This window comes from Empidonax traillii, unplaced genomic scaffold (genome assembly GCF_003031625.1).
Source record: "Empidonax traillii isolate 1590-97213 ecotype Southwest subspecies unplaced genomic scaffold, ASM303162v1 scaffold236:size2090792, whole genome shotgun sequence".
Classification (NCBI taxonomy): domain Eukaryota; kingdom Metazoa; phylum Chordata; class Aves; order Passeriformes; family Tyrannidae; genus Empidonax; species Empidonax traillii.
This window is the reverse complement of record NW_020955429.1, coordinates 249,073-312,172: the sequence shown is the minus strand read 5'-3', so window position 1 is coordinate 312,172 and position 63,100 is coordinate 249,073. Positions and strand designations below refer to the sequence as shown.

The window sequence follows — 63,100 nt, the reverse complement described above, 5'->3', positions numbered from 1 at the left end:
TTTTTTTTTTTTTTTTTTTTTTTTTTTTTTTTTTACTGTGGTTACTAGGTGCTTTTTTTTAAATATGGTTTACTAAGGGAATGATATTTTATCCTGCTTTCCATCTCTTCCTCTTTGTCCTCATCCTCTGCTTGTAACTTTCAAATCCCCTGACCAATTTCATCCAAATTTGACAGGAAGGCAGAGGTGGCAGAAATGCAGAGGTCTTTGACTGCTACTTGGAAGCCACTGGTTTCCCAGCAGCCGTGAGCAGCACCCAAATAGCCAAAGCCTGGGCTAATGCTCCCCATGCCCAGATGACAGAAAGGGCAGGAGGCAGCTGCAAGGGAGCTGTAAGGAGCATCGTGGCACAAAGAGCTTGGGAACGGGCTGGGAGGCACAGGGAGATGGGCAGGGCTGGGAAACACAAGGCACAAACCCATAGGCCAGCAGGATTCGATCATCCTGTTGATGAGAAAACTGACTTCTCCAAATCTGATTGTTTACAAAATTCTGGGGTTAAGTTCTGCAGGAGGTGGAGAGGGAAACCAAGCTATTCTAAAAACATTATTTCAGGTTTTGGAGCATAATCGTTACATGTGTCTCATGTGACGAGGCTATGGAAGTCCTGGTGCCTCAGAGCAGGTGCTTGGCAGACTGATGAGAACAGGACAGCTGATACACCTCCTTTCTCTCTCTGTATGCACACATACACACCCTGAAACTCTTCTCTCTGAAAATCAGTATTCCTGCATTAGAGACACTTGAAAATACTTGGTGCGATGCCCACAAATGAATGGGGTTTAAAAAGTTTTACTGGTGCTTGTTAGGTGTGATGCCTTCTCTAGGTCACCCGCAGGGACTGAGTTCTGACTCGGTTGTGGCAAAATAGTGGAGCCCTGGGCACCTGCCATTGCCCTGCCAGTGACTTCCCACAAAACGTTAAGCGAGTCAGCAAGGCCAACACTGACAGAACTGACACCATGTGGGACTGCTCGTGACCACATCAAGGCACAGGCGGGGCTGATTCCCAAAGCCTGTGTCCTTGGTTTAGCCCAGCTGCCCTGATGCTGGCACAGCTCCATGATGTAACACTCCAAAAGGTCAGGGAGCACGCTAGGATGGAAACAACTGCTCTCTGTAAACCCTGTGTGAGCGAAATAGTAATATAAGCAATGTCAGGCTGAATTTTCACATCATAGGAGTAGAAGGCAATAGTGGGGGGCTTAATTAAAAAGGAGGAGTTGAAGTTTGTATTTCATAGGAATTTCATGTGTGTCTAAGCTGGTTTTTCTCCTTGAATTTTGCTACTCTGGCATTCACCTGAGGTGCCCCACTGAAATGCCAGTGTAATTTAAAGCTGCTTCTGAGATGCCATCTGCTGCTGGAGACACAGATGTCCATGAACACTCTGCTGTCTCAGCACAGTGGAAAAGTGGCAGAACAGCCTTGGTTGCAGCACAGACTTTTTGATTTATGGTCTGAATGCACTGCTGGTATCCCCATGGGCTTGTTTTTCTCCTGCCATTGCACCTTCACACCTACCTACAAATTGTAGGATGTTCTCTATCACAGTTGTTAGACTAGGAAAATGTAGCTGGAAGTCTCTCAGTATGACCTTTCCCTGCCCTGTGTGCAAATATGGTGTAGGCACTGATTGCAGGGACCTAGCAAGCCCTGCTTTGTGTCCACAGAGTATTTTTAAGCTTCCCTGGAGTTTTTTGTTCCAGCTGGGGACCACTTAGCTCTTGGTTTCTTTCCAGTGGTAAAATTTTTTAGAAGTTTTGAGGAAAATTCCCTGCAGCTTTTCAAAGTTTTGGGAGAGTTGGGAAGTGGGGGGGGAATATCCACTTCCCTCTGCATTGCGAGCGAGCGCTGGCTCACAAGTAACTCACTCTGGGAATCCCCTCCCATATGTTACTGCCAATAAAGAGCTTGGAGTGGAGCTGGGTTTCAGAAAGGGACAAATAGGGAAAATTCCCAAAAAGGGACAAATAGGAAAAATTCCCTGTTTCGTGGCCACCCCCAAATATTGAAGTGTCTAGCAGTGAGCTTTAGGTCCCTGGTGTCTAATTTCCATTCCAGCTCCAGTAGCAGTTGTGCTGGGGGCAGATTTCATGTTGGAGGTGGCAGAAATTTTTCTTTACATACCAGGTTTGCCCTCTTGATCACATGATACAAACTGAGTTTCTGCCTTATTCCTCTTAGTGCCTACAGCTGTTGTTTAAATTTCTTTTTTGGGGTGAGTTTCTGTCTCGCCCTGTTCCAGACATGCAGGAAAAAAAATGTCTTTACTTCAAAAACAAGGGCAGTGGAACTAAGGAGCTTTTCTTCCTGTCTGTCAGTCTATCCTGAGTGAAACCTTCTGTAAGAGCTTGTCTAGAGAACAGAAACTCAGCTAAAGGCTCCTGCTTTTGCTTATAGACTCTGTTTTACTACTTCTGTTGTGTGTTTTTTAAATGAAAGGATTCTTTGGGGAAAAAAAGGGAAAAAAAAGAACAAACAGAAAATTAAACTTAGACAAGCTACATTCTTACATAGTCAAATTGCAGTTATATGCCTAAATACCAAGCTCGTAAAGCTACAGGCAAAACGTTCCTTTCTCCCACATAGTTTCCCTTTTCCTGTTAGACGGAACAAACCCAGATAGCTCCAGTGACCTCATGTTGCACTGAGGGCAACCACTTTTTTGCATTTCTTGGATCACTGAGACATTTGAGTCCTTTTTGCAGTGTGAATGTTGCACATTCCTGCATTTAAACATGCAAAGCTTGGAGTGGAAGTTTTTACTCACCGTGGTAGGTTACCAGCAGGAGTTGCCACCCTGTACACCCTCCCATCTCTCCCGCTCATCGCTGCCTCCATTCTGAGTTTCAAATGTGGTTCAAATGCGGTTTCAAATGGGTGTAATTAATCTGACATAAATGAAGGATGTTCCTGATGGAATTATCCCCCTGCCTTGCTCGTGATGGCTTAGTTTTTTGCTGGGGCCAGCTTGCTGCCTTTGGTTCCAGTTTGGTTTTACACTGATGCTGTGTAACTGGGAGTGGAATGGATACAAAGAGGATGCACAGCTGAGGAGACAAAGCAGGTCATTGCCACCAAAGGTGCAGTCCTGCTCCTCTTTGGCTACGTGATCCTCCTCTCCTTTGTACTAGTTCTTACACGTGTCTGATACTTGGATGATCTACTTCACCTTCCAGCTCAGCAGAAAGTCTCTTTTTTCCCCTTTTTTTTAGACCAATGCAGTGTATTGAACTCTGGAGAGCTCTGCAAGAGGGAGGACGTGGGATTGGAAGGGGAAGGGGAGACATATCTCCTATACTTCTGTGGGGAAGGCATCAAATCAGTGCCAGTTTGTCGTCTGGCTGCATCCTGAGGTTGTTCCAGACTAGGGGAGAATTTCCACATTCAGGGAAATTCTCATAGACTTTCTTCCCACTTCCCACTCATAGAATCATAGTGTGGTTTGGGTTGGAGGAGACTTGAAAGCTCATCTTGTTCCAAGCCCCTGCCATGGACATGGACACCTTCTGCTGGACCAGGATGCTCAGAGCCCTATCCAGCCAGGCCTTGGACACTTCCAGGGAAGGGGCATCCACAGCTTCTCTGGGCAACCTGTGCCAGGGCCTCACCACCCTTACAGTAAAGAATTTCATCCTAATATCTGTTCTTACCTTCCCTCCAGCTTGTCCTATCACTACATGCCCCTCTCCAGCCTTCTTACAGACCCCCTTTATGTACTGGAGGGCTGCTCTAAGGTCTTTCCAGAGCATTCTCTCCTCCAGGCTCAGGGCTTCTCCTTCCTTTTAAACATGTGCTTCCTTGTATAAATACCACGCACATGCAGATGTGGTCTCTTTTATAAGATGGCAAAGCAGTTGTGCTGGATGCAGCAAAGTCTGTTCATTTGGCAAAAGAAGGTCAGTTTTGTTGTTAAATAGATTGACTTTATGCTTAATTGTAGCTGTTCTGTCTCCTTGGAGGGACATCACCATTGGGAGTCTCAGGAGTTCATTTGAGAATATGTAAATCTCTCCCAACGCGGAAATGCCACGGGCTTTGCTTCTGCTTTTTCACTGTTACGCTTTTAAAATATCCTTGGTCCCAGGGGACTCCCTGACTGAAAAGAAAGTGCTGACTGATAGCTAATGGTGGCACGTCTACCTATCCTGAGCTCGAAGGCTGTTCACCTTTTGGTGAGCCCAGATTGCTACCATGTCATGTAAAAAGTTTATAGAAAAGAGCATTGTAGCAAGTCTCTCTGCACAATGCTGCTGGTGTCGTAGTAGGCACCCTTGTGTAGTTGTAAATGCCCAGCAGACAAGGATTTCATCCCTGTGCTGGGGAAGTGCTCAGTCAGAATAGACCTGTCAGACACTGGATCTGACCAACCAAGAGAACCCCTTCCATGCGCCGCGATGCTCCTGGGAGGTGCTTCCAGCAGTGCATGCCCAGGTCTCTCATTTCGCTCTTACAGACACCTCTGGACTGCTCTTGGTCATCCTCCAGTTAATTCCCACTCCCTGTCCTCCAGTTAATTCCCATTCCCGGTGCTGGTGCTGTGCTCTTATCTAGAGCTGTGTGATCTCTCCTCCAGGCAGCCCTCCAGCTGCGGGGTTACTGTCAAGGCTGTCATCTGCGGAGCATCCTGTGAGTCAGTGCCCGAGCAGAGACTGGTTTTCCTAACAAGATAATGGCTGGCAGGCCTGCAGCATCATCAGCTGCCCTGATGAATGTCACTATGACTGTGGGCAAATACTTCAGTAACAAAAAAAAAAAAAAAATTATATTTTTTCTAATTCAGAGTGGGCTTGTGTGAGAAGGTATCATACCTGATTTTCTTTGTTACTGGGCGATTTCATCTTCTATTAGTTTCAAGAGGGGCTGGCTACTTGGGGAGCGTGCACGACAGTGAAATTTAGCAAGCACTGAAAAAAACTACAGCCTTAAGCAGTGGGGAGGACCTCAGCTTCAGAAACTGCTGTGAGGACAGCAGTATGCCTGGCAGTGGTACTGGAGGAATTAGGAAAATTATTTGAGAACATCTTCAGCTGGGAGATAAATATAGAGGAAGTACAAAGTGATCCAGTCAGCAAGAGACAGAGTCTGCAGAGGAAAAAATTAACAAATTTATTTTTGTCTTTGAGTGTGACAGACCTCCCCCAAAGGCCCGTCTTACACAACTGCCTCATCTAGTTTCTGCCCCCAAACTGGGAAATCATAATGTAAGAGTGCTGAGCCAGTTGCAGGAATTTGATCTCTAAAGGAACTAAAATATGCAAATCTTCTGAGGACATTCAGATTTAGTGTCCCTTCCTGTCCTTTTTAATTCTAGCAGTGTTACATTCCATGCGCTGAGAATGGAGAAAGGGGGGAAGGTTAAAAGTCAAAGAGGTCCTTCTGGTATGCAGCACAGGAGATAAGCAAGCCCTCCGTCCTCTCCTCCCTGAGCAGCACCAATGTGGAGCGCTCTGCAGCAAAGGGGAAGATCTTAAGACATGATAAAGTCCCCATCCCGTCCCTAAGTACTTCTGTGTCTCATATCCAGCTCCTCGCTTGTATCTGAACTCCTGCCTAGTGCCAGAATCAGAAAATTGCCGAGTGACTGACACAAAGTTGAGATCTTACTCATGTTATAAACAAAGCAGACTGGACATACCCGGGCAGCAGGCTTGTCCCCGCAGTGACTCAGAAAGCAGTAGATCTTTATCTCAACCAAGTACCGAAACTTGAGCCGAAGCAAGAGGGAGGGGTGCTGGCTGGCTGGAGCTGCCCCAGCGCTGCAGCAAGCGAGCCTCTTTACCAAAGTATTTCAGATTCCCTTTGGTTTTCTCAGATGCGAATTGCAGATTGTGAAACATTTTTTCTTTTCTTGGTGACTGATGGAGTTTCCTTCCCTTTACAAGTCAGGTTTTTGACCAAGTCATGACTTAGTGACAGTGCTTGCTTTCGTTTCCCACCTGGCTGGGTTGCCTTGCTGGCTTTCATGGCAAAAAGGCAGTCAGGGTGGAGTGAAATCAGCCTTCTGGTGAGCCAGGGATTAAGACTGGAGAAAGGAGAGCGTTGGTCTGCAACCTGCAAAGGCAGCTGCAGTCAGATAGAGGGCTTCAGTGGGCCCACAATGGACACCAGCATGCATTGAGAGCACCCTGTGAACCACTCTAAAATGAGTGTTACCTACAGTACATCACTGCCTATCAAGTATGCTCAGGGAGACAAGTAATGCTGATAGTTTCATTTGACTTAGCACGCTGCTGGAAGAAAAGTGTGATCGGTGTGCACCCCAAAAGATGGGCTGACCTTCTGTCCATAGACACGGGAAGATGTCCTTTGGTTTTCACAGCAACTTCATGGCATTAAGGATTTCTTCACTAGAGGTAAACATGTGCTGTTTGCACTGAAACAGAGTGAAGGCTGCTGAGGCAGTCAGACACCAAAACACCAGGGAGATATTATAATAATTGCCAAATCAACAGTACAGAGCTGGGGAGCTGTGCCCTCATTGCACTGCTCCAGGCAGGGTGCCCTGAGGTTACAGCCCAGGAGCAAACAGGGATGGACTTTTAGAAAAACCTCCTCAGACCATTTCTCTACCTCACTCTTGCCATGACATCACTGTGCACTTGTATTAATCCTGTCACTGGCCTGCTGAAGGCACACTTGACTAATGAGAGCGGGTAAAGGAGGAGAACTGACTGGAATTGCTGCCCAATGAAGAGCATTGCTGTTTTTCTTCAGGATACCTTCTTTTCTGCTCTTCTCTCCCCACAACTGAAATGAGCGAGGGAACTTGACTGAGTGAATGGATCTGGGTTTGCAGCTGCTTTGCCGGAGCAGCCCAGAGCAGCAGCAGGCCTGTGGTTTGTAACCAGAGGTTGGGCTGTGCAAGAGGAAGGGGCCACTCCTCCTTTCTCTGCCTACCAAGACCTCCCTTTGCATGCCTGAACTTGCTGGAGCGGAGTCTGTGTAGAAGGGCACAGAGGTATTCACAGGAGTCTGTCACTGACTTAAACACAAAGCATTTCTTCACATATTCCAGTGTAGCACAGGACTCCATGGAAAAGCTTTGAGAGAATCTCATTCCTCATTGATACAATTACCTGGGATAAAAAAAAAAAGACCGAGAGGGATTGTCTAGTCTTTTAAAGGCTCAGCTTCTAAAAATGTCCTAATTTTTCAACAGATTATCTGTCTTGCTTGGAAACCCCTGTAAAACACTGCCTTGCCCTCAACGGATAAATCATGCAAGTTTGGGTGAATGTGCAATTCACAGAAAATGAGGTGCCTGATCTGCAGAATTACCTGAGGACTGCTAAGTATGATTCTTGCCTGGCCCCAGGGGATGGCCACCAGGAGAAAAGTGAAGCTCCACACGATATGTTTTGTTCAGCCAGCTCAGCCCCAGTTACCAGAAGTGCCCTTACCTCACCACCACATGCTGTGCACCTCCTCCCAGAGCTTCCCCAAGTCCCTGTTTCAGCCCACACACAGGTGGAGTGGGAGGAAGGTGTCAGTGCCCAGGCAGACTGGGAGTGTGTGGTCCTAGGCAAAGTCAGTGATGCCATTAATTTATGAGTAGAGATAGCAGCTGCTGTTGCAAAGATAAATAGGGAACTTAAAGGGGGGGAAAAAAAAAAGAAAAAAAAAGGCAAGGCTGCTTTGACCCTCTCGGTTTTGGAGCTCTACTGACAATTTGCCTTAGAACTTTTTGCAGGGCTGTCTGTTAAGAAAATGTGCAGATCCACTGTCTTACCTGCTGGCAAGTGACTTCAGGCCCACCTTTCCCTTCGTGTATGCTGCTTTGTGCATTGTGTGCAAAGCAAGGCAACACAAGGTGAGAGCAAATAAAGGTGAAGTGGCTGAGAGGGGCAGAGAAATGGGGAACGCAGGGGAAAGAGAATGGCTTTGGAGTTTCTGATCACCAGGATGTATCCGAAGGTTTCCAACAGTTTGGTGCTGCTTCTCTAGAGCTTTGCTAGGTCTTTGGCTGCCTTTTACTGTCAAAGGTCTCTGCAGGACATCAAATGTTTTCTGTCCCAGAGGCAACCTCCTCTCCCGTACTGTGGAGCTGTGTGTGCCACAAACACACCAAGCTCTCCGTGGCTGGGGAAATTCTGAGCCAAGGCTTGGGCAAAGAGTGAAGGAAACAGGGTCATGGGAGACTGTTGAGCTCTCCTGCTTGCTGACTCTCAGAGCAAACAAGAAACACTCACCTCTCAGTTCTAATGAGCCCTCCTGTGTGGGGCACCTGCAGCACAGGCACAGTTTGGATGAAGCGTTTTTTTGCACAGGGAACAGGAAGTCATCCCTTTCATTGGTTCAGTGTTGGCACATGCCACGGGCTTGCAGTGACAGAGAGATAGATGTGTCTGCACAGCAAGGGAGTGGGTGGCATTCAGAGGGGTGAGAAGAGGAGGGATTTTTTTTTTTCTAGAAAATTTGTTAAAAATTATTTCCACGGTGAATACCTTCTCCATAGACTGGTTACAGAGAGCCTTCGGCACAGAAACAGGACAGAACTGAATTTTCATTTTTGCTTTGCAGTTCACCTTTAAAATGAAAGGGGACTTTTGTGAGGCTGAATGACTCTCCATGGACTTCGGTTCCTTCAGGCTTGCAGCATTCAGGTTGCAGTTTCAAGGGTTGCAGGGCCTTTTAAGGATAGACATGACATCAGCAGGAGTTTCCAACCCCTGCACATGTACTGCCGAGAAGGTTTTTGTTCTCCTTTTGGTTGCGAAGGAGACTCTTAGGGGCAAGGTATGAAGAACCTCATGCAACTCATGATGCGATGTCACCCTGACATTTACTGTACGCCTACTCTTCCCCTATAGCTCAAAAGAAAATAGAAAATGGTCTTTTTCAGGCTCCACAATCCCAAAGTTTGACTGGCTGTTTGACTGGCTGCTCTTTTGTTGGCTGCTCTCCAACAATAGTCTAAGCTGAGCTGATGTGGTCGAGGGGAAAAAACACACATACACACAAATGCACACAGACATGCAGGAGAAGGAACGTCAAGAATCACAGCCTGAAGTGGGTTGCTTTTAAGGTGAACAGAAGGAAATGCTTTTTCACACACCATGTAATAAAACTGTGCAACTCTTTACCACACGACATTGAGTAGCAGTTGAACTGCGGATGTCAAGAAATCCCTAAATTTCAGGCTGCCAGGGGTTGGTAACACGTGGCAGTTCTTACCCCATGTGGTGTGGAAGAACTAGTTTTTCTGCCTTTTTGCTGCCAGTTTCTGGCTGACAGAGGTCAAAGCAGGCTTGGTTGCTCAGAATCTGCAACGCATTATAAGGGGAAGTACAGGTAGTGTGTGTGTGGGGAATTTGAATCTTTCCCACTGGAAGATCAATGAAGTGGCTGAGTGGAGGGAAACCAGTTAAATCAGAAGTTGCTAATTTAATTGTATTCTATTTTATTTAATTAGATATTAATTAATATTAAACCATTCTACAGTGTTGCCAGGACCCCCACAGCATTTTTCAGTGTGTTTCCTACAGACTTCATGTAGAGTGTGCAAAGTGGGACAGGGGTAGGTGTGCTGCAGGGCAGGGGGGAGGCTTCTTTCATAGAATCTTAGAGACTGTAAGGTGTGAGCAGCACCAGCTTGACTTTGCTGAGGGGGGTGGCAGTTCTTAGGCTCACCTTTGTCAAGCTTTCAGTTCATGCATCAGGCAGAGGCTTTGCACGTAGGCTCTCACCTCTGCCAGTGGTGATGCTGCGCTGTCCCCATCAGTGACACACCGCCTGGCAGGACTTTCCTGCTTCCCCTCTCCGACATGTTTACTGAGATGTGTTCTGCAGGGAAGGAGGAAGGAATCTGAACCTTTTCTGTCCTGAAGCCAGCTATTTGCTTGTTTTCCTGCTCTCATTGGTGTAGTGGAATAGATTAGTGTCCCGCTTCCAGCACTGGAGATGAGTGCTAAGGTAACGAGGCTGAGGCAAGCAGGGAAATTGTAAAGTGACCCGACCTTCTGGACTAACACAGCAGGGTGCACATCATCCCCAGGGTTGCACAAACTCAGGTGAAAGCTCAGCCATCTGCCTTGTTGCAGCACAGGACTGTGCATTAATGCTGGACCACCTTTCAGCAGCAGCAAGAGCTCTTTGGTAGGCTGCTCTCTCCCAAGTCCTGGCCCCTATGAGCATTTACCCACTGGAAAGGGGAAGGAATGGGAAAGCAAGGCTGCTCATGGGAGTGAAGAGCATAACAGTCATAGTGCTCAGTAGGGGGATTACTGCTAATGATGTGGTCAAAGTTCACAGAACTTCACAGAATATTCTGAGTTGGAAGGGACCCACAAGTGTCTGAAGCGAATGGCCCATACAGGGATCAAATCCACAGCCTTGGTGCTATTAGCACCATGCTCTAACCAACTGAGCTAATCTCAGGGTCGGTTATACCTTATTCCACCCTTGCAAGGGTCTCAGCTTGTTGTTGTAGGCACATGCCTGCACTCTAGGTATGGCAGTGGCACGGTCGCTGGGCAGGAGTTGGGGAAGTTCTGTGCTGGTTTCCACGTTACTCCAAGGGAGGCCCATGGACCCTCAAAAATATAGACTTGTTTAGCTAGACTAGGCAAAATTGTTCATTTGCTAATACTAGGAGGCTGATGACAGCGTGGCCGTAAACTCTGTTTGTCATTGTAGGGTTGCTTCTAGTTTCTGGGATCTTGAAAATTTGGGGTTTTCTTCTTTCTCAAAAAAACAAAAACAAAACAAGAACACAAAAACAAACAAACAAAACGAACAAACAAACAAGAACTTCCAATAAAATCCTAATCCCCCAAAGCTAATAGTCCATAGTGACCCTGTCAGGCATGCGGCGAACAGAGGTTTTTCGAACACTGTGCTCTGAGAAGGGAGAGCAGAGGAGGTAGAAGTTTGTGCATATGTGTTTCTATCCCTTTACATGAATAATGGCAACTCGTGACACTGAGGTGTGTTTTTTTTTTTTTAAGGGGGAAAGAATAATTCCCCTTCAGGCAGGTCACACTCCTCCTGCCTTTGCCTTTAGCAGTCCATGCAGCAGTCCTTGTGTGCCCACCAGCTCAGGATCCTAAGCAGGACTGGAGCATGATGTAAAAGGCAATGCCAAGGCAGGCCTGCCCTCGGTGCAGAGCTGGAGCTGGAAACAGCTCGGTGGGTGCAGACAGAGCCGAAAGAGGTGAGCTCTGGGTGGGAGGTCATGGCACAAGGCCATACCACTGTCTCACTGATTTTTGTTTGGCCCTCGCCTGCAGGCCAAGCGCGGGAGAGAAGAGTAGTCAAAAGCAAGGTGGGGGAAATGGTCAGCCTGCCTTGTTGCCGTCAAATTCCCCGCTCAGAAAGCCTCCAGAATTACCGGGCCTACTGGCAGAAGAACGTGACGGACGTGGTGCTGGCCTACTCCGACGGGGAGAGGATCAGGATTCATGAGCGGTACAGGAACCGCACAGAGATGGACCCCTGGGACCTCATCCTGTGGATCTCCCCCGTGGAAATCCTGGACAATGGCACTTACCAGTGCGTCGTTCAGCACAACTCAGTTGTTGCGTGTGATGAGCGTGTCACCCTCCTTGTTACAGGTAGGTGGATTGTCTCCTGACACCTGAGGCCCTCCAGTGCCAACTGCTGGGGACAAAGGACACTCCTCCAAGCTTTATCATAGTGGGGCAGATAGACTTCCATCAGGAAGCTTAAAAGTGTGATGGAAGATGTGTTAAGTATTTCCATTCTAGCAGCCTCCCTATTTACCTTTCCAGAGGTACCCCAGGTACAGAGAATTTGCCTTTACCACCGCCAGCCCAACCTCCTCCCCTTGATGCCTCCCTGTTGTGACAGGACCCCTCCCCAGGTACCACTGCTAGAGGGTCCCCTAGGCAGCCCCTGATGTCTTTTGGGCAAAGTCAGACCAAGCCCTTGGTGCATGCCAAGCATCCAAGGTAAAAGAGGAAGGGGGTGGCCACAGCAGCATTCCAGCCTTGCATCCAAACCCCTGGGAAGTCCAGACTCTCTGGGGGCTGGCCAGCTCACTTGGCTGCACGGCAGCCTAAGGTTGAACTCAGGTGGAGATTTGAGGCTTTTTACCTTAAGGAAACCAAGTTTTTTGCTCAAAATGAATCTGAATCTTCTCTTAGAGGCCACAAAAAGTTTCCACTGACATTATTTTCCATTTCCACCACTGTTTTTGTAGCAGTTGGTCTCAACTGGAGACAGAGATACTGGTGACATATATAAATATATACATACATTTGAATACCTTTAACAGCAGAGAGTTGCAGGAATCTCCCAGACAAGTCAGTGAAGGAGCATTCCCCATCTGGAAAGAGATTCATCAACAAAATTAAAAAACAAACCAGCTCCTGAGGCTTGGCCATTGCCTGCTTGTCTGAGGGCATGGTGGGCATATGTGCAAGGAGACAAAATTAGTGATCTTTCTGGGAACTGATATGAAAAAAGGGAAGTACGCTGCCAGCACCTTCTCTAACCCTGAGGGCTGAGGACTTATCTGCACGAAAAATGTAAAACTACGGATCTCTTTTCCTGCCCACAAATACTCCAGTTTCTTTCCTTCCAGAAATCCCCTTGCTGTCTTAACAGACCAGCTGTAATAATTGTGATAGACTTCTGCTCCCTTTGGTAAAGTGGGATGGGTTATTTTGGGGATCAGGAAAGGGAAATTTTCCCTCATCCCTGCTGGAAGCAGGCCGGGATGTCTGATCACCCTGGCTGTGATCTGACAGAATGGTAACTGCATCTCTTTTGCTTCAGCCGACTTCAGTGAGCCGAGCATAACAACAGAAGTGTCCGCGAGTTCTTGCGAATCGACTGAGGTGGTGATAGTGTGCTCTTCTCACGGAGGTTTCCCCAAACCCAAAATCTCTGGAGCCCTCAACGATGTGTCTGTGGAGTGGAATGCCAGCTGGGTGTCCGAGTCCAGCCTCAGCCTGTACAACATCACTGGCACGCTGGTGCTCAACGTGACCAGCGATGTCAACATAACCTGCTCCGTTGAACATGACGGCTTGGCCAAGTCCAGCAGTTTGCTTCTGAGTATGTCTTGTTAACAGTTTTTGTTACAAAACCGTTCTGTGTAACTGTTCACGCAAGGATGGCACAACAATCCCACCTGTGGTCTGTGCCCCAAAATATGTCAAAGGCTGTAAGGCAGCAGGGGTGGGAAGGGAGGGTTACAACAGTGACTTGCAAGCAGTGATAGCTTTGCCTTCCTGCTGCTCTGCTGTCACAGCTGGGCTGAGAGAGCAGTTGGTTCCTGGTGTAATCTGGTCATACCAGGCTCAGTTGCTCCGGCAGGTCAGGGTTGCCATCATCCAGTGCTCCCCTGCTGCCAGCTGCATGACACAGACCTGGTGCTTGAATGGTATTTGTGCTTTAAAAGCCACAAGTTGCACTTAAAAATAATTTCCTCACTTAACAGGCGTGTTTGTCCCTGCTTCGGTGAAAGAAACTGTTCAACTAGGGTCTAGACAAAATTCTGCTTTCATATATCATATAGGGTTAACTCATATGAAAAGAATTCCATCGCTGAGCCTGGCTTAGAAGTGATGGCATAATAGATAAGTCTGTGCTTTGAAAAGCTTGGGGCACAAGTGGAAACAGCATGAGGGAAGGCAGCACACAACGGTCCAGAGGTTTTGCAGTAGAAGGGGATTTGCCAGAAAGTTCTTAAAGCCAAAAAGATTTTTTTTTTCAATGTTGCTACTGAAAAAAGTATTCTGAAATGTCTGTGGGTCTGATGTTTTTACTGTAGAGATAAGGGCACCTTCAAGGGAAGATAGAGAAGTGCTATTTTTCCTAGGGAATTGTACCTTATTCATCAAGGTAGCTTATTCCTCTACCTTGACTAAAATCAAAGGGGCTTGTGGGGAGAGGTGCCATTCAGCTTCAGAACGAATGCCAGGAACTAGTGCTTTATGAATACTGGTTATTGCTGGATGTAGTGCACAATGTCCCTAGAGATGCTAATGGAAGAAGGTTATGAATATCATGCTGCATAGAAAAGGAGAGCAACGAAAAAAAGCAATAATAGCAATACACTGTTGTCACACAGATTCTCAGAGGGGGGTGCAATCAACAGTGACACAGTCACAGCAGTCACAAACCCCCCGCTTTTTGATTTTTAAGATACGGAACCACTCCTATTTTGGTATGATGTAAATGGTCCTTTAGACAAGTCTTTCATGAACACAGGGTTCCAGACAGAATACAGCCTCTGGTAAACACAGAAGGCAAACCCCACAGTTGGGGGGTAAAGATTGTACAGCAAGTCAGGCCAGTGTCTTAGAAGTGGAATGATGCTCAACTCTGCCAGATACAGATGATGAAAAACTGAGGATCTGTGCACGCAGCTCCGGAGACCCATAGACGTGCAGGAAGCCTGTCCCTCCTGCTGAATTAGGGCTGTCCTGTAGTGTACAGGAATGGCCTGGTGTCTGCTCTTATATCCCAGTGGTAGAGTGGTCATCTCCAGTGATGAAAAGCCAAAGGCTCTGGATCCACTGAAAGTGAACTCTGCCACAACACTGTTTTCCTGCCACACAGAAAAAACAAGTCTATTCTAGCCTGTTTAATGCAACATTCTCCTTCACCTCTGAATCCAAAGGGAAAAGAATTAGGCATAAATCTGATTAAAACAGTATGGAAAACTGCAGGGCAGCATTGAAAATGGAAATTTTCTAGCTGTGTATTCAGACTTTTTCACCAAACCTAAATGATTTCTTTAAAACAGCTTATGTGGTTTTAAATATTGTCTGTCTCAGTTCTGTTCTGGACAAAACCCCAGCGTTTCACGCTCTGTGGATATGTTAAAAATTTCAGCACAGAGCAAATGCGGCAAAGTGGAAGAAATTAAGGTGCCAGCTTCTCTAGGTAGTTTATTGAATAGGTCCATTTTCAGGCTGAAAACCTGAGTTAGAACTTAGCCAGAACCACCAAAATTCATGTACCTGCTCTTACATGAAAATGACAAGTTGTTGTGTCCTTTATTTTTTATTTCTCCTGTTTCAGAGAAAACAAATGACTGTGTTGTTCCTCCTGTGCCTCCATCTTATCATGTCCTTATTGCTTCAAGTATCGTTGTTATCATCTTCATTTTGGCAATCATCCTAGCAGCAAGATACCTCCCAAGGCGTGGTAAGCGTAACTCCTTTTTCAAGAAACTGTCTCTTACTGCTTATGTTTCTATTAAGATACACATTTATAGAAACTATACTGCCCCGTTAGGTATTTCTGTACCTTCTTCTTATTTCCTCTTTTTTCCTTTCAGCATCCACTGTCACAAGTCTAAGTCTAGCTCGTGGCTTTGCTACATTTTGTGTGCAGGCAGCATTAGGGTTCAGGTTTGAGAGGGAAAGGGTGATGGGGAGTTTTGCCACCAGATCAGAATATTTCTAAGATCAGGGGTATACAGAAATGAAGACATTCACAAAGGTTCATTTTTGTGTATTAAGATATGACCTGAGATGCCTTAAGATGCCAAGGATTTTGGTGATCGTGATAGATATGGCTGAGCACTGAGAGTTTCAAAATTGGATCTCTCTCCTCACCCTACTTAGACAATCCCTCAGATAGTCACTGAGCCAAAGTAACAAAAATAGATAGTGTTAGGGCCACAGAAAACACTTAAGCATAGCAGCGCCCCACTTTTAGAAGAGTTGGATTTGTATTCTTTGTATGGCCAAAAATGGCACAGGTGAGGTGCCTGGTCCCACCCTATGAAGTCTTCAGTAACTCCAGACATGTCTCCAGGAGCTTTCCAATGTCAAAAAGGATCTCAAACATCTCAGGGTTAGCTGGCAGCTAAGTAGATTTTTTTTTTTCCCCCTCAAAAAATCTCATCTGTTAGCTGTTGCTCCTAATCATGTCTAAGCTGACCTCACCAGAAAGCCCCCGAAGATGTAGGTAGACATCTAATGGATTTATAAAGGCTGCTAGGACTGAAAGTCAACAGCAGTGGATGTCTTATCCACACCCTGTTAGCAGCTTTGCAAAGCAGTCACGGAGAATGACAGCAGGCCTTGCAATGTGTTATAAATACCACCAAATCAAGTTTTCAGGCCACTGGGGAAGCCATGTGTGGGGACAAGAATCCCACTCTGACAGGGCTCTGTGCTCAGGCCACTTAAACCAGGAGCCCCCAGTCCGTGCACCTCAGCCCATCACGGTCACTGCGGCATCCCCCTTTGGAAAAGGCTATTTGCTGGACAGCAAGGACTCAGTTTGCTTACAGACACTCATAAGTTTGTCATGCTTGTGTCTTCTGGTATCCCTGCTCAGACAAGTTCACTCCCAAGTCAGAGGTGTGGAGGTTGCATTACTATTTTTCTTTTCCCCTCCTTGTTGACAACATCCCTTCAAAAACCAGCGTGACCATTGAGTCAGGCTGGGCTAATTTCTTTTTAGTGCTTCATCACAAAGAAAGGAAGCTCCTGGAAGGCAGTGACTCTTGACCTGTGCACCTCCTCATTTTCCACTTCTTTGCCCCTATGACACCAGTGCTGGCTGTCCCCTGCTGTTCCCTGGGGCTGTCAACGGGAAAGCAACGAGCAGGCTGAAGCCTAGAAAATCACATTTGATCACAGCCTGTGCTGTTAGCTGCATGTATAATGCACTTCTAATTACAGGAGAAAATGAACTGGAATTGGAAGATTTGGCTCTAAACAAATATTGGCTGGAAATTAAAAGGTTCCTCACCATTAAATTGGCAAGATTCCGGAGCATTCTGAGATAGGCTTTTCTATAAGAACCAAATTGCTTTTCAAGCAGATGTAAAAAGCATACCCCTGTGGTAGAATGCAATCACCTGCAACAGCATGGCACATGGCTGCACAAACTGGAATTTCCCTTTCAGTCCCATTTTCATAATATGCACAGGGAGTGGATTTGCTGAGTCAGGTGGTGCTATTTGGTACAGCCACTTTCCAGCCCAAGTGCACAGTGTAAGCCAGAGTTTCCATCCAACTTCCCAGTTAGTACAGTTGTCCCATTTCAGTGCTGCTGGGCATTGCCACCTGTCTGGGAAAGGAAATACCTGTCCTAAGAGTGCTTCCTGCTGGTGCTGCAGCGGGTCACCTTCCAAGAGCTCTTGCGGGAGCTCAGAGTACATCTGAGAGTACCTCTGTTGCTCTGGCCGATGGAAAGCTGAGTCAGGAGTTGCCTTGACGCTAAGAGTGGTTTCTGAGCTCAGAAGGCCATGCTTCAAAGAGCTGAAGTGTGGGAGGGAAGAATAGAAAGACAGAGCGAAACGGAAGTAAGAGTTCTCAGATGCGTGATTGTTGTGGTGACCAAAACATGCAGATGCTTTGTTGAGGTTCACAACCACCCACTCTGAGGACCTCACAGCCTGTCTTTACAGTAATTAGGGAATGAAAACACAAAGCACCAAGATTAGAGGTCACTTAAAGAATGGCTTATGATTCATGATGCGTGATTTGTGCAAGTACAATTGGCTGTAGTAGTAGTGATTCAACCTGAACAGTTAAAACAAAAGTCATTCACAGATGCTGAGACATGTAGTGGACTTGTTTCTTCTGAGCTCCTTTTAAAGCACTGAAAGAATTTGTTGGTTTTAACACTGGCATTCTTTCACTTGATAGAAAAACTGCATTTGGTGATGTGTCGCTTTTGCCTTTATATTGAGCAACCTGTCTTTGTGCGAGGCTGGGGTTCTACACCCGTGCTAATGAGAACTGTTTTATCCATATGACACTATATTGATAATATTTATGTACAACAGAGCTTTCTATCAGATCAGACTATGGCTATGGGCCAAGCATATTAGGATGTACTGCAGGGCTGAGTCCTGCCAAGTTAAAATAGAAGTAACTAGACCTAAATTTCTTCTCTCCTTTCTTCCCACTCTCAGTTACACTTTGTTGAAGAAAACATTTGGAATCATCTTCTCTGACTCCAAATACTAATGAGAGATTTTATTTTTCAGTTTGTCCTCACTGTTGTAGGCCCCAGGACCCAGTGGAAGAGGGTATGAAGGAAGGTACGAAGCCACCTGCGAGCTCTAAAGTGACATCTGAAACATCATCTGTATGACCAGATTGCATTTGCAGGTAGTTTTTTCTTCACCACTCTTCTCTTGGCAAAACAGCTTCTCAAATACCATTAGATTGTCATGCCATGTTAGCTCACAACACCACGTGTGCCTTTTAATTTGTGTCGGCTGCCCTTTAGGGTAAGTAACAGCAATAGGGCCCTATTCCCAACCTGGACTCATTGTGTTTCCTGGTCAGGTAATCAGAGGAATGATGCTAACATTCCCTGTGGGGCATTGCTTTGTTCGGATTATTTCAAATTTCTAGAAGTTAATCTAGTGAAAAATGTTAAAGAACTGAATTTGTTGGGCTGCTAAGCTGCTTTTTCCATAGAATGGGCCCTGTGTGGATGGTGTGGAAGTTTCTTTGGCACTCATTTCGTTAATGAACATAAAATTTCAAGGACTAAATAGGGATGAAGAGAGATAGAGAGATTAAAGAAAAAGAACATTTGAGAGCTTTGACTGTCAGTGTCTGCTCTGGACCTGTGCAGGGATTAATGTCTGAGAAGTGGGCTTGCAGCACAGTTCTCCAGCTATCAGGATCTGCAGGGACATCCCCTGCTACTGTCCTGCTCATTTTGTGGTCTTCCCAACTAAGAAGTGGGCAGTCTCTGAGTCCCTGTCCTTTTGGACTCATTTGTAAGTAGCTCATCACCACTACAGGTCCCACATGTGGCTTCACCCCCTGGAAGTCACTTCTGGCTGATTCCCTGTGAGCCTGACCTGATACATAAACACAGCAATATCACTGATGAGGACTGACTAAATGGTGGTGAGGGAGGGGTGAACAAGAGAGCAACTCCAGCTTTCCCAGTAAGGTGGCTTTCCCAGCAATGTTAGTCCACTTCTGAGATATTTCCATTCCCTTAGCAGCTGGAGGAGTGGAAAAGTTTCCTCCCTAAGACTTGCCTAGGAAACACTCATGTGTTAAAAGGAGTTACTTTCAACAGTGAGGTGTTGCAAAAGAAGGGCTGGGGAAGAATCTGGCTTGCAAAAAATTTTATGATTACAAAGCATGATATTGGCTTTGGCCTGAAAGCTCAGCTATGTTCAGGGCTGTATCCTGCAAAAAGACATTTTTAAGTGAAGTGACTGAAGGAGAGATTAGCAGTTAACTGTTCTTATTCGCATCATTATCCAGGTGACTGCATGTCCTGCTCTCACCGCAGCAGCACGTGGAATTGCCTCAGTAATGCCTCAGAGCAACAGCTGTGGGGTCCTACAAGGCATGAATTTGTCACGCTGTGTGCTGCAGTGATCTAAAAGCCTGATAGTTTTGAGGTGGAAAGGAGGGGAAACTCTCATTCAGGCCACTCATCTCATTTCCAAACCTGAACAGCCACTCATGTTTTCCTCTTGGAAAGGCCCAGTCTGGGACAGATACTAGAGCCTTGGTTAGCATGAATTTTGGGGAGTTTTGTGATGGCAGTGGCAGGAGTTCACCTACTGAATAAACCACTTTCCTATTTTTTGTTACAAAAGTTTGCCAGGGTTTCCCGTAGGTGGTGTTTCCCAGCTCCAGTGCCTGGGACAGCTGCTGTCTGTGGGCAGGGATGGAAGCTGTGCCTCCTTAGTGGCCGGCTGCCCTCTCGGGAACTGCACAGTGCACTGAGCCCCGCCCTGCTGCTGTTTGAATGGGGAGCGCATTCACTAGCCATCCTGGCTCCGCAAAGGGATAGCATCCCTGTGCACTCCAAAGGTGTCGCAGCAAGCACCGAGCCAGACCGTGGCTCACAGTCCCGCCTCTCCGAGCAGCTCCGATTTTATGGAACAGGAGCCCTCTTGTGGAGGACCATCGCAGGTGTATACCCCTCTGTCGGCTCTGCGACATCGTCCGGTTGACATTTAGGACGAAGAAAGGGCGGAAAAAAGTCATTAAATATTTTTTTTCTTTGAACCCCTCAGGTTTCTTATCCTGCGCATTCCGCACTGCAAGACTCCCCTGTTCGTTGTGCAGCAATGCTTATGGCGTTGACCCTCTGGCTCTCTGCAAGGGGATTGGCAGCAGCAGAAAACTCTGCTCAAGACGACTGACAGAATAATCTCTCGTGAATGAAGACAAACAGCAGCTGTGGGGTGGTCTCGTTACAACGGGGTCACTGGAACCCCCTCCTGGGAGGCCCCTCTGTGCTCCCGCAACAGGGCAGAAGAAGAACATCGTCACCTTCGAGGCTTTGGGAACCTGTGGCTTTGACACTGCTTCTGTGGGAACCAGGGGCCTGCAGAGGCCTGGCAGGCAGTCCATGCCCACCCACCCATTTAGCAGCGCAGAGCTGCCCTTTGGGACCCCCCAGACCCAGACACACAAGCTCAAGTCAGGCTGTGCCTCTGTGTTGCAACTGGGAGAAGCTAAAACTTCTTTTATGTTCAGCCTCACGAGACCATCTGCTCTTCATGCTGGAGGACTTCGGATTTGGACCTGACCATGGCAGATGTATGTCCCCTCCCCGCTAAAGAGGCAATAATGCACATTTTTTCATGAAAAAAAAACTTCACCTTGGAAGTGAGTCTATCTGCCTCATGCTTATTTGCAGTGCTATGAGACTTTTTAGGGGACGATACACACTGACAGCACAGCTAACAGCCAACTAATATTCCTTATCCACAGCAGTGGCACAAGTTCTCATAGCCTTTTTCTCCTGACAGGCTGACCTTGCCAACACAGCCACTCCATTAAATTGCTGTGTGAGGGCCCACGTGTGCACACCTTTGTGCATGCAAATGTACAAGCTTTTATGTGCATCCCTTCCTACCCACACCTGCAAAGCCCCACTGAAATTTGTGTTAAAGTCAGTGGTCATCTCACATATCTACTGTAATGAAACGTAACTCAGGGCCTTGCTTCATAAACATAGGTCTGCTTGTGCTTGTACACCTGCCTAGGGATACTTGTTGGGGTAGGCTCTGCAGATTCTTGGGAGTCTCTCACAGCAACCTAAGGACTTACTTTGCACTGAATGTTGCTGCTTTCTGCAAGTGTTCTCTCTACCCAGGCAGGACTCGAAGGATTTTCCCTACAGGATGTTAATACTGGATAGGGCTCATCTGATCTGGGTGATATCCTTGCCTACTGTGTAGGAAAATGTGGTTTCTCATTTTGAGGGGAAAGGAGGAAAAAGCCCCAATAAGCTTCCTAAGCAACTCTGCATACTAACCTAACTCAGCCCTGCCCTGAGTTTTACAGGAATGTTGTTCCCTTTTGCTCCTCAAGCTGTACCCATTCCCTTACTGCTCTATCCATGTTATCAGGGCAGACCTAAGTCTGAAAGCACCATCCCATCCTCCATGTGGGATGTGTTGGTGCCTGAGCTGTTTATCTTCCTAGGACACAGCAAGGACATGTTCCATCCATTTCACTTTTTTTCGAGAAGGTACCTATTGTGAGAGAAACGGCTGGAGAAAACAGGAAGATTAAAAGTGGTTTATGGAGCATTGAGCTATGAGATCAAGTCACTAGTAAAAAATAAGACACTGCTCCCCTTCTACTCCTGCAGTTGTTTTGTCCCATTTTTTTTTTGCCACTTTCTCATTGTACAAAGTTAAATGGGAACTTCAGAACATTCTTACAGAGGAGTTTTTGACAGAGACAAGGAGATAAGGTGGGTGATAAGGAAGCAATACTCTGCTCTTGTGTGTTTTCATTGCAAACAGAACAAAAGTGACAGAAACCAGAGTGTTTCCAAAAGGCAGCCTGACCCTATTGCAGGACTTGGTGTATGGGCAATGGTGTCTCACACTTTTCAGATTTCCTCTTCTTTCAGCCTGTTCTTGTTCCTTCCAGCACAAACTACCAACTTCTTGCAGGCTGACCACCTCTTTTGGCGTTCACTTCCACCTCTGCTCATTTCCAGCACCATCCTTCCCTAGAACCACCATGCAATTCCACCTTACCAGCCACACCACAGCTCTGACAGTTGTACCAGCACATTTTCCCTCTGACTATCCCCTTTTCCACTTCTGCTCCTGACTGATGATTGTGCAGCCTCCTGGAGAAAGGCTTGTCTTTTGCACTGTGACAAACCTTTCTACATCACCACAGACTCCAGTGACACTTCTGATAATTCCTTCTAAAAGAAACCAAGTTTCACTGACAAATTTGTCCACCACCAGGTTATTTTTTACAGTCTTGATGGGCAGGATGTTTATTTTGGTTTATTTTTCCTTAAGCACTAATAGTCTGAGTCATGTTTTCTTATGCTGTATTCAGTGAATTGCACACAAATGGTTTCTGTGAGACCTTCTCAGCTTAATATCTGGGTCATTGTAGCAGGTGAGCTGCTCTGTTTATCATGGGGGGTTTTTATATAACATTTTTTTTTTCCTGGGGTTCCTCCTTTAATTGTATTAAAAAATAAATTGTAAACTCAGTTTCCTTTCCTCAGTAATAAAAGATGTCTATCTATGTGCTGTGAAGCTCTGAATCAATTCCTCACTCCCCATTCGGACAGTGACTGTGAGGGTAAGAAATAAAGAAGTGCAAGGAACTAAATTCTGCAGGAAACTGAGAAACAAATGGCTGCTGATCCTGAGTGCAGCTGGAAGTCTCTGCTTCCCATTGCTACTGTGCAGCATAAGGACACGTAGCAGCCCTCCCTTCCTCCCCTGGAGAAAATCCACACAACTGCTGCACCTTGGCTCTGCCTGCCCTCCCACAGGAGAACGTCCCTACATCAGTGGTCAGGCACAGGCAAATTAGTTTTCTTTAGACATCACGTCAAATACCACCACACAGGAATAGAGACAGCAATGACACAGCTAATGTCACCAGAGCTGCTGCACAGATAAGAGTGAGAGGTATTGGGTGGGGGATGTAATAGCAAAAAAAAAAAACAACACCCACAACAAAACACACACACACACACACACACAAAAAAAAAGAGAGAAAGATAAGACATCGCTGTGTAAGCACAATGGCAAAAAGGTGATTCAGGAAGGCCTGCTATTTTCTGTTTTTGAGGGGGCAAAGGACAACAACACTCAGCAGAGGCTAAAACAGGAAGAAGGAGAGTCATATCCATACTTCTGCTTATTCAGATCCTTCACTTACACACAGAAAAGATCAGAGCTCACTGATGACAACCCTGAAACACAGGTATTTCTCCAATGGAAAAATGAACAACACTGGGATGTTTAAAAAATTAAATGCTCACTTCAGAAGTCAGAAAACACAAAACCTTCTTGAAAGGTTTTTTTTGCTTGAAAGCAAACAGTGCCAAAAATCTGCTTTGGGTGGGTGGAATACGCTCTCTGGGATCGACTGTTCATATTTCAATCAACAGTAATTATCTGTAAAAGCATTCAACCAGAACAGACTTGACTACTCTTTTCCTGTGGGAAATAGACCTGAACCCCCTGCCTGAATGTAATTCCCTTTAGTAGCAGAATAATCTCCAACAAAAAAAAGGAATCAGAATCCTGGCCTTCCCCTTTGAGGGAACAGTGATGGGTCCTCCTGAGCACAGACCACTTTGCACAAACTACAGCCTTACCCACAGATAACAACTATGACTTAGCAGGGGATCTCTGGATCAAAATAACAGACAGACCTGGCCCTCTCCTGGCTCTTGCCTTTATTGCTGGGTAGAGGGAACATCTGATACTGCCACCAGACTTTGTTGCTCACTGGTGGGACCTTAGCTAGAGCTCTTCTCATGGGATGTCATTCAAGGATGCTTCTCTAATGCAAATACTGTTCTAACATGAAGTACACACTGTACTGACATAAAGAGCTAATGGACACAGTCACCACTGCTGTATGGCTTTATTGAGTGCCTTGAACCACATTTCCTCAAAAGGTCATCCCCCAATTTCCAACTTTCAAATGAAATTAGAGGCCTTTTTATTGTTAAAACTGTCCACAGTGCCACCATCACCACCAGAAATAAGTCATCCTTTCTGTGGCCCGCTCAGACTTACATTGAGGAACCCAAAACCTGTCTTTTTCAGGGGCATTTCCATATCATTCCCAGCTCCTCCACCCTTCCTCAACATCGACTGAAAAATACCCCAAGGCCTGAAGAAACCACCGTCAGTAAGTTCTTCAGGTGCTGTCTGAAGACAGCTTTCACCAGAGCACAGTTAACTTTTGGAATCGGGGTACCTTCAGCACACAGACCATTCACAGGTTCCTTTACCTTGAATATTTCTACATTGCTGGTGGTTTGGACACTTTCAGCAGCGAAATGGGTCCTCAGATGAGGCTCTGGAGCTGCCAAACCCAGATGACAATTTCCAGTGTGCAAAGTCGCATTTCCACTTTCTTAGGGTTTAGCCCTTCTGAGCTCCCGTTGCAGTGATGTGCATCCATGAACAATGTTCTCAGCAAAAGGCTTTTCCACAGGGTATGAAAGTGTTCACAGAAGAGTTCCACCATCCCTTGCCTGAAGACTTTAATGAGCAGAATCAAAATGCTTTTTATCTGTAAGACCCCAGTCCCGAAGCCACCAGCTTAACTGGGAATATTACTTTTAAAAAATATACAAGAGTCCAAAAACTTTGCCTAAGTGTTATTTGTTTCTGAGTCTTCACTTCTCATACCTTGAGACAGCCTAAAGAGAGAACGCAGCACATGCTTTCTCAGGAGATAGTTTAAATATGGAAGGAAATAAAGATCTTGGTAAAAGTTTAAAAGGGTTTAAATATTTGCTCTCCTGAACTATCAGTAAAACCACCTCTTGAGGAAAAGTGTGTGGCTTCTTCTCAAGGTATTTAAGAACCTGTCTCAAGGTATTTAAGAACCAAAGGCTCTGCAAAAGTTCACTGGGCAAAACTTTTGGAGTTTTGTGTATTTTTGTTGTGGCTTCGGGACTGGGGTTTTACAGTAGCTTCTTACAACAGAGATCTGGGGAAGACTCAGTAGCTCCTAAAGTCTCCTGCTCAGTCCATCTTCAGCCCTCCCTGGGCGTTGTTTTCAGTTTGGCCTAAGACTTCAGTCACATTGAGCCTGGATTGCCTAAGGAGAGAAGAGAGAGTGCAAAGCCATTTTAAGCCTGTATCCTCCTGACAAAGGCACGACTGCAGACTTCCAGCTCTTGAAAAGTTTATTCTAGAACTGGCACTGTTAGTAAGTCACACAACAAGCGTCATGGTCTTTTTTCCTCCAAAGCCTCATGCTATCCTTCTTTCCTCTCTTTGACAGGGATGGAAAGAAGGCATCAATGAAGGAAAAGCCAGAGTTCTGGCCTCTTTCATGTTCAGTAAAGAAATACTAATGTTCTTGTCCCGCTTGTCTTCCCAGACACTGCAAAAGTGAAAAACTGATGCAGTTATTGGCCAGGGCAGGGCATGAATTTTGAACAGAACACCTCGTTACAAAACAAGCAGCACCATCTAGGGCTGGGAAGACTAAACCAGAAGTTCTTAGACTGGTACGTGAAACACAAGGACAACCAAAAGCAGGAGAACCGAGGAGTCCTGTGGAGTCTTTAAATGTTTGAACCACACAGCTGTTCCTTACCACTCTGCCAGCTTCTGCTCATACAGCTCCCTGCGCTCGCGATTCCTCTTCTCCTGCAAGGTCTCACCAGCCAAGCTGTGCAGTGCTATTAACAGGCCTCCTGCAGGGATCCTACAGGAGGAGGCAGAGAAGTCATGAGTCACCCAGGGGACACACAACAGCAATAACTCAGCCACGCAGTGTTTCTCCCTCAGTGTTTCCCAATGGCTCCTGCTCCATATTTTGGCATTGATGAAGCACATTTTGTAAAAAAAATTATTTTTACAGAGACTCCCTGGCTGCCCCCAGGGTGCCCCCTTCTTCAAAAGGTGTCATCATTACATCTGACTCCCCTTATCTGGATTCAGAGCTGCTACAGGAGCAGTTGCTGTTGAAGCTGAGAAGGGAGCCCAGAAGCTAAATCTTGCACTCCTGCCTTTACCAACAGACTACAGAGTTCCCTAAAACAGATTCTAATGGTTCTGCACACAGACACTGGGCTCATGAGTGACCGTGCCAAGGAAGGGGGGTAGAGACACATCTGTAACCCATTCACACAACTATTGTTAACTATTCAACAATAGCTAGTGTCTCCTCCAATATGCAAATAACAGCAAGTAAGACACTCAGCTGAGAGCACTGAGTTCTTACTACTGAGATAGCAGCAAAACTCAAATGAGAAACAAAGAAAAAAAAAAAAACAACAGTTTAAAGGTTGGAAGAAAAGTGACCATCATGAGGTCCCAAGGGAGATACAGAAAATCCCTCAAGGCAAGAGAGGAAAGGAAGCTTCAGTAGCCGATTCAAGGCTTGGTATGTGCAGCCACAAACATTCTTAAAGAGCAGGTTTAAGTCTCCATCACCCATCAGCAGCAGTGACAACTTACCCAAAGGCTGTTCCAAACACCATGCCGCCTGCCAGTCCCTGCAGGCCCAAGTGCATTCTGAAAAGGGCTCCTGTGAAGCCTAAAAAAAGAACAAACCCACTGAAACCAGAAGCCTCCCCTCCCTGGCCAACATGTAGGGAGCTGCTTTGCTGCATTTCTCTTCTCCATGAGCTGACATCTACTTTTAACAGAGCAGAAACCAAGTGCCATGGCCACTGGGAGGGAACCTCACCACACAGTCACCATGAGCTCCACACTGAAACACTTACAAAGCTCTTCCTGCTTCAGAAAATCTGCCCAAGAAATGCTAAGAAGTATCTATGAAAGTAAAACTAAGCTCTCTCTAGGCTGGAGCACGATCCCTTCCCCCTTTTTTCTGTTCAACAACAGCTAATAATAGTAGCTGCCATGTAAGGCAGAAAAGATTAGTAAAACACATATCCAACTGTAAGGGCAATAAAGCCTGTAAAACTGAACAAGCAGATCACTTACCCAGAGCCCTGTTGCCAAAAGCAGGCATGCAAAATTTAGCATGAAAAGGGCAGCTTATAAACAGGGCACTGAACTGCAGTTACAAGAGAAGAAACACAAAATGCTTTCCCTAATAAATAGGTGGCTTATGAGAGCAGGTTATGCATTAAGTGTTGCCTTGAACTCATACGAGCATTTTTCACCCAAAATCCTCCAGCAAGTATTTTGAAGATGAACTAATAACCACAAATTATAGGGAATGACTCCAAATTCAGCGCCTCTCTTCTGAGGGATTCTGAAGTATTAGAGAGAGCCTGGATTTATCAGGTGTGATAACCTTGCCTCGCCATATATAAAATTTCCATCCGTATCAGTGTCTCCTGTGACCTTTGATTTCAGCAGTGCATCGGTATCCCTGTTACAAAGTCACACAGCAGGTAAACACAAAGTCGCAACACAAAGTCAGTGGAAATAGAAGCAAAACACAAGAGCACAGAAGCCAGAGGTCCACTCAGATCCAAGAGACGTGGATACCTGTTTATGCCTTTCTGCTAAGACCCTTGCTAAGACAAAGAGGAAAGCACACAAGGTTACAGCACTCTCACCTCCTGCCGCAGCAAAATTACTGATGGTGGTTTTATCGCGGTACACAGACAGCCCAGTGCTCACCACGCTGCAAAGGAAAGGCACAGAAGAAGTCAGCAGTTGCACATGGAGAAAGAGAGGCAGCAAAATGCAGCCTGAAATGAAGCTGGATTTTCATTAAGCCAACCCTTAGGTTGCCCCCAACTTCCTGGCTGCCCATCCATTCAGAGCGCACTCACGCCGGCCACAAGCGCTGTGACTTCTGTGGCTTTACTGAAGCAGCTGCACAGACACAGGCCAGGGAATACCAGGGTTCCCAGCTCGGATCTGGGACATTATTTCTTTTTCTTTTTTTTAATCAAAGATTTTTTTTTTTCCATTGCAGAGAACCATAGAATGGTTTGGGTTAGAAGGGACCTTAGAGATCATTTAGTTCCAATCTCCTGCCATGGGCAGGGACACCTTCCACTGGACCAGGTTGCTCAGAGCTCCATCCAGCCTTGCCTTCAACACCTCCAGGGATGGGACATCCACACGGTTGCTTCTCTGGGCAACCTGTTCCAGTGCCTCACTGGAAAACATAATATAGTCAAGGATAAAAGAAACCGAGCAGCGAAAAAGTCCTGTCAGTCAGCCACTCCTGGGGCAGGACCTTTACCCCCAGAAGCTGACCCGTGTGTCAGTAAGATCTTGCCCGATCTTCTTGGGTTTTAACTGTGAAACTTAAAATTTGCACAACCGCGGGACAAAACCTTCAACTGGGGCTCCTACAGACACAATAAATGTTGAGCAGCAAACATCTCCTTTCAGGGCCTTTTCCAAAGGGGTGGCGGTGAAAAGGGGGTTGATCTGACTGCAGGGGGAGACACCTGGTGGAGGATGACGAGGTTACAATGTCAAATCCAAAGAAATCCAGGAAAATCCACAGAAATCAAAAGCGCCTGGAGAGAAAGCAAACTGTACGCTAACTAAACCAAAACCCAGATACTAAACCAAACGAAAAGATCGAGGAAGAAATTCAGAAAGGAATAAAAAATTAGGGAGACAAAACTATCAAATAATGACAGTCAAGACTGCTGGTGTCTCAAAAGCAGAAGGGGACAGAACATACCTGCATATAGAGACAAAGCAGGCTTAAGGACTACACACAAATTTACCATTTTGAATGTCAGGGGAGGAGACATTCCTAGTTTAAAAGGGCTCTACTCAGAAGAGCATTCTTAATTTGATGCTCTGTTGTCAGAAATGCACTGAAACATCCAAGGGAGAAAACCAAGGAAGTGGAACACTGTCTCTGCATGGGTTTTGTGTGTGCAGGAAGAATCTGAAGAGGTACACAGAACTGGTAGGTCTGATGTTCGGTGACTGCTTAAGAACACGACAACAATCTGCATGAGTTTGAGGACAAAAACAAAGAATTGTGAGTAACATTAGTGCACACAAACTAGGAGTGATGACAGAGATTGTGAGGAACCACTAGTGTATACAAACTAGAAGTAATGAGCCATAGCAACAAGGAGAAATATTAATGTGGGATAGAAAGCTTTTCCAGAAACTGCCAACACACTATCACACTCTCCCAGAGAAAAATACACAAGAAGAGGTGAAACAAAAGCAGAAAGAAGCTGTCAAAGAAGGGAGGAACAGTACTGCAGCCAGCAACAGCATGGATTAGATACAAGAACAGGGCTTTTCCACTTTTAGGGTTTGGGTTGGTTCATCGGAAGATTTGAATTCTGGGATCATTCTAAAAGGTTAAACCCTCTTCATGTTCACGCCTAATCAATCAGACTCATGTTAGCACAACACTTGGAGCCTCAATCAGTCACCAGAGCTGTGAGTGCTGCCTCCTGACACACGAGCACAAAGCCAGCTCTCCTCCCACTGCCACTGGGAAACACTTACTTGAATATTGTCGCAAAAGCCGCGACTCTCCAGCTCCAGCGCCAGCCATAGCGGATGAAACTCCGGAGGCCAGCACGATGTGCAGATTGCTAAGGCCAGAGAGAGGACAGGTTACACAAAAAACTAGAAACTAGTTCATTATTATCAGCTCAGAAGTCTTAATAATCAATAAGCATCAATAAACAACAGTAAGTAAATGTTAACAGACCCTCCAAGTTCTGCAGTTTAATACTGGCACTTGAAAGTTTGAAAGTAGAAGGGTTTTTAAAAGATGTGATAAACAGGAGTGTCAAAAAATTAAAAATGTTGCAGACAATACCACAAAACTAAATACATTCTCTCTTCCAGTGCTTGAGGAGTACGAGTTTAGCTCAGGTGCAGATATACCAGAGAGTCACCAGAGTGTCATCAGAGTGAAGGCAGGCACTGGTACTTTACAGGCTGCTATGTCAGGGGTAAAATCTAATTGAGAGTGATGAAAAATCAGACTTTACATCAGGCAGATTTTTAAATGGGTTTTCTTCCTCTTGATCCAGGTAACCAACACTTTCAAAGTCCAGCAACATTACATCTATAAAATGTCACAAATGTTCTTTGTTGTGCTGCTGTAAAAGAATTTTAAATGGTCTTAAAATAATTCCCATTATTAAGACAAAAGGACCCTGAAGTCTCTTGCCAGCTCACTAAAATTAAGAAGCAAACAGGGCTTTCAAGACATACTAACCAGCCGTTTAACGGAACAGAAAACGTTATCAACTTTTCCTGTAACTAAGGACACTTTCCTCTAAGTTAACTGCAGAATTTGGTTATCAGGGAAGAGCTAGCTCACAGCAGCTGATCAGGCAGGCAGCACACACTTAGGCACAGTAAACACCTCGGTGTTTCTGCCGCAAAGCCCCGAAATCGAGCGCACACCTACACACACACACACACGTGTCCTACAAACACGAGGCCGCACGGCCGCCAGCGGGCTCCGCTGTCACCGCGGGCTCCAAGGGCAACTTCCACAGCCGGAGCCTTCCGAGGGCAGCGGCCCCGGGCGGTGCCCAGCGCTGCCCGCGCACCTCCCGGGCCGTACCACGGCATCGGCGCGGTTCTGGAACAGCTCCCCGTGGCTGCGCTCGATGAAGGCCTTGCGGGCGCTGGCGAAGGCGGGCAGCCCGCCGTACAGCCAGCCCACCACGCCCGCCGTGAACGCCGCCTTGAAGAGGTTCACCGTCTCCTCCGGGAGCCGCTGCAGCTCGCTGCAAGGGAAGGGCCGGGCTGGGGGCAGGCACGGCGGGAGCGCCGCAGCCCCGGCCCCCGCCCCGGCCCAGCCCGGCCCAGCCCAGCCCGCCCCATCCCGGCGCTCACTCCCGCTGCCAGAGCTCGCGGAGCCGCTCCCAGCCGGTCTGCGGAGGCGGGACGGGCCGGCCGAAGCTCGGCCGAGCGCCGGCACCCTCCGCCATCGCCGCGCCGGCGGCACCGCCGGGGAGCGGCAGCGCCCCCTGCGCCCCGGCGGGGAACGGCACGGGCCGGAGCGGCTCGGCTGGGCTCGGCTCGGCTCGGCTGGGCTCGGCTCGGCTCGGCCCGGCTGGGCTCGGCTCGGCTCGGCTCGGCTCAGCTCGGCTCGGCTCGGCTCGGCTGGCCTGGGCTCGGCTGGGCTGGGCTGGGCTGGGCTCGGCTCGGCTGGGCTGGGCTTGGGCTCGGCTCGGCTCGGCTCGCTTGGGAACAGCCCAGAGCCGCGCTGTCCCTCCGGGAGAACCCGCGGGGAGGGTCCCGGCTTCCCCGCAGCCACAGCCGAGGGTCAGCGCTGGTTTGGCGAAAGTCCCAAACCAGCTCGGACTGCGGGTGACCAAGGGGAAGTTTCCAGCCACTGCAACCCGAGGCCGGAGGCGGAGGTGCCCTAAACGTGGCAGAGAAAGGACAGAGACACGCTTCTCTGTCTCTGGCGGTACAGCTAGGGGCTCTCCAGAGCATCCAACAAAATTTCGTTTTCGTTTGTTTTATTCCAAAATGCACTTCATTACAAATGGTTTAAAAATATCGTACAGAACTGTTTCGGTTTCTCAGAGTGCTGTCTCTCTGTTGACTAAAAATAGAAAACCAGAAAAACCCTTTCCACTCTCAGTTCTTTTCCTCAGAAACCAGGCTATTTAATGGCCCAATCTATTTTCTTTGCAGGCTGGGTTAACCCGGGCATTGGTCCTGTAACCAAGATGCTGCTGCAGCAGCAGGCACTTGACCAATAGGTCCAGCAGTTATGTCCCTGTACCAGGGCTTGGCAGTGCTGTGAGCACACAATGTGCACAGGTCCACTCAGTGTTATACTCCATGTATTTTCATTCGTCCCTGATCCTGACTGCAGAGGAGACTGAGCAGTTGCTATCCTTATTATATTATATCCTTATTATTAAATCTCCATTATACGGTGCTGCTCCCTCAGCCTTGAGGTTGCTTTACAATCAAGGGTGCTTGAGCCCATGTTCTCCCACCTGGGTGCCAGAGAAGATGCTGCTCCCCACCAGGCCTCTCCCCTCAGGGCACACAGAGCATTTCAAGAATTGCACTCCCTCTGGGCTGAGCAGCCTGTTGTGGACACAAACACAGCAGGCACAAGCAACCTGTGACTGAACTCAAACTGAGCAGTGTGAGGAGTAGCTGCCACTGTGTGACTGAAGACATTCCTTCAACCCAGCTGAAGGAGATGTTCCACAAGCAGTGGAACAGCTGTGGGGAAGAAAAGTGAGCACTGAAGCGAGCAGATGAGTTACCAGCCTGGAAAAAAAATCAATTAAAAAAAAAAAAAAAGCCCAAAATAAGCCTGGAAAAATTACAGAGGGGGATCTGAGCAGATTCTGAACTTCTGGAAGAAAGAAGCACTGAATCTACCTCTGGCAGTACTTTCTCTGGGTACCTAAGGGTCCCAGGATGTCTGGCCAGCCAGCTGGTGAGAGCTAATTAACAGGGGCTCAGTTCTGCAGGGCCCTGCAGGCACCCAGCTCATCTGTTGGAGGACCAATCATCCCTATCTCAGCTGCCAACCACATCACTGTCTGCTACTCATCCTGAGTGCCGTGGCCACATCACCATCACCTGCTGCTCCACTATAAGGTACGTAGTTTAACTCTGCAGGGATCATTTGTCCTTTCGGTGGCATGGCAAAGCCTTACCATCAGCTTCTAGAACCCAACATACACAAAAGCTCTAAACTATCCAAAAAGGTTACCTGCAAAGCCCCAGTACCTGCTTCTGTCAGAGGCCTTGGTAACAAGTCCAGTAAAATTAACAGCAAGTCTTCTCACTGACTGAATGGGATTTAGGTGCATTCCAAGAGAGGTAGTAGCTAAGTCCTAAATGCTAACAACCCCTCCTCCAGCCATGACTGACCACCCCAGCAAAAAGCCATAATCCAACATTCTAGTTAACATGCTTATGGTGACAGTATAACCAGGTCCCACTGCTTGAGAGCAATGTCAACATCATCCTACCCCTCTTCTCTGTAGCTCTAGTGTAAAAGAGAAGTCTGAGAGAGCAAGAATTTAACACTGATCTTCTGATTTCCACAGCGATCAGTTCGAGCTGAAGAGAAAAACAGAGAAGTCTCTATAGTTCTGTTTTCAGCCATTCAGGAGTGATCTGGCTGTAGTTCTTCCTCCTTTTCACTTTGTAAGTCAAGGCCTGGGAATATTCAGACAGCAGATGCTCCCAGTAGCAAAAGATGTCCTCCATCTGCAAGTGCTCTGTGATGAACTGGCGTCCCCTAGAGACACACAAGGCGCACAGTCAGGACTGTTTTCCAGTTCCTACAGGAGTCATTGGTTTTGGTTTGGATGTATATCAACTTTCACTCTTCGCGTTTCAAATGAGAAACAACGTGAACTGCTCTGTACTGTCTATTTTAATTCCATGATTTTCATTCACGCTCACAGGTCTGACGGCTGCAGTGCTTTTGTTATCCTCAAGATGGTATTTGTTGTCTGGGATAATAAATATCAGATTTCACTTATCAGATGCAGCCCGAGCAGCACTGATTCATGCTGCTTCAGAAGGCAGTCCCTGCCAGCCTGGATAGATAATGCTTACAGTGCAGACACAGCTCCAAGGAGTCAGCTCACCTCATACTGAGACAAAAGCTCCCAACCTCTGACAGCTTTCCGTGGGGTTCCTGACACAGGTCACATCTGAACCAAAGACCCTAAGCACAGAATTTTGTTCTTCGGTTCCACCGGCTCGTTACAAGTGCTCCAGCCCTCCTGCTGTTATTGCAGAAGATCAGTTATGCTGCACCCCACTAATACTAACATTGCCTTTGATAGGCAACCCCTTCAAAAGCTGTGTAAGAAAATGCTTTGGAAGAAGACAGCCTGATAGCCAGGAAGGACACACAACTTACCTCTCTGAAATTTCTTGTGCTACAGCATCATTTTCCTTTACAAACTGCAACAGCTCTCTAAAACGAAGACAAAGAAAAAGCTATAAAACAACTGTCTCAGTGGAGAACATTGTCCTGTAGCTAAACTGTTGGGGAGGATAAGGTTAAGACTACAACTGAGTGAGGGTGCTGCTCACCTGAGAGCACAGAAGAAACTTGCCCTGCTCGACTATTCTACACCAGCTCTAGACAGCACGCTGAAATCTGGGAGCTAACTTATTTTTGGCCCACTGGTAAGTTCCTCTTCCCCTTCAGCTCTGCTGCAGGGCCCACCTGCGTGGCTGCTGATTTCAGTGAGAGCGACAGACTTACACACTCCCACGAGACTGCACCCCCAAGTAATATGTGCAAAGGATTCTTTGGGGGTAGTGATGAAGAGATAAGAATGTGACCTCCAAGAGCACGCTGCCTGATGCCTCGGGGTGGAGGCACTTCTTAGCGTACCACAGACCGAACCACCTTCCCAAACGCCTTCCTGTGGCAGGAAACGCTCTCTGATGTCTCACACCTGACGTCAGAGAGGTCTGGTCGCACCGGGATGTAGTGGACCCAGGGCTTCAGCTGGGGATAGAAGAACTCCAGCCACTCTTCTCCAACATGAAAGACGAGTGAACCGCACAAGAAAAGGTGTTTCAAGCGGAAACTGGCCGCCACTCCACGGAAGTTGAACAGGTACCTTTAAAAAGCAAAGAGAGGGACCTGATTACACCTGGAAATTTGTGAGGAAATGCACTAAGACAGCCGTGTGTGAGTAGCAGTGAACCTTCCCTCACAGGGAGGTAGCAGCTGGAGAGCCTCCCTCACACAGATTGCTGAAACAAAGGGAAGGCATTTATTTGAGGCTCCTCACAGGAAAGGTGAGCTGAAATTAGGGATGTGCTGTGTGAGTTTCTGCTGTCTGTCAAAACTGAGGGAGAAAATCAAGGAGTGAGACTTCACCTCTGATAAAGGCAGCTGCCTGCAACAAAACCGAAGGAGGCCTCACGGACAGCTGCCAACGAGGCATGGAAGGTCACAAGGTGGATGCTGATCCTGTGACTCTATATTCCAGAGACTCTGTTACCACAAGGAAATTTTTCCCAATTCTCTCTTGCCTTGCACTGAGCTTTTCTGTTCATTGTTCTGCTTTGCCACATCTATTTCAGGTTATTTTTTCCTCTGGGATTCTGCTTTAATCTGAGTGTAATTGTTCCATATTAACTTGGGAATGCAACCCTAGGAGGTTAAATAGGCTAGCACACAACAGATGGACTTTGCAGATAACAAAGAATCCACAATTTTGTTTTCAGTATTTTCTGCCAAGTTAGTAAAGTGGGCTTGACTGTGGCAGGGGGGTATTTCTCTCAGCAAACTGTATCTCAGAGGGATGTTTGTTTGCTTACTTGTTTTCTTTTTCAAACCCACATTTCTCCAATTATATAGAAAGCTGTTTTTCCTACGGGTAAAACCGCTCAGTGCACATAACTAATCTTTGAAGTCAAACATTTTGGTCCGGGGGAAGAGAGTTCTTCCTTTAATGAAGCTATTTTGGGTGAGATGTAGACTATATATTATATATATATGTTGGGCAGGATGGGAATTACAGCTAAACTTAGTTCAGCAGTAAATGACAAAGAGTAAATCTGAAATTCCTCTGCATCCTTTGTATTACCTAGGAGCTCAAGGCAGGGACAAGCAGCTCGTACTACTAGGAACTCAACAAATACATGTGGATATATAACAAGAGCAGTGATGTGGAAGGGTGGAAATGCCTCTGTCCAGTTCCAGACACAGCTCCTGTGACAGGAACCTGTGACCTCAGCCAAGCCACTGAGTGCTGCTCTCAGCCAGCCTGCTATGGCACTGAAGGAAGCAGACAGAAGTTCCTGCTGGCCCTACCAGACTCTGGTCTACAACAAAAGAGTGTGAGAATGCCTCAGCCTGAGGAGCATTAGAGTTGGGCAGTGCATGTGTAACAGAAGGGAGAAATCTGGGCAACAGTCTAGTGAAATACAAAATGAGACAAGTCAATCACATTTGCACAAAAACACAGACCCAGCCAAGTGACTGAGCTCTTTTATCAGCAGATTCTAGCTGGCAGAATCACAACTAGCAAAAGAAGAAGCAAAATATCAGACACACGAGTGCATACACACTAAGGGTTTATATTTTATATAGAAACCCGCAAGGATATTACACCAAAAACCCCTCACTAAAGTAGTTGAAGAATAAAAACCTCTGTAAATCAAAACCATATTCTCACAAACACCATACAAAGTACAAATCAATAATGTATCTGCTCAATCAGATTTCAGGTTCTCTCTCTTATTATACACATCCAGTGGCAGCACTTGCCCCAGTATGCATATGAAGACTTAATTCCATAGTTCCTTATGTCTTTGAAGACAGTAATGCTGTCACTGTAGCACAGAAAAATAATTTTGAATACATCACTTGGTACAGGCATATTATGAAAAACTGATGGAAAGCCTTTTTAATTAGGGGAAAAAATATCTATATGTTTATTACTGATCTTAGACCTTCACTTTCTCAAAGCACTTTATTTCTCCTGACCTGATGGAAGAAAGTTGACACTGAAAGAGGCCATGCTAAGCTCACGAATTTTCAACTGTCTTATATCTGCTCACAAGCTTTTGTATCTGCATAGAGCTGGTTGCTGGAATTAGACCTTAAAATAAAATGAGACCCTACAACATACAAGGAAAGAAATAACCCAACAGCCCTTAAAGAGCTGGATTAATCAAAAAACTCTTACTTGTATTTGCAGTGATCAACCAGTGGAACTTCCTTTGCAGGAGGCCTTCCTAAGGTGTCCTTGAAATAAAGAGAATTAAAAACAAAACAAAACAAAACAATAAGCTTTAGGTGGTGATTTCATTTGTTTTCCTTCTCAGTTAGAAACAAAGGTGACGTGTCAAAACTCTCCATTCCCACTTCTGAGAAAACCTTCTCTGGTGGGCTTTTAGAAGGATTATAAAGAATTCCCAGCCCTTCAAACAAATAAAAAAAATGTTCAGTAAATTACACACTGCCTGTATGTGAATGCCAGCACAAACACATTAAATGATAATGTTTTGTTGGCAGCTACAGAGTGGAAAACAGCTTGGGACAATGGACTGTGTGAAGCCAAGTGTAACCGGATTAGCCAAGACTGTCTGGAGAGAGCTGGACTGTAGGCTACATATGAAACTCAAAAGTTATCAGCAACAGTTATCAGAAAGTTATCCACAGCAGGATCAAGAAATGGAGAAGACAGAAAAAGGTTTAAAAAGACTGATGACACCACAGAGGCAGCTCAGAGATAGAAGGGGATGAGTTGGCCAATTTTGTTGTTGTGGGAGAGGAGGGGATTGGCAGAGATTCATTTTCTTATGTGTGCTGGCTTCCTTGAACAAAAAGCGTAGAAGGAAGAAAAGTGTTTGGCCTGCCAGGCTCTGGAGACTCCTTCCTTTCATCTGTCAGAGAGGTGCAGCCATCAAGGGAACTACAAGCCTCCCCCGCTCTAGAGGATCACCCACAACTCTCCAACAAGATGTTTCTGAATCATCAAAGCCATCTTGCAATGCGACCCTTCCTGGCCCTCACACTCAGACAACACCCACACACCTTTTCAGATTTCCAAGCCTGGTTTTTAGTGTATTCAGCGTCAACAAGTTCAGGGTTTTCTCGGGACAGCAGGATGAGGGGATCTCTCTCAGGACTCGTTCTGAAAAAGAAATGCTATCAGTAGTTGCCAATCCACGTGGCTCAACACAGCTGACAAACTACAGGGCTCAAGGCCCTGCTTCTTTATGAGGCTGACCTCCCCATGTGCCTCCAAAACATTATTAAGTGCCTACCATACAGTGTATTTCTGTCCAAAGGTGTAACAGCAGAAGAGAATGAGTTACGGGTATATATTTCTTTATTTCACTTCCTAAATATTAAACAGTATTACTTAAACAATTCCCAGGACAAAGCAGCAGAGATGCTGCTTCCTTCAGGCTTTATCCTGATGGGTGCCAGATGCTTTAACTTAGCCAGAGAGAGCTAAGGGATGCTAAGCATCTTCAGCACTGATCCCTCTGAGACTACTTTAAAACACTACAGATGACCAAGGCTATGACACCCCTGAGACACATTCCTCATCATCTCCCGAGACCACCTGGTAAGGTAGCAAATCCTTCCCTACTGGGGATGACGAAGAAACAAAGTATGGGGTTTAACACTGTTTCAAACTGTCACTGGAGAGAGGGCACAAGTAATCTACTCTTATCCCCCCTACCAGTCAGGTAACTTAAGGCCAGAATACTTTTCATTCCGTGTGGAGCACTTGCACAGCAAACAAAGTATTCACATTGGCAGGGAGCATGAACATCAATATCAAGTCTTTAAATTTGTATCAAGCACCTGCAGTTCTCTTCAGAGAACAAAACAAGCGGGTTCCTGGGGTGATAGTTTTACTCATTAAGAAATAATGTAGCAAATCCATCACAACTTCTGTTCCCAATATTAGGTGATTATAATAAACTAGTTGCAAAAGGCAATTCTTATGGAGAATCACTAATGGTGTAATGCTGCTGTACAGCATGTCTCACTTTCCTTACTTTTGAAAAACACATTCTGAGTTACACTTAATTAGGGATTAGGTCTTGGAGACAGAAACTTCTGCATACAGAGAGGTGTCACAGCCTATATTGGTAGAATCATCCGTTGCAGGAATACATGCTCACCTGGATCCTCGGAAATATCCTTTGGAGATTTTTTTCTTCCATGGCCATTTCTCTGCAGATCTGAAAACATTTTTTATACATGGCAATAAATGATTTAATATAACCATGAAAGAGCACTCTCATCAGCTTTCACAGCATGATGTCTTTTTCTATTCTTCATTTTTGATGGAAATCACTTTCTTCATTATAGCAGAAAAAAACCTCTCAGCCAGGTCCAATGAAACGTTTTCCTGTGAATATTGTGTTTAAGGCAACATGATACAGGCTACTTTTCAGAACACCTTTCAGTCAAAACAATGAATTACATACAACCCTCCCACCAAATCCTGAGGGGTATTAAAATTTACCTAAGATTTTAATCCACTTTTTGTACTGTGGCTTTATTTTACTGTATTTCACTGATTACAGATAGTGAAAAATGACTAGAATTTCTAATCAGTCATTCCCCATTAAAAAATAAAACTACCAATCAACAAACATAAAACCCACCTAGTGTTTCACACTTAAAACACAGGAGTTCACTGTTTTTCCAAAGCACTTTCATTCTAAACCTAAGCAAGTCCTTCAAAATAGCTGTTCACATGTTTTACTTCTGTCACTGCAGTCACCTGCCTGCCTCAGGGGAAATATCTGCCATACTTTTCTGCTGCACCTGGTGGGACATGTAGGTCCTGATCCCCAAACTGATTTATCTGCACCGGTCAAGCTTTGCATCTCTTTATAACACAACTGGAAACACAAAGATGAGTAAATGCTTTGGATCTCCATTCTGTTACATCCCATTAAGCTTCAGATATGATTAGTCCCATGATCTTTAGATTTTGAAGAGGGACATATTCATCCTTGCATTCTGATGGCAAGTGATTTATACTGAAGTGTTTTTTCTTATTGTGTTTCTATGTTCACTCACTGTTGCACACTTGGTTTGTCACTCTCCGTGGGAAACAGCCCCTAACTCTGCTAACAGCCAAAGATCCTCTGCCCGAAAGGGAGACTCCCAGTCAGAAACGTTTTCTGTCTTACTCTCAGCCCAGTGGTGACTCTCAATTCTTGGGAACGATTCCAGATTTCTCAACTGCACAATAATACTCAAGTAAAAGCAGATCTAAAGAAGGTTTTCTTTTAGCCCTCCAGAAGCTTATACAAGCATCCTGGATCATCCCTGCAGTGAAAAAACCCACAACTCCTAGAGAAGCAGTTGAAAAGTAAGGAAAATATTCCTGTATGTCAGGGGAGATTTCTGCAGGCAAAAGATAACTGCTGCTTTATTGACAAACCCTCTCTCACCAAAACCCGATAGTAATCTGGCCCTGACAGCATGAGGGATGTGCAGAGTTTGTCCTCTGCATTCCTCACTAAAGGGTTGCAAACAGAGCAGCTAATTATAGCTTCCAGTTCCATCATCCAAGGTTTCCATGGAGAATTCTCACAGACCAGTTAGGCTGTAGGTAGTTAATGTGAGGCAGCAGGGCAGACCACAGGCCAACAGACCTGTGGTCTTAGATGTCAACACTGGTTCTATGCTGCCCAGTGCTAGGTGGCTTTTACTGTGAGTTTGTCTTCTGTGAAACCTCCCCCCACACACAACCATTTCCAAAACATACCTTCTAAGGTCCTCTCTCATGAGGTCCCAGCGCCCTAAACCTGTTGGGTAAATTGGCCAAACAGCTGGTCCTCCTTCCCAAAATGTCCAGGCAGGATACATGATATCATTGTACTCAGGTGTCTTAAGAAAAAGGAGAATAATGCAAGAATGAGAGTAATTTCTACTTGGGTTGAGCCCACCAGTAACAAAGGTTCCTCCTGGGAGCTCTGCTGGCTTTCTCCCTGTTCCACTTCCCTAAGCAGCAGCCACGAGAGCCCTGCAGTCACCAGAGTGTTGATGGGGTTACAGAATCACCTGAGCTCCACTCACCTTTCCAAAGACTTTGTGTAGCTACAAATGTTTTCCTACTGAGGGTAAGTCAAGAGGCATCATTATCTCCTCAGAGATCGAGGCTCTTACAGACACTTTTGACATTTACTTTCCAACACTTCAGTTCATTCCAGCCTTCCTAGAGATCACTTAACGTTCATTGTAACCAATATCCAGGTCATGTAAAAATTTCAGTTCCTTGCTCCTGTTTGGTTGCTTAAATTCCCATATATTATACAGAGGGAAGACCAGCACTTAAGTAAGACTCAACCTTTCCATGAAACCAGACTATAGGCAACTTCCTTCACTAGTAATAAACTTCCTACACAATTATGCATCTATCTGTCACCGGAGACATTGTAGAGAGTTCAAGGCTGCCAAGGTAGTTAGGAGGTCAGTGCACACGACAAAGGCCATGGGGCTGAGGAGAGGGTTTGTCCATGGAGAGGAAGAAGAGGCTTGGGGGAATGTAAACTAAATGAGTTCCCAGGAGATGGCAATACTACAAAAAAGAAGGTAAGAAACACCTATCTGTGGTACCAAAGCAGAGGACTACAATATTCACATTAAATGAGATTGCCTGTGTGACAGCAGACATCATCAAAAATCCTTAATAATGCTGATAAACTATGGCTACAATTTTAACTAAAGTATTGTGGCATATGACAGCAATGCTGGCACAAATCCCAACCAGCTGTGCATCATTCCAGTGCAGCAGAGATACACTTTCTGACCTGGAAGAAGAGCTAGTGAGGGGAAACACTGATATATTGAACTGATCTGCAAGTTTGTTTGCCAGAAAACTGGAAGCGAAGGGAAACAAAGGAAAAAAGAGCAAGCAATTCTGACACACAGAAAACCTGTGGGGAGCCATCTTCAAAAATACATTCCCAAGAGAAAGGAGGGTGTGCATGTCTCAGAAATGCTCAGCTTTTAAAGGTGTGAGCACCTTACTGAAGGAGAAGACTGGGATAATGGGTTTCATCCACTTGGGAGCCTGGGGGTAGTCTCGCACATTGATCACCATTTCCATGTCAGGGAGGCGGTTGATGATCCCCAGGATGAAGTGCTCAACTCCACTGCATCTGTGAAGAAATGACACATGGCAAAGAGCTGTAAGAAGGTGGCAGAATCCTGCAGTCTCTTGCAGGCCTTTCTCTCTGCACAGGAGCAGAAAGGATGAGCCTAAGCCATTCCATGATGCAGGCTGGGAACTGCCTACAGCAGCCTTTAAGTCCCAGTGCAGTATGGACACTAATGAGGCAACCCATCCTGTTACACCTGGCCTGATCTGCAGCTTTCTCTGGGATCCCACAGCCAACCAACCCTTTGTGCACTGAAATGCAACAGTGACACTTTCCTACTGCTACATTTAAGGTTATTTATATTAATTTACATTATAGGTTATTTTCTAGGACCCTGCTCTGATGAGGAATTCAGACCTCTGAAATACCATTGTGCTCAATGACCGTCCACTTGGCAGAGTTGGAAATACTCCTGTGCCCCCGCCAGGGAGATGAGACCTTCTGCACAGCTCTTACCTTGCGGGGAACATGCAGTCCTGCTCACGGTACAGTTTGTTTTTAATGATCTGGTAGTGCGTCCCGAGCTTACGGCTCACCACATCTGACATCGTCTCCTTAGAAATGCCACCTCGAAAAGGAGCCAGGTCCTGCTTCCAGACACTGAAACAAAACCATCATCCATTATTATGTACTACAGGGAGGATACTGTGCATTAAATTATTGCAGTATGCAGAACAGTCTCCTAGCTAGAACAAGCCCCATGTAGCTTCCAGGAGTTCTGCTACACGTGGCATAACAGAATTTATGTCCCTTGGAAGTTCTAAGCACAGGTAAACTCTAGTTACTCTCCCACAGAAGGAGCTGACATACCCTGGCAAGTTTTGGATAAAAGCCTTCAGCTCATTTCACCTTTGAGATGCAAACCTTTTGCTTTGGCCTTCCACAAATGACGGGCCATACTGAGACCAAACTCCTCACACAACCTCACACTATGTAGACATTAAAAAAGAAGGTAACAGTCCAGCTGCAAGAAACACCATCACACAGTAACACCGAGTGCAGTGAAAGCTGGCCCAGGACAGGCCTATGCAGCACGTGTTCTGTGGCTTCTGCACATCACCAGTGAGCTCCAGCAACACAGGGTGGAAACAAAACCTAATGAATGTAAGAAAACACAGAAGGAGGATGCAATTTATATAAATTTGGTCTAAAGGTCCTCAGGCCTAACTCCTTGGAGGTTGTAATGAACGCTGTCAGACTGTAACAGCCATGGATACATCCTCCCTGCTTTTCTGTACACAGTGCATCAATGTTTCAGTTTCAGACAACACTGTCAGGGTGATCCCACTGTGAAGGTGGTCCAACACTCATAAAGGTTGCCCAGAGAGGCTGTGGATTGTCTTTGAGATACTGATACTGAGATATTCAAAAACTGACTGGGCACGGTCCTGGCAACGCTGCTTGAGCAGTGCGGTTGGACTTGATGATCTCAAGAGGTCCCCTCCGACCTCCAGAATTCAGTTACTCCATAATCGGGTAAAGGACAGCAAAACTACGCCAGGAATTGGCGTTGTGCAGATGGTCTGACCACAGCATGAGCAGTCTGGCAGGGACGCAAACGGAATGAGCTTGAGAACAGGAAGAGAGCTGCAGTGTCATGGCACATCCATGTCATTGTAGCCTAAAAGTGACAACCAAAAGGTAGCAATGAACAAGTTCTGGACTTCCCTTGGCCACTGAGTGACAGATGACTGGACTTAAGTAAAACATGTTACATGGGTAAAGGTACTGATTTTCAGCATTCTGCTGCTTATCGACATACCTCTCCAAATCAGTCATTAAACTAGCTATGAAAGTGAGCAGAGTTTCTTAAGCATCCTAGAGCTGTATTATCTTCCTGGATTCTTCTGTAATACCTGTCACCAGCAGTTCCCCTGAACAACCCTTAAATGAATTACTGCTTTAGTGAAAACTAGGTTTCAAGACCCACAGTAATCCTAACTTCATGTTACTATTGACTATCATGTTCTGAAGCAGATTTGGAGGTTGTAACCACTTGGGAAGGTATTTTGCCCAAAGGTGGGCAGGGGAGGGTGGAGTGTATGTTTAAAGATTAGGAGATGTCTTTAGGTCGTGTCTGAATTGGAACTTAGGAAAAAGACTGGAAGGCTCAACTAGAAGAGACTTTCCCTCATCCATATTTCAAGAGTAATGAAGATCAAAAACTCCAAACAGAGTTTACAAACAGTTGCTCAATATGACTCATCTGACTTTAAAAGCCAAGATACCGCTCAATCTCATCCCCAAAATGAGTGCATCTGATACTTTCAATAAGTAGGCTTGAAGTTGGGCATCTGTGCTTCTGAAACTCTAATCCTAAAGGCAGAAGAATATGGTGGTTCTTTCTTAAATTCCCTTTCCTCCTTTAAATAAAAGTGCTGCCTAAAGTTATCAAAACCCCTCAGTCCTACAATCCCTGACCATATGACAGTGATGACCAAACAGGGCTAGCATCTTCTCGAACGAGCTCCTCTTGGATCACGCTTTGGTCCTGTGAAAGTCAGGTAGACAAGTGCCCTCCAATACTCACAAGCAGTGACCTAAACTCCATAGAAAGAGCTAAAAAGCACAGCACACCATCACATCACATCCGTCTGTGCTCTGTGACAAACAACCTTTTTTTAATCTAGCTCTTTAAAATATTTTGCACCCACTTGATCTCTTCCACTTTTGAAAGCCCACGAGAAAGATTTGTTAGCAACACGTGGGAGAAGGCAGAAGTGGATTGTTACGATAAATATGTATGGTTTATTGCGTGGTCATATATGAAATGCCAACACAGTGTATGCTGAGCTGGAGTTGTAGAGGATAACAAGGACCGGCTCTCAGGTGGTTCCATAAGGTGCAAAGCGACACCTTAAAAAAAAAAACCCTCAAATATTCCCTCGCTAATCCGCCTCGTCCAGAGCCCCCTGTGCAGCCAAAAGCAAACCAAGTCTCTCTCACCTTTGGTGGCAGCTGCAATTCTCCTTTACACACGGCTCATAGGCTCCCACAGCTCTCTTAATTTGGTCAGTTATCGCTCTCCACTTGGCATCTAAAACACGCAGAGAAGAAAAGACAGAGGATTCGGTTCGGAATGAGGGAGATGCGGAGGCGGGCGGGATGCCCGACCCACTGCTCCTTCCCCCCCCCCCCCCCCCTGGGGGGGGGGGGGGGGGGGGGGGGGGGGGGGGGGGGGCCCCCCCCCCCCCCCCCCCCCCCCCCCCCCCCCCAGGGGGGGGGGGGGGGGGGAAGGAGCAGTGGGTCGGGCATCCCGTTCGTCCCGGGGGAGCCGCCCGCCCGTCGCCCATGGCCGGTGCCCCCTCATGCCCCTCACCTGCCGCCCAGGCGGGTCCCGGCGGGCACAGGGCGGCCGCCACGGCCCACAGCGCCAGCGCCGCCCGCCCCGCTGCCATGGCCGCCGCCACCGCCACCGGCCCCGCGCAGGCGGGCCCGCCCGGCCCAACATGGCGGCGGCGGCGGCGCCCTCAGCCCCGCGCCGACATGGGAGATGTAGTTCCCGCTCGGGGAAGAGGGAGGCTGAGGGGGGAGCGGGCGGAGAGCGCCGTGATGGGGACTACCCTGCCCAAACACGCCGAGAGAAATAGTCCGAGCGCGCACCTGTGATAGCCCGCCCCTCGAAATAACCTCCTGCCTCAGTCCGCGGGAACCCCACAGGCCTCACCTGGCGGCCCCGGTTGCCTCGGGGGTGGGGTGGTTTGGGGGTAGAATTTCCCTGAGCACCCGAATTCATCAAGCAGCTTGACCAGCCCCTAAGAGGCTCTTTCTCCCGGCCCAGTCCCTGCCTGCTGCCAAAGCCTGATTCGATTCGGTCACTTAGGATATAAGTCACGAATCTCCTCGTTGCAGTTCGGGTTGATTTGTATAAATTGCTCTGCAGCTTCAGGGCTGTGGACTGCAAAGGAATCACAGGATCATAAAATAGTTTGGGTTGGAAGGGACCTTAAAGACCGTCCAGTTTCAAGCTCCCTGCCATGGGCAGGGACACCTTCCACTATCCCAGGTTGCTCCAAGCCCTGTCCAACTTGGCCTTGAACACTTCCAGGGATGGGACATCCACAACTGCTTTGGTTAACCTGTACAAGGACCTCACCACCATCACAGTAAAGAATTTTTTCCTAGTATCTAATCCAAACCTATGTATTTTTAGTTTGAATCCATTCCCCTTTATCCTGTCACTTGTCACTATACGTTCTTGTAAAAAGTCCCTCTCCATCTTTCTTGTAGACTCCCTTCAGGTACTGGAAGGTCACAATTAGGTCAACCCTGAACCATCTCTTTTCCAGGCTGAACAAACCAAGTTCTCTCAGCCTTTCCTCATAGGAGAGGTGCTCCATCCCTCTTCTCATCTTGGTGACCCTCCTTTGGACTCATTCAAACAGATCAATTTCCTTCAAGGGCTAGATGGCCTTTAAAGATCCTTTCCAACTCAAACTATTCTATGACTCTATGGAAGAATAGGAACAGTAGGATTGAGAATTGGTGATTGAATGGCATCAATGTAAAGGGTAGAACCTTCTCTGTGCAAAATGTTTCTAAGAATGAAGTCTTTAAAGCTACACTTAGTGTTTTGGGTCATCTCAGTCAGATTTGTCCAGCCTTCAGGGGACAGGCTCATTAGTGTGGTGCTGTATGCAATACTCACACTGATAAGCAGACGAATGTAGGTCAGAGAGGCTGAGGATAAGCAAATACTATCCAAACATGAGTCCAAATTTTATCCAAAATATGAGTCCAAAATATTATCCAAACATTTTTTCCCTAGGTAGAATGTGGGAAGGCCTGACAAATGCCAACAGTAAACATTAATCTTTCCTAGCCCAGGTCCAACTTGGTGGCTTTGGATTCCAGGAGGAGGTGCTGTGGCTGCTGAGTGAACTCTGATTAGCCCCACAAGCCACCAAGTCCACTTGTCATAAAGGCCTCATTTGTGTGAAACTGAATTGGTCCTGTAGGTGTTTGTAGGTTTGAGTGGAGAAATGATTACCAGAAAACAGACCAAAGAGGAAAAGCCTGTACTGAGAAGGAGTGTGAAGGTTTCCCAAGGACTGCTAAATTCCAGACACCAGTAGTTCTACTGAATCTGCAAGAGCTGACAAAATCCAGGCACCGAGTGTTTGCTCAATCTGCGCAAGGCCACAAGTGAATGCTGCTATCAACCACAGCCTGCGTGACTGAAGGGCAGCGGATCCTACATGCAGGCATTGAAATATCCATTGAAATAAGTGACTTTGAGGGACTTTCTAAACACCTGTTTGGAAGATGCTGGTGCCAGCACAACCCTCTACTGGGATTGCCCTCCAGCTGTTGCTCCAACTGGGTAACCGAGTAATTAAAAGTGAACTATTAGGGAATAAGTGAATTTTTGTGTATTATCTTCTATTAAAAGTAACAGCTTCCTAGAGTGAAAACACTGAGTACTTCTGCCTGTCTCATCCTAAACTCTTTTTACATAGCCAAAGAATTTTTAAGTAATTGGGGAAATTAATCCTTTATTTCCATCTTCTCCTAGAGTCCCTCTTTGTTCCTTTGATTTTTGCATAGGGTCTACTGTCTTCCTTTCCTCTGTAGTCTCTCTCACAGCTGCAGTAATCATAGATCCAAAACTGGAGGCTGGTCTGAAGACTCCCCCAAAAGGTGTGAACCTTAGTAAGGTAAAAGCCAAAAAATGCCAGTACTCTTCGATATCTGTATTTGCCTCCAGTGGCCTCAGTCTTAGCCATCTCTACATGGTTAATCCATCATTTCTAGCAAAGTTTTCTGCCTTCCCTCTCAGGTTCCAGACCAGATTTTCCTGCTTCTTTCCTGGCTGACTGAATAGAGACATCAGTACACTCTTCCAACACCACTTCTGTTTGTTTCTCACAGCTCTCTGCTAGTCTCCTACACAGCCAGTAGAGCTGTAGTAGTTCACTCTGTAGCAAAGGTTATTTCGGGTACTTTCTCTGAAGCAAATAGTAGGAGTGGTAGTCAGCATAAATGTTTAATAGGCCCTGAGAGCTAAGACTTTAAGATGAAGCTGCTTTTGAAGCTACATTTACAGCCTCTGCTCTCCCAGGCTTTGTATAATGAAAGCACCCCAGGCCACTGTGGTGTGGTTTTGGCATGCGCTGAAGTTCCCCCCAAGCACCTTGGATGGTTGTAAGCCTCAGAACCCCTTGACTCTCACTTCAAACACAGCCTTTCCCTCACCTTCTCTACCTTCTTAATTTCCTGTAAATCCAGAGCTCCATGCAGGAGCATCTGGCTCTGATCTTTGATACCCTCCCTCAAACACGGCCCCTCCCTCATTTTTTTTCTCTGCCAAATCAAGCATAAACACCCACAAATTTACTTTCATCATGTTCCATGAGCCCAGAGTGGAAAATCACTTGGCTATAAATCTGGTGTCCTTGCTTTACATATTCAGCATAGGTTAGAAGAAGGGTACTTGGGAAAGAGTTTGGTTCTCCAAGCTGGTTATAAGACTGAATTAAAGAAAACACGCTTCCTGCATCTTGAGTTTCTCTCAGAGTTGTGGTCTGGCTTTTCTAATTGTTACTATCTGCTTGTCCAGGGGTGCCAGTGGGGGCTGTGCTCCTTTAATTCACCCTTTTGTGCTGAATGGAAGTCTTAGGTCTTCTGAACTCCTCAAACAATGGTGAATATTTTGTACAAAGAATGGCCATCTCAGTGGAGAGAGGAAGGAAGATGCACAGGCTCCTGAGGTTCAGAACCCGTGATTGACTTTACCAGGGCTCCTGGGGCTGGATCCAGTCTTTCCCATAAGAAGCCACACGGCTTCTGGAGAGTCAAGATTGCTTCCTGATGGTGAGATTCTCATGGAGCTTCTTCTCCCTTCGGCTCTGAGCTGTGTCCCATAACATGCAGCCCTGTGGAGGTGTCGGACTGCGGCTGTCAGGAGTCAGGAAAGATGGCACCATCTGCAGTACATGGCTTGGGGATGTTTGGTATTGAATATTCAATTATTCCATGCAAAGGAGGGGAATTATGAAACTGTTACAGCAACCGGAGCACCGCAGGGAAGTCGAGTGCTTCATTCACTAAGGGTTGGGGTCAGGAATGAAGGCTCACACTAAGACTCCGAAGGGTCTGCAGAACTGCTGGGTTGCACTCAGCAAAATAAGCGCAGGAGATCCCAGAGCTGGGTCTTGATGAAACTCCATTTGAGTCTGCCAGTGAAGTCAGTAACACAGTCCTCAACCCAGCCTGAGGATTTGTGAAGGCAATGGAAACAATGGAGGTTCCAAGAAACAGCGGGAAAGGCAACTGCAGCTCAAATCCAAGGTCAAAGTTTAAGTAGTTGTGCATGCTGTGTGAGCGACACAAACCAACTACATCTGGTGCTTGAGAGAAGATGCAAGAACTGCAGCAGTTTCATCCCTTGAGGGATTTGTATGTTCCAGAGGATTCCTGTGCTCATGACAGCGATGACAGTGCTGTAAAGAATTCTTCATACTGGCAACGGAGTGTAGCAGCCCCAAAGGGGAAGAAGGACACCCATTTACTGTGAACTGTATGTGTAAGTACACATATAAACATGAGACCAGGAACACATTTAAGCCTTTTTATCTGTGCCTCTTAAAAGGAGAACAGACAAATCCACCTTTCTTGGAGGAGTTAAGAAAATGTAGGACTCTCACACTGAAGGACAAACTGAGGGACTAAAATTCATCAACACCCCTGCTACCAATAACAAATTTGTAATGGTGGGGCTTGGGGGGATCTTCAGAAAGTAAAAAGCCCTTTGTCTCATCACGAGGATATATTCAATTTTTGTACCCATTTGCCTTTGCATTTGAGTCACAGGGCACCACCACAAGCTGAAATCGAGCACATTCCTATAGAAAAAGCTTTGGCGTTAGGCCATGGCTGTAAAGACTTTTAAAAATCTGTTTGAGAGGCCATGTTAACTAAAACTGATCATAAATCACTTTTTGCCATTGCCAGTGGGGATCTGGCAAACACCTTCCTGCAAACAGAATGTCTCTTTCTCTAGCTACAGTTGTATAACTTGCAAATTGAATGCGAACCTGAGAAAGATTTAGTAGTTGCAGGCATACTCTCTAGAGCCTTTGACAAAAATTCTGTGGAACAGAGTCCCAGGCTAGATTATGGATATGTCAATTGGGGAAAACAAAACAGAAAAACCCAGCCTTGTCGGTTCTCAAATGAAATGCAGAATTTTATTGCTGGTGGTTTGCTGAGGACGAGACACTGCAGGATGTAATTAAGGTTCTAGTAGAAAATGATTTGCACAGCTTATTCTGTCCCTGTTTCAGTTTAAAACGATTTAGATACCACTTCTCCGAGGCATGAAGAAAACTGATCCTTGAAGTGTTGCAGGAAAATAAAGACACAGAAAGCCATTTAGAGCCTGAAGGCAGCGCAAAACATCTCTGCCTCCCTTAGCAGTCAGAAATACAAGTGATGTGAAATGGAGGAGTGTGTGCTGGTAGAAAACACTCACCCTCTGGAAGGAAGTTAAGGAAGTAGGCTGGCATCAGCTTGATGTGGGAATCCTGAGCAACCATTTTCATACTGCAGGGTAGTCTTGGAGGGAAGGCAGTACAGCTTTGTAAGGGAGCAGGTCACCTTCATCTGCTAACAGTGGATTTCATACACATAACAATATGTCTGTCAATGGGCTGCAGTTCTGCACAAGCTTATGGATATGGCAGCTAATCCCAGGTGCCTAAATTTACAATGCTGGTGGAAAATGATGCCGAAATACTGCCAGGAAGGGGGCAGTGTCAGTCTGTTGCACTCCTGGCACCACTCAGTTGCAGTGGATTGTCACATCTGTGCCAGCAGAAACTGATATAGTAAGGGTGGGTTGGTTGAGATAAAAAAAACATCAGAAAAAGTGGAACAAAAATGCGGTATGATTTTGTATCCTGGGATTGGCAGTGTTTCACAAGTGATATAGATGCATAGTAACAGCGAGAAACAAAAATTGCAGACGGGCCGTGCTCTGTGGAGACTTTGTGATCATGTGAAGGGCTTGTTGGAGGCAGTGCGTGCTGTGGAGAAATAGATTCAGGTTTCCCAAATTCCAGAGGGTGATGGGAGCAAGTAAGTTGCTGCCTTTCACCGTGGTGGTGTTGTCTTAGAGTGGCTGTAGTGCAAAAAGGCGATCAGCTAGAAATAACGGGCTGTTTCCAAACCATGGAATGGGTTTTCCAGAGGACGGTGTTCACTAGTTGGGTGTAGTTGAACTTGTCTCCCCATGGAAGCTTTGGGGATCTCAGAAACTCTTAGAGGAGGTGCCACTGTGCAGAGTCTCACACTGATCAGCACAGATCAACTAGAGCTCAGACAGTGATCAATGCAGAGCTCTTTGTGGTTCCTTGTCAGGAGTAATTCCTGAACAACATGGAACACAGGAGTTCTTACGCGTTTTTTCAACTGGCAACAAATGGCATGTTCATGTACAAAGTGCTGAGCGGGGAGAGGGCTCAAGTTCCTCCTAAAGTCCCAGAACTTGTCACTACCAGTATCACTGCTGCAGCTACTCTGTTTCCTGAAGACCATCCTCACTGGAGAATTCCTAGATGTTTGTGACTCCATAGACATTAAGTCATTGAAGTTGTCAAATCAGTGAAGCATGGAACTGTAATTGTGAACATTGTTACAACTAGTTTTTTTTGCAGAGCTACACAAAATTTGTGCTTTTCTGTATCTTAGCATTTCTTGAATGTAATAGAATTTCCTCCTGCTAATAAACTGAGGCATTAAGTTTCTAATTTAGGGATGGGATAAAATGAGTTGTGCTGTGATTTCTAATCATGGGAGAACTCTTCTAATGTGCACATGTTCAGTGTTTGTCATATAAAAATGGTTTCTTAACAATGCCCATTGCAGCTAATTTGTAACTACACAGCGTAAACATTGATTTCTAAAGTTTTTTTAATAGATCCCCAAGCTACTTAATTATCACTTACTGACCCTTGTTTTCTAATGGTGATTAGTTTAGTTTCCTCAAACTTTATAAGAGCTGGGTCTCAAGTGGCAATACTATGGACAACTTCTTACTCCATATTTAATAGGATTGGAAGATCTCCAAAGCATTACTAACTCATGTCTTCCCAGGAGCAGGCTCTTACCTTCACAGTGATACCCTTCTTCGCTGGACATCTTGAGTGTTCCTTCTGGTTCAGCTAAAGCTCATATTAAAATCAGAGAAAACCAAATTCAAATCAGAACTTCTTCAGGGTTTAAAAACCACTAAGTCTCTTGCCTGTAGTAGGCTTCTTTCAGGTCTGGCACACCTTTCGGTCTATGAACCTGCTGGATTCTTCAGTACCTGTGCCTACATGAACTGAGGGAAGAGAGCAACTTGGATTCTCACAGTGATTTGCCCTAAGGAAGGTCTGCAGGCTAACTTAATCCCCATTACAGTTTCATTGACTTGAACAGTCAGCAGAGCTGAACTTCTCTTGGACACTGAGTCTCCCACCTCTGCATCGCCCTCCACTATTTAAATGACGTTGGCTGTAAGGTCAGAGTATCACTGCTCACTCTGACGTTCTCATAGAGGAGAGGGTTAGAGAGCAGTTCAGGGTCTTGATTACTTTGAATGAGCTGTCATCAGCTGGGAAGGGGATGACTGTAGAAAAAGCTGATCAGTCTCTATTTGCATTTGGAAAAAGTAAAAGGTGAGAGACATGTGAAGGGAGATTGGAAGGGGATGAGGAAATTATAGAAGGGTGACCATAGACACCAGAGACTTCTAGAGCTTTCAAGGCTGTTGCAGAACTATAAGGTACATTCCTTATTATCGTTGTTTTGCTGTAAAGTGTAGCAGGCACTAAGCTGCAACTCAAACAAATGAACTCAGAGTTCTCCCTTCAATGCCTTCCTATAAAAATAATAGCTGCACTTTACCTGCCACTCAGGTAAACTGTACTGTTACTACAGCTTATATTTTTATGTTATTTACAGGTGAACAACTACCAGCTACTGAAGATCCGAGGAGCAAGAGATGCATGCATTTAAAAGAGATTTGAAACAACTGGCACAGAGTTCAACAGACAGCTTGTACTCCTCTACAGCACTCTGGGACATCTTGTAACAGGACTGGAAATAATATCCTTGGGCTAGGAATCTAGGCCCTTGGACCTTGTGCTGCAAGCAGCTGTGTTTAGTATGGAGTATCCACAAGGCTAAAAGCATTTGACTTAGCCCTCAAAGCAAGGTAAATCCTGTCCTGATAGCAATGCTGGTTGCAGGTGTATGTTGAGATTAAAAGAGAAGTAGGAAGCATAAAAAAAAGTGCTAATCAATGTAAGGGCCATAAAAGAGAAAAAGTAGAGACTGATTTTTACTGTATAGGGGTAGAAAATTTGAGAAAAGCTTTTACTGATCAGAGAGCAGAGCTTCTGGAAGAGACTTCCAAAAGCAGTAGTTGGTTTTCGTGTCACCTCCCATTGTCAGAGAACCAAATGTGCCTTAAAAGGGATGCTGGTTCAGAGATGCTCACCAGTCTGAAACAAGCAGTGAAACTTTTCTTCTTATCAAGTACAATATCCCTGAAAAGTCAGAAAATAGGACTGAAAAATGCATCGAGATGCCTTCTAGTCCATTCTTCTATCCAGTACGTGGCTATATCTGTCATTCTTTGCCAACATTTGCCCTTTTCTTAAAGACATGCAGTGATGGAGCCTTCTCAGACTTTCAGCAATTTTGGGCTCATTTTGGGCTTGCTTCCCTTGCAAGTTCAAGTCCTGCCCTCCAATGCCGACCTTGTAACTCTCGTGTAGCCAGTCCTACTCCTGTCTACTCCATTTGAATAGCTGATTTTTCCTAAGTAACTGTGGAATTTTGCATGTCTTTTTTGAATAACATCTTTTTTTTTTATTCCCCCAGACTTTCTCAGATAGTCAAAGATGTTTTGAATACCAAGTCTGTTTTTGAGCATATTTTCAGCCCCTCCCAAAAAGATGCCATCTGAAAGTTTAATAAGCTCAGCCTCTGTTCCCTTGCTCTATTCATTAACAACAATATTGAATAATACACGTTCTGGGAGAGTTTTCTGTGAAAATCTCACTTGATGTGTCTTTCCCGTTTGATGAAGAAGTAGCAGTAACTTCACTGGATATGAAATTTCCCTCTCCTCCAACTGACAGTCAGGAACAATAATTTTCACAGATCGTGAAACATTTCAAGTTTCAAATATTTTACAAACAAAAGTCTCCAAAGGCTGGGAAAGCATATAATATGCCTAACAGCAGAATTTATTCATAGATTGTGGAAGATCCATCCTCTAGCCATAAAACTCATAAACATTTAAAGGGAGATGATCTGCTCAAGGAAATTCTTTGAGTATTTTTGGTACCCTGCCAGACATCCACCAGGACAAGACATATCCTGGCCTGAAAGCTGGAGTGTTACAGAAATAGTCTCAGCAGATTGTTGGATAAAAACTTCTTTTCCCACAAAAACCAAACCTGCAGATCTAAGCATTTTGGAACAGGTACGACCTCTATAGAAAGCCTGGAAATTCCTTAAAGGTTTTATTTCTTTGAGAATAGCTCTCATGGTTTGCTACTTTTGACTTTTGAGTCACACGGTGATCTCATACTGGTGGTACATTGATCTGCAAGTAGTGAAGTCCTTCTCAGTCCTTCCAAGGGTGCTTAGACATTCAAATGACCAACAAGAGTGCTTGAATTTTTCAGGGAAATCGTGTCTTGGACCTTCAAGATTTAAGACAACCTCTAACCTCCAACATTTTGGTATCAGGAAGGGTGCTCTGCAGAAGGCAGATTATTCCAAATGGTTCTGTTGCTGTTCAAAGAGACCTCAACAGCTTGGAGAAATGGGTCAAAGGGAGTGTCATGAAGCTCTACAAAGGGAAATGCCAAGCCCTGTCTCTGGGCAGGAACAACCCTGAGTCACCAGAACAGACCAGGGACTGAGAGGCTGGAAGGCAGCTTTGCAGAGAAGGACTCGTGGGTCCTGGTGGACACCAAGTTGAACATGAGCCAGGAGTGTGTCCTTGTGGCAGTGAAGGCCAACATCCTGAAAAAAAAATCACCAGCAGGCCAAGGGAGGTGGTCCTTCCCCTCTGCTCAGCACTGATGAGGCACATCTGGAGTGGTGCCCAGTCCTGGGTTCCTCAGTACAAAACATACATGGGCTACTGGAACAATTCCAGCAAGAAATTAGTTACAGGCTTGGAGCACTTCTAACATGGAGAAAGGCTGAGAGGGCTGGGACTGTCCAGCCTGGAGAACAGAAGGATCGGGGGGATCTTATCAATGTGTATAAATGCCTGAGGGGTGGGCAACGAAGAAGACAGAGCCAGACTCTTGTCCATGGTACAGAATGAAAGGACAAGAGGCAACAGGTACAAGCTGAAATACAAAAATTTTTGTCTGAACATGAGAAGAAAACACTTCTCCTTTTTTTTTTTTTTTTTTTTTTACTGTGATGAGGGGTTGAATACTGGAACAGGTTGTCCAGAGAGAAGTCTCTGCCTATGAAGATATTAAAAAATTCTGATAGGATACAGCCCTAAGCAACCTGCTCTAGTTGATACTGCTTTGACCAGGGTTGAACCAGTCAATTTTCAGAGGTCCCTTGCCACTCCAATGATTTTGTGATTCTTGGGGACACTGTTACACGTTCCTCCAGAGCACTCATGTGTGGCACCATCATAAGCAGAGCACCGAATCGAGCCCCAGTTTGCACAGAAGCCCAAAGAAGGGAATCTGCATTTTGATGTAAGGGAATGAGAGAAAGGTGTCTGTTCCTTAGCAGAGACACTTCTATGTGTGCCAACTGATGCCAAATTAGCATTTTATGCATAACTCACTCTGGAAAGGCAAAAGGAGGCAGTGAAGAAAGCCCAGTGTGATGTAAGTACAGACCTTTCCATAGGTACAGGTGTGGATACATAATCAAGAAAGCTCTCACTCCGTTATACACTTCATCCTTTATTATCCTAGTTAGTGTTTTCCTATCATTATGGTTTTAATTACAGGCATAGGTGGGTATGTAAACCATCCCCCATCTGACCTAACGAGGAAGCAATTGCATTTTGTTTCCCATAGTGGGAGAGGACACAGGTGAAGCCACTGCCCCAAGCCACAGCCCTGACACAAGGTACCATTAGTTCAGACACCCTGTTTGAAAACCAGGGCATGGGGAGCTGTGGAGCTGCCACATGGAAGGTCCATGGGAAGAGCTGGGAGCATTGCCTAGTGAGGAACACAAGACAGATCTTGCTCCAAAAGGCAGACTCCTATTTCTGTACAGGGGAACCACCTGTGCATTCCCACAGCGTGCAGTGAAAAGAGACCGGAACAGAAGACAGAAGCTGTGTATCAAGAAACACTTTGCTGGTGCAACTGATTTCTTTTCCCCATAGAAACAACCCAGCAGAGCCTCAGAAGCTGGGCAATGAGCGAAGAGCATACTGGATTTTTCTGTAAGGTACATGAACACTGTGTATTTTGCTCAGCTTCTCAGGCCGACCTTTCCCTGTTCTGTCCATATCTTATTTCAACATCCTTTTTCCCCAAGTTGTACAGTCTTTGCATGAACTGCACTGACACTTCTGTGGATACAGTCTGTCAGATAGGCCCCACTATGCAGTTAAATGATGCTTTCCCAAGGCACCTATAGGCTCCCTAAAAAGAAATATTTCTTTGGTTCACAAGTGGATTAGAGGGCATTGCCTATTGCTCAAATACAGGATTCCTCTCCTACTGTGGGGTGCAGAACCTGGTGCTCTGAATTCAGGTTGTTTTGTGACAGAACTGCTTGTGTTACCCTGTAACAAAAGAAGGGACATTTTAATGTGCACATGAAGTCTGATCAGTATTTCCATACTGCTTCTCTGTATCACAGAGAGTTTCCATACTAGCATGCAGTAATTCTGCACCCAGTTTGAGGGCTGGCCTGGTACTGGGATGTAACTGGTGCTGTGTGAGGGAGAGCAGCAAAACTGGTCATTGTATCAGTGCATCTGGATGCCATAAAAGGTTCCTGCTGACAACATCTGGCCTGTGTAACCAGGTGGTTTGGACTGGGATTGCAAAGCGCTGCCATGATGTTGGTGTCTGCAAGTTCTGGCTGCACAGCCATCAGCCTCTGAGTGCCACCTTCTGTGGAGCTGAACTGGCTTTCTGTGAGGGCTTTTCCAACAGAATCCAAGATGTGGTGACAACAGCTGCCTGCCACCGTGACACACAGACAGCTCTCTCCCTGGTACACCCGGCTGCTGAGCTCTCTGAATCCCAGCCCTGCCATCCCCTTAGGACCTCTGCAGGAAAATAAAATGGCCTGCAGGTCTGGGGTGAGGCTGCTGAAGCCTCTGTTATCCCAGATCTGAGACTCCAGGAAGAAGGAAGAATTTCTCCTTCCCAGCACAGTGTTTCTAATTAGTCTAGTCTCAGGCAAATAATTTTTGGATGAACTGACATCCTTCAGCGGGACAATAATACGTTAAATGTGCTCCTTTCGGGGCCCTGTGCTTTGTGCATTAGTCCCTCCTGCCTTGAAAGAAGAGATGTCTGTATTTCCAGGTTTATCTAAACAGCATTGTATCCACACGGAATAGCCTACACTGAAACTTTAAAATGTGCCAAGCTTCGTGTCTTTTTTTCCCCTTAAGCCATAGGGTGTTTCTGATCTGTTCTTTACTGCGCCCTGTTTGAAAAGAGGGAATGTTGTGTTGCTGAAGTGGCAGCCTTGGGCAAGATGTGGTATGTTATTTCTCTCACCAGCTCTGAGGTTCAGTGCCAGCATCAGTGTACTTTGCCTAACTCTCCTCCTCTGCCCCTTTTTCTCTCCCAAAAAGCAAGGAGAAAACGCTGCCCCTGCCATTAACCCATATCCATTCAGGACAACAGGGGTCCTGCCTCAGTCTCCAGCAGAAGTGGGAGCAGCCCCTGCTGCTGGAGCGTCTTCAGATGAAGCCCTGCTGAGGTGCCCCTCCCGCTGCTGAAGTGTAAATCCCCAGTAGCTCTTTTAACCACCCTTCTCATGCTACTTGACAAATAACATTCCCTTGTCATTAACGCTGATCTATAGCCGCATTAATGTGTGAAATCACTGGGTGTGAAAATAGTGTACTAACCACTACTTAATGTAATATTACCACAGTAATGTCTCTAAAAATATCTTGTCCACTTGATTGCTTTCATTGTGAACTAGAGATAATGTACCACTTACAGCTGATGATTAAAATTCATAAAGCTTTGGTTCTTAATTACAGCAACTTGCAATCAAAGTGAAATGTCAGATCCTGAATGTTGTTTATCTGTATACAAATTCTCAAAACCAAGAAAATATAAGGATCGTCTACACAACAAAGCTGAGCCGCTTTGCTTTAAGGTTAAGTAAAATAAATACTCATATGAGTATTATATTGAGACAGGCTGGGATCAGTGAGCATGAAATCTTTGACGTGGCAGAACTACCCTCGTACGAAACACAGATCTTTGGAAAGCACATTGATGAAGATGGAAATGTAAACTTCACGGAAAACTGTTGTGGGTGGATGGAAGTAACTATCTGATGTGCTGCAAATAGAAATTCTGCAATTTAGGCTGAAGGTTAAACCAAAGACAGAGATATCTGAAAATGCAGAGATGGATTCCCTCTGCCATGGGGAACTGCTGTGGTGGCTGACAGGAGAGGGTAGGGTCCTTGATTTCCAGTGTCAAAATGACCTGATCATAATCATGCTCTTGGTCAACAGAGAGCACTGCACAACAAAATCACATTCTTTGGGGTGCCCTTAGCACTGCATTTCCAGAGCTATGTTGTTGTTTTTTTTTTTTTCTTTTAAAGTTAATGCTATGCCTTGGGGATTTATAGTGCTCTGAGATGTATCTTACCCTAAATTTACTAACATATACTCTCAGCCCTAACTCCATATCAATATAGCTCCTCCCCTTGCCTTTTGTTGTTGTTGTTGTTTGTTTGTTTGTTTGTTTGTTTTTTGTACTGGTATGTGAGATACAGGCACAGCTAAGTGTAGAAACTACAGTTCTATTCCATTTATAGTCTTGCTGGAGTTCTTCATTTGTTGTATCTGTCCTGTGCCAGTCTGGAAAAATCCAAACCAGAGGGAGCCAATTTCTCATCATTTTCCAGTGCCAGTAAAACAAAATAACATTAAAACAATAGGATCACTTCCTTACTAAATCTGAGTCGCTCCATTTCTTTCTTCTGATTAAATGTCACTTTGAAGAAGGTCTGACCCATTGTTTGTAGACTTCTTTAGAAAAGCTAAGTTGTTTTTTTTTTTCCACAGGACACTCTCACTCTCTACACACTGATTATTGCTTTTGCCAGTAGATTAAAAAAGAAATATTTGCATAAATGGGAAACCAAACCTTGAAAATGGTATTAATTTCCCTAGGCTCTTCACACCACCTGTCCCTTCAGGTGTTACTATTCCTGGTGGTTTGGTCATCTTTGCAGTGACACTGATGGGGAAAATGCCTGATTTTAGAGCTAATCCAGTACACCCAAGTGTTATTGCCTTGGCAGTTTGTCTCATTGACATTTGCTGTTTGCCTACCTCTGTTCCAGCTGCTCTGGTGAATGTTTTAGGAACATGAACACCATTTTCCCACACTGGCCACATCATGCAGCTCTGATTCACTGTGACTTGTCCTGGCACGGAGTTGTCCTGCTGGCTCCCGTGGCTTGAGACAATTTTGTGGCTGCCTACTGGTGTTTACACCACTTGCACATCTTGAACAGCACAGCGAGTTTGCAGTGGGAAGGATTTCTATGGCTGTGTGGCTCGGTGAGTACCTTGCTGTGTCATCTCTAGTGCCAGCCTTAGCCATCAGAAATTCCTAACAGCTCTGCACTTCTGGAGTGTCCTGCTGCTACCAAAGCTCTCCTGCTTGGACTATTGCTACAACAAAGGCTGTTCTCCACGTGGATCATGCTTTGATTGGGGTGAGCCTGTTCCTTGTGCTCCTCTGTACCTGTTTCATTAGTGCCATCCAGAAGACAGGCTCGGCCACAAGTGAACCAGAAGCCTCTGACCAAGCAGAGGCAAACTAAGTCCCCTTCCCTCCCCACTTCTCCCCCTTACCAACTTCAGGCTAACCCCTTTGCCTAGGGCATGGTGTGAGCTTGCTGGGATGTTGGCTCTTTGTGGCAGCTTCAAAAGGCCTCACACCAAGCCATGCTTGGAGCTCTCCCCTACTTAGTACGTGATCCCCTTTTCAGTGTATCAGGTGTATGTGGCAAAGTCCAGGACAAAAAAGAAACGTTCTCACAATGAAAAAAACGCTGTCTTGTTCCTCCTCTTGACATCCCAGACAGAAAACCAGCAGAAAATTTGATGCAAGGGTCCTGTTTGTCTTTATGTTGCAGGTAACTTGGTCCCTCACATCTCAAGCAATGGGTTTGCAATATATCACTTCCTGCAAAATCTGTGAGACAGTTACACATACATTCTAGTGCCAGTGTCTAGTGGTTTATGTTAAGTGGCTTGCAGCTGCAGGCGGCCTCTGTAGGTACCTCCTAGTCTGCTTCCAGAGCTCCCAGTCTGCTTCCAGAGCCTGAACAAGCTCATTTGCAGGCAGCTGAGGTATCCCTCCCTTCTGCGGCACTGGATCCCTCTCAGCTTACTTTTCAGTCCCACTGTTGGGACTGCTCATGGTTCCTGGGAGGGTTGGGTGCTTCTCTTGGGAGCTCACAGCTCGCAGTGAGGATGTGAAAGGAGATGCCCTCAGCTAAACTGTGTCTATGTGGAGCACAGAGGTACAGATGAATGCCCCAATTTTCACGGTGCAGTTGCAGCAGGCAGAATGTGGCACAGCAGTGCAGAGACAGGTAACCAGGAGCTGCCTGGCTTGGGGGAGGAATCCAGGATTTTCCGAGCAGCCCAAGCCCACTGGGGAACGTGTCCTCAAGAGACACCGTCTGACAGCTATCCCACTCGCATGAAACACCACATGTCGAGGAATTCAACGTGAGCACAGTGGGCTAGGTTTGCATTTCGCCTGTTGCCTCCTCACACTTCCCAAATGCTGCAAAAAAGGCCCAAGCATCAAAGGGAAGGCAGCCCCTGGCAGTCGTGCTCTGTGCCACTGGAAATCCTGCGGGTTCCTGCTGCCATATGCTGCAGATTGCTCGGGGAGGGAAGGCTCTCCTGTGCCTCTCACATTAGCCTTTTATTCCATGTAACAGGTTCGGGGCTGGTGATGACAGCTTTGCACCTAGGGGTGAGACAGTTAATTTAGACTGGGCACCTGTTGCTCCCTTGTCCTCTCTGGCTGAGGATAAATCTCCTTTAAATGCTGCTTTCGTTGCCTGCTCTGTGAGCAAGAAATCAGACTGTGCAAAGGAGGCGAAGAGGTACAACATGTAAAAAACATGTCCTCCCACTCTCGCTTCTCCACAGCATAGGCGATGTTTGACTTCGCACTCGAGGAAGCAGCTGAGAAATCCTTCAGATGGTTAAACATTTCGAATGGTTTGGATGGGTAAATGTCCTAGATTTTAAAAATTTCATGGAAGTGCTTGAGTTACAAAGTGGACCATGAAATGTTTATGGAAATGTTCTTACCCTCCTGCTACTGACATCGGAACAAATAATGTAGTAAGGAAGAGGAGGTGAGAATTTCAGGGTAACAGGAAAGTAAATGGGTGATGCCAAGTTTCAAAATGAACTTCTCATCCTTAGAAAGGAGTTGCTACGCTTGCCTGGTTTCCCTTGTTTCAGAGAATATTTAATTTCTGTGAAAATTTGCCCTTTTTGTTAGAAAGCATTTATATTTCCAGTGATGCTTTCTCTCTCAGAGGGCTGCAGTTCTGGTGACCCTGAGCTGAGGCTTGGACTAATCGACAGTCACCAAGGAATCCAAAAGGGAATATTGCCAGTGTTGGTAAATTACCACTAAGTAAAAGGAAAATGTGTATTCTGGAATACACAGTGCTGTTCCTCAGTGATGCTTGGCTTCAGCTTCTCATTCAGCAGCATGAAGTGAGCGATTCGTCTCTCACTCTGCAGTGAATATGATGTTGGTGAAAGGTCCTGGCCTGAGTGCCCTGGGAATTGAGCCCTGTGCAAGCCCTCAGCAGAGAGGGAAAGGATCCTGGCTACAGGCTGTTCTTCTCATCCGGTTTCAATGATGGAAGAGGAAACAGAGTTTACACAAAACCTAGCCCAACCCCCAGAAACATCTTGCTTTGTTTATGTTCTGAGCTATGCCTGCGACTCTCACTGTTTGGAAGAGCTATCCAGACATTTCTCCATCTGACTGACTTCACATCTCTTCCTTGATCTCATCGAGAGATCTGGCTTTTACCTCCCGCTCATGACGTCCCACTTTTCTCTCTCTCTCTCTCTCTCTCTCTCTCTCTGCTCTCCAGCGCCTGAAAGACCCCTGTGTAACGTGATTATGCAACCATGCAAATGGACACGGTTCTTTTCATTTACTGCTAACCCCGCTTTGGGTCTCCTGTTATGAAAATAAAATTGTCTGTGAGGGACATGCCGTAGAAGGTAAAAGGAAGGGAGTTTTATGTGTCTGGGTTTGAATGCTTGAAGGTGGTTTTAGAGATGGAAACAGACTATTTGAAGTAAACCAGTGTGCCACCATCTCTCCACAGGAACCAGCATCAGTTAATAGACTCAGACAGCTCTTCTCTGAATCCTTTCCCCCCAGGAAATGGCAGATACTCGCTTTCCTGGTTGTTTTCCTCAGCTGGAGGTCTCCCCCCCACTCCAGCCCAACCCGAGCTGCAGGGAAATCAGCGGTGCCGCTCTCCCCGAAGGCCAATTTGCACCCTCCCACTGTAAACAGGCAGCTGCTTCTCCACTTCGCACCCAGGCGGGAGGGCCTCGGGGGGCTGTTAAACACACCCTGCTGCTGCTGCTGCTGCTGCTGCTGCTGCTGCTGCTGTGCCCGGCGCTCGTCCAACGCCTCCCAGAACCTGGCCAAGGGCGACTGAGGAGAAGGAAGAGAAATGTGGGAGTCCCTTACTCGAGGAGGAAGTAAAAAAAATGCCCAAAGCTTGTACTGCTTGGTTAAAGATTCAAGACACCTTTGTCACCCCATGTTATCCCTGTTAAGTGAACCTATCCCTTTCCACTGTGGTAGGAGCATGACCTGTTCAGTTCTGGTAGCCTTTTTCATCACAGCAACCCAGCCCCTTGCCAGGGCTTCATGGCCCTTACCCACAGGATGATCCCGTGGATTGTCACTGCACTACAAGTGCTAAGAGCAAAGGTATGGCACAGGCCGAGATCTGCCTCTGACGTGGGCTGCAAGCTTGTTTCTGTCTTCCCCCAGCAGCCCCCTCCCCCCTGCCTGGCGGTGGTGCAGGGGATGCATTATCTCCCTCCGAGTCTCCCCTGAAAAGCTATTTCCCCATCTCACTGCCCCTTGAGAAGGGTGTCATCTATTCAGAAAACTCGCGTTATGGAGCAGACAGGGCTGTCTCCCACACTGGGGCAGCAGTTTGCAGCTACAGGGCTCTGGGAAGCAGCGGGAGGGAGGGAGGGAAGGAGGGAAGGCGGGAGGAAATCCGTGATCCCGCAGCAGCGCTGCAGGAGGGGGAACGGCAGACACAGAGAAGGCACAGAGCAGGGGCCCCCGGGGCTGCTGTCCCGGCGTCTCGGGGGATGGGTGTCCCGGGGGATGGGTGTCTCGGGGGATGGGT

General features: G+C 46.1%; 3 protein-coding genes across 3 annotated transcripts; 1 reads left to right on the top strand and 2 right to left on the bottom strand.

Moving 5' to 3' along the window:
* Window positions 1-11,118: 11,118 nt before the first annotated feature.
* On the top strand, window positions 11,119-20,253 carry CD80 (CD80 molecule). Its single transcript, XM_027888223.1, has 5 exons — window positions 11,119-11,558; window positions 12,745-13,026; window positions 15,001-15,126; window positions 17,933-18,056; window positions 19,946-20,253. Exons 1-4 carry the CDS (start codon window positions 11,180-11,182, stop codon window positions 18,037-18,039), a joined length of 894 nt encoding a protein of 297 aa, XP_027744024.1. The 5' UTR covers window positions 11,119-11,179; the 3' UTR covers window positions 18,040-18,056; window positions 19,946-20,253.
* A 4,646-nt stretch (window positions 20,254-24,899) lies between these two features.
* On the bottom strand, window positions 24,900-30,784 carry TIMMDC1 (translocase of inner mitochondrial membrane domain containing 1). Its single transcript, XM_027888224.1, has 7 exons — window positions 30,677-30,784; window positions 30,402-30,567; window positions 29,324-29,412; window positions 27,439-27,506; window positions 26,363-26,441; window positions 25,497-25,607; window positions 24,900-24,992 (listed from the first exon to the last, which is right to left on the bottom strand). Exons 1-7 carry the CDS (start codon window positions 30,769-30,771, stop codon window positions 24,917-24,919), a joined length of 684 nt encoding a protein of 227 aa, XP_027744025.1. The 5' UTR covers window positions 30,772-30,784; the 3' UTR covers window positions 24,900-24,916.
* Window positions 30,785-32,840: 2,056 nt separating this feature from the next.
* POGLUT1 (protein O-glucosyltransferase 1) lies at window positions 32,841-44,846 on the bottom strand. Its single transcript, XM_027888225.1, has 11 exons — window positions 44,769-44,846; window positions 44,396-44,486; window positions 41,906-42,049; window positions 41,314-41,449; window positions 40,054-40,175; window positions 38,450-38,509; window positions 37,344-37,443; window positions 36,493-36,551; window positions 34,246-34,413; window positions 33,699-33,755; window positions 32,841-33,065 (listed from the first exon to the last, which is right to left on the bottom strand). The coding sequence occupies exons 3-11, from the start codon at window positions 41,995-41,997 to the stop codon at window positions 32,909-32,911; spliced, it is 951 nt and encodes a 316-aa protein (XP_027744026.1). The 5' UTR covers window positions 41,998-42,049; window positions 44,396-44,486; window positions 44,769-44,846; the 3' UTR covers window positions 32,841-32,908.
* Window positions 44,847-63,100: the final 18,254 nt, after the last annotated feature.

What these genes read in the sequence shown, in the direction of transcription:
- CD80 (XM_027888223.1), top strand. Translation starts at nt 11,180, where the DNA reads ATGGCACAAGGCCATACCACTGTCTCACTGATTTTTGTTTGGCCCTCG. An exon ending in TGTCACCCTCCTTGTTACAG is followed by an intron (nt 11,559 to 12,744) that starts GTAGGTGGATTG and finishes CTTTTGCTTCAG; the next exon opens with CCGACTTCAGTGAGCCGAGC. An exon ending in GTCCAGCAGTTTGCTTCTGA is followed by an intron (nt 13,027 to 15,000) that starts GTATGTCTTGTT and finishes CTCCTGTTTCAG; the next exon opens with AGAAAACAAATGACTGTGTT.
- TIMMDC1 (XM_027888224.1), bottom strand. Translation starts at nt 30,771, where the DNA reads ATGGCGGAGGGTGCCGGCGCTCGGCCGAGCTTCGGCCGGCCCGTCCCG. An exon ending in TAATTTTGCTGCGGCAGGAG is followed by an intron (nt 26,442 to 27,438) that starts GTGAGAGTGCTG and finishes TTCTTTTTTTAG; the next exon opens with GCTTCACAGGAGCCCTTTTC. An exon ending in GTGTTTGGAACAGCCTTTGG is followed by an intron (nt 25,608 to 26,362) that starts GTAAGTTGTCAC and finishes CTCCTCCTGTAG; the next exon opens with GATCCCTGCAGGAGGCCTGT.
- POGLUT1 (XM_027888225.1), bottom strand. Translation starts at nt 41,997, where the DNA reads ATGTCAGATGTGGTGAGCCGTAAGCTCGGGACGCACTACCAGATCATT. An exon ending in GACTGCATGTTCCCCGCAAG is followed by an intron (nt 41,450 to 41,905) that starts GTAAGAGCTGTG and finishes ATTTCTTCACAG; the next exon opens with ATGCAGTGGAGTTGAGCACT. An exon ending in GCACAAGAAATTTCAGAGAG is followed by an intron (nt 33,066 to 33,698) that starts GTAAGTTGTGTG and finishes GTGTGTCTCTAG; the next exon opens with GGGACGCCAGTTCATCACAG.